Source organism: Miniopterus natalensis, chromosome 12 (genome assembly GCF_054644295.1).
Source record: "Miniopterus natalensis isolate mMinNat1 chromosome 12, mMinNat1.hap1, whole genome shotgun sequence".
Taxonomy (NCBI): Eukaryota; Metazoa; Chordata; class Mammalia; order Chiroptera; family Miniopteridae; genus Miniopterus; species Miniopterus natalensis.
Window position 1 is genome coordinate 58943362 of NC_142092.1, and position 60948 is coordinate 59004309.

The 60948-nt window shown below is 43.2% G+C and overlaps 2 protein-coding genes and 1 pseudogene across 2 annotated transcripts; 1 reads left to right on the plus strand and 2 right to left on the minus strand.

Moving 5' to 3' along the window:
* Nucleotides 1-14547: 14547 nt before the first annotated feature.
* Nucleotides 14548-17466, minus strand: LOC148091864 (allergen Fel d 4-like). Its single transcript, XM_087822557.1, has 5 exons — nt 17371-17466; nt 16877-17013; nt 16071-16141; nt 14831-14932; nt 14548-14654 (listed from the first exon to the last, which is right to left on the minus strand). Exons 1-5 carry the CDS (start codon nt 17464-17466, stop codon nt 14548-14550), a joined length of 513 nt encoding a protein of 170 aa, XP_087678683.1.
* Nucleotides 17467-35842: 18376 nt separating this feature from the next.
* LOC148091865 (large ribosomal subunit protein uL23 pseudogene) lies at nt 35843-39914 on the plus strand (annotated as a pseudogene).
* A 2837-nt stretch (nt 39915-42751) lies between these two features.
* LOC107537643 (allergen Fel d 4-like) lies at nt 42752-52347 on the minus strand. The gene is made up of 11 exons (XM_087822558.1): nt 52221-52347; nt 51732-51868; nt 50928-51001; nt 50096-50206; nt 49666-49767; nt 49442-49488; nt 45263-45399; nt 44461-44534; nt 43670-43780; nt 43235-43336; nt 42752-42864 (listed from the first exon to the last, which is right to left on the minus strand). The coding sequence occupies exons 1-11, from the start codon at nt 52314-52316 to the stop codon at nt 42752-42754; spliced, it is 1104 nt and encodes a 367-aa protein (XP_087678684.1). The 5' UTR covers nt 52317-52347.
* Between the last annotated feature and the right edge of the window lie 8601 nt (nt 52348-60948).

The following is a 60948-nucleotide window of genomic DNA, read 5'->3' on the forward strand; positions in this document are numbered from 1 at the left end:
ATACTTCTGAGAAGGTTGCAGAGTAAGATATGGGGGCATCAGACCCCAGGAGGCCTTCTGTTGTTAAGCTTATGTTCATAATGACAGAGACATTCTTTTTGCATGACAACCCCCACCCCATGTTGCTCTGTTCCAACAGCATGTGCAACTTTCACACGGGTTTTATCCCCCAATGTAAGAATAGGGTTATAAGTGGAGGAAGAACTTTACTCTGTTGCCAAAGCCCAGAAAGTCCAGAAAAAGAGGTTTAGCTCCCTTGATTCCTCCTGACTCTACCAAGTACAAATAGCTAAAGGTCACTATTGCTCACATTTCCTGGCCCCTCACTTTACATGGTCACAGTAGATAACAGCGCTGGGTGAAGGAGGTTTTCTGAGACCATGAAAGAACGCCGACTGTGTCATAGAGTGGATGCTGTAGGGAAGCAGGGATGTGGAGGCATGTCCTGAAGCATGGCGAGCTTGCATCAGCCTTAGCAGCATCTGTCTCTCAGTATCCCCTTGAGAAAGAGATTCAGGGGTGGGACAAATTGTGGGGCAGTCCCATAGTTTTCTTTATCAGATCACTAAGAAATAGGTTAATAAAAGGGCAAGCAGCATCACAGGGACAGGGAATGACTGCAGGGGAGGGAAAACCCTGAATCTCAGGGGAGTATGGGAGATGCTAGAGGACCATTATGGGCACAGGGCCAAGGAATGCGGTCATTCACTTGCTGTCATCCCCAGGTTCCTCACATACACAAGATGATCACATGATTGCAAGACTAATCATTTATTGACCAGGTTCAGGAGGTCTTATTCATGGTAGAGTTCTGGGTATGGTGAAGGGAATCGGGAATTTGGAAGAAACCTTTGATTCTTGGGGAGTAGATGAGTCTGTCTAGACAATTAGAGAAGATCCTGAAGATTCAGCGATAATGCCTTCATGGACGATAGTGATGGAAATCAGGTCACAGAACTGGTCACAGGATGTCACTGGGTCCATGGAATGAAGATCCTGAAGCCCAGGTGAGGAAGCATTCACTCAGCACTAAATAAGCAGATGAGAACGGAAACTCATTAACCATTTCCTAGACTGATTCGAAATTAAGAGAATTTTTATTACAGAGAAAAATGGTGAGAAAATGGATATCAACCTGCTCTGTAACCTTTGTTACTGGCCAGAATAGGGGGAAGGAGGGCACTGAGTCAATCGCTGGTGCTTTTTTTCTATTGCTTAACCGTTCCTCACTGAACCTATGAAAAAAAGAGAGGAATCAGTAAGGACCCTAGGCTGGTTTTGTGCCATTGTCAGTAATAAATGTTTTGAGGAATCTTTGATAAATTGAGGAAGAATGGCTAAAACCATCGGTACCATTTATTAAATGCTAAGTTTATATAATTCATTCTTGGTAAACTTTCCCATATATCTCCTGAATGTAGCCCACAATAAAGCTGAGGTAGGACACACATGAGGGAACTGAGAGCCTGTTTTCCAGACGGGAGACAACTGGAAGGTCAGACAGCTCTCTTTCCAGATCAGAAGTTAAGGATGGGCAGAGATCAAAGGAAGACATTATTACCAAATATTGGAGGGTGAGACCACACATTTTGGCCTTGGAAGACGGACAAAACACTGAAATGTATTTCAGTTTCAGACTCACACCCTAGTACTCTTTTTCTATTTCAAAATTCAAGTCTTAATGATTTTTCAGGACATTATCAGTTACTGAGGCCTTTTCACCAGTAAGGTATCCACACAGGAACTCTGAAATGTCCACATCATTGGCCTCCTTGTCATTGCTTAGGCCAATGGCTCTAAAGCTCATGGAATGAGTGGATCCTGAACCCAGAACCCCCAACTCCACATATCAAGTTCATCCCTCAAACTCCCTTACCAATTAATTTTTATTGTAATATTTGAACATAACTTCTAATGGTGTTGGAAGGCAGTGATCTCTGGGCCACCCCCTCTCCAGGAACCATCACCAACCTGGAGGTCTTGGCCACATGGCTCCATCGGGCATGGAGACAGCGATCTGCAGAGGCAGAACAGAGCACAGTCAAACACCAACCCACTTATTTCCCAGTGACCAACCAAAGGATATTCCCAGTTAGGGCAGAGGGACTGATTGGAGGTATTACCGTCTCTTAGATTTCTCCATTCAGTGACATGGAAATTGAAGAGAAAACCAGAGATAGCTAAACTTACCGAAGTCTGTCAAGTCCAGTATGTTTTCCTCACCGATTCCATTTTGTTGGCAAATATCCCCAAACCTTTCCTTGAGTTTTGGACGCACATTTGGTTTTCGGGCTGTGGGAAGAATGACCATAACTGCTGTAACACTGTGTCTTGGTCTTTGAGGCTCTTGGGGGCAGGGGCATGTGCACATACGATGGGAAATGGACGGCAGTGATTAGTGCTTGGGCAGGAGGTAAGGATGGGCTATAACCTGTCCTAAATTTGACAGCTTAGGATATCCTCTAGCATGATGAGAAATTTCATCATCTTCCCATCACCGAGCCTGAGGGAGTACCCAAGTGAGTGCCTCTCTTCAGAGGAGGAATGATAACCCAGGGTAAGACTGGGGGAATCATTTTGTCTCCAGCCCACTCCAAGGTGAGTGTCCATGTGAAAATACTCTACCATAGAGTGCCATCACTTGGGTTTCTTTGTCATTCTTGCGATTCAAGACATGAACAATAAGGTAGTGACTATAAACCACTTCAATTATGTGAAATTTATTGCATCCCTCATCTGTGGAAGAAACAAAACACAGCTCAGAATTTCTGTAGTCCATGGGAAGCAAGAGAAACTCTATCTATAATGTTTCATGGAGCAAATTCAAGTGCATGTCCTGGAGAGATGAAGAGTTGTACCTAATGTCTTCCATTTGTATCTCCTTAGGGTTCTTCAGGTGACTTCTAAGTGTAGAATTGACAAGCAGTGGTACATTGATTGCTAGTGGCAGAAAATTCAGGCACAGCTGTAACTAACCTGCTACTATCCTCCGTGAGGCTCACCTACCTCCTTCGGCCACCTCTGCCAATTCTGTGTCTCTGTCCTGTCTATAAGCCCCACTGGCAATATATACCCAACACTCTAGCTGAGCAATGTGCTGTGGTAGTGGCCACCAAGTATCATCAGAGTGAGCAAGGAATCAGAAGTTATCGAAAAAATTTACTGTTAGTATGTGCATTTTCCTTTGTTGCAGGTGGTACATATGACCAAGTCACCATCTTGTTCTGCTCATATTATGTGCCATGTGTTGGCTTTTACACACAAGGTTCTCCCAAATGGATGATATTGACTATTAGATGACCTCATTTATATCACCTAAATAAGCACTGCTATTGAACTGATCAAGATCCTAAGGATGTTGAAATTTAGTAAATTTATTGAAGTTGAGAGTAGAATTTACAAATATTTTTTATTTATACTTACAGTCAATACGACATACACCATCTTCTGTTGTTTTTTCACAAATGAAAGAAATTTTAGTGCACTCTCCATAGACCCTGTAAAACAGAATGAACTGATGCTCAAGAAATATTGAGGGGTTGACTCCCTCATACGCCTCCTGTAACATGAGTACTTGATTCGACTTAACTGTTGAACATTTTTGGTACACATTTGAAGCAGCTTTTATTGACCCGATTTCACTTCATTTGCTACTTATGAATGAGTCACCTACTGATGTCACTATTACTCTACCGCCACTTCCCACTATTCCTCTGACTGCAGCCACTTCCCTGTAGAATTAGCTGAGGGCTCAGCTGTGCCAGCTCTCAGATAAGGGCCCTATAAACATGGCCTCACTCGGTCCTCAGGAAAAAGCACCAGGAGAGAGAGAGTGAGTATCATCCGCTTTCCCCTCAGGGGAAGCTGGGGTGGAAGGAGAACATTTCTAGGCCGTGCAACTAGTGAGAGAGGGCTAGGCTGTTGACCTCCCATCCCTGCTCTTAACCTATGCTGTATTGCCCCACGGCTTGTGATTCTGATGCTCTCTGCCACTGACCTCAGCTCCCAGTTAAATTTATTCCTGTCACCAACTCTTATCTCTGAATCTAGAAATGATTCAGGTTCATCATGTCCTGGAACAGTTCTTGAGAAGTGAATTTGATTTTGGATACAGGCCCACATGCATGTGTGTGTGTTGTGTTTGTGTCTAGAGCTCCAAAACCATGCTCAGCCTTCTGAGGTTTTCTTCCCAAATAAAAAAACTCATACTTACTTTTTATTATATTTAAGCGACAAAGAACAGTTGTGCAAGACTTGGATGGAATTCACAAAAATTCTCATGCTACCATTTCCTTCTATCTTTTCCTTCGTGTCTGAGGCCAAGAGAATGGAATACCACTCCCCTGAAATCTGCAATAAGTCAGTAAAATTACTGGGTAAGAAAAGAAGAGAGGGGATACCATGCACACCCTTTCTCCTTGAACTCTTGTCCATGGGCCAGGACTCTTAGTGGTGATGTGAAGGTGGAATTAGATCTCAGGTTGATTGACTCCACATGTAAGGCTTTTTCCACGTCCCCCAATGAGAATGGAGGTCCCCAAGTGTTGTCATCTTTCCACATGCTACAACTACTCTTAGTCCAAGGTCAGAAAACACCTCCTTTGCTTAACATGTCAAAAACCTCTTGTCCTCCAGTAGGCCCATCCTCCTGGGGAATCCTCCAAACCACCCTCAAAGTCAGAAGTCCCTATGTTTTACCTTAGAATAAAGGCCCAACTCTACCTTTGACATATTGAAGTTCCTTGTCACAACATCGTTTCCTCCATGATCGGCACAGACCAGAGTCAGCCCCAGACACAGCAGCAGCAGCAACTTCATATTGGGAACGTCAGTACTGACTCACCTACAGGCACTTGGAGTGAGTCTTCCCCTGATGGTGGCCCCACCTCCACCTTCTCTGTCTTTAAGATTATTCTGTGTCCAGTTTTTTGTCCACCTTTTCACCTCTAGCTCACGAACAGTCTGTACTCACTGTTGTATGACCAAGATTGTTCCTGTCAATCTCATCCCTTTTAGAAATACTGAGTGATCTGAAATTACTCAAAACACACACTCAAAAAAGACTGGTGGATGTCATACAAGGCTGCCGTTGGGAACCAGAGTTAATTGTGAGATCAGAAAGGCAAGTATGTGTGACAGGATTGGGTAGAACTTGCAAACAGAATATGTGTGCCATCCACGTTCCACCAATCACACTGCCTGTGGAAACAGGACTCCTAGTGGTGATGTAACAGTTAGTCCATGTTAACTTGCCTAAGAAACAAAGAAACTGTCTCTACCAAAGATGACAGGACCTCTCACAGAGCATTCAGATAGAGGAGACTAGAATAGGGCTGGATTCAATGATGTCTTGAAAGAATGGTGTCTGGTATTGAGCACATTTTAATTCCTTTTCCTTTAGTCCAAATTCAAGTACAGTGAATGAACAGATGTTTAATCACTACATATACCTAGCTCTATACCACAGACCCCCTAAGAGAAACAGAGAAGCAGTAGATGTCAACCCTTTCTTCAAGCAGCTTTCAATGAAGCTGGGGAAATGCTTTATTTTCTCAACAAAAACTTCATTCTCCAAGTCTATGAAGTAACCCAACAGAGTGGGACCAAGTCCAGACCCTTGTGGGTCAGAAAAGGGGGTGATGCTGGGGAAGTGACATCCTGTAGAAGTTGCTTTAGAACACAGGCTTTGGAGTCATGTAGACCTAAGCTTCATCCCCATCTCTGTCATTTTGAAATTTAATGTCTTGGGACCTTAGTGTCCTCTTAATGGGGATAAACATATCTGAATAGATTGCTGCAGAGATTCAATGGGATGGTGTGTGGAGAACCCTCAGACTAATGTCTGCCACAATTAGGGTGGTGGGATTAGAGAATTAGTCCTGGGAAGTGGGTCTTGGGGGAAGTCTTAAACATTAGGCAGGTGTGGAGATGTGGAGAACATGTCGGAAGGGGATTCCTGGTGAGAGGAATGTGGTAATTTAAGCTCCTGTGACCCAGCTGGGGCATGTTAAAAGATATGCCTCACTTCTGCCTTGTGCTGATGGTCCCCTTCTGCACCCCGCAAAACAGAAAGAGGCCAGTGTCATGGGAAGAGCTGGGCACAAAGCAGTGAACTGAGGAATTGTGGCATTCTATCTGTGGCCTGCTTTCCAAAGTCATCCCAGTGGATCCTTGTGTGATCATTCCTATTTCAGGTTCAACAGATATTCAGTCACTGGTATTTTGAGGTCTACCTAACTTTAGGCACCAGAGGTGGGCCACAGACTGACCTGCCACTGAGATAATGGAACTGAGCTTGACAGATGGGGCAAAGGCTGTGCACTTCATTTTTTCTAGTGGAGTCTTGCAAAGAATAGGTGGCCACCTATGAGCAACCAGGTTTGCAAGATGAACTGGGCTAGGATGCTGAGAGGAGAGGCAGGTACCAGTTTCCCTGCCATCTCTATCCAATCCCTCTACCCCTTCTAACTCTGCACCCACATCTGAGCACCACCTTGAAAGTTTCTACTTCTGGGCACTCCCACTGTGTGCCCCAGGAGAAAACAGAAATGCAGGCATTTGGTACAGAATGTTTTCCCAGTCTTTTAGTTTTTAATACCCAAATATTGGTGGAATATTTGTATCTCTCAACATAAGGGTTTTGGCAGTTGTTTGCTTGTGTTTACATTTAAAATATGCAGTGCACACTTTTAACAATCTGTGTAGAAAACTTGAGCTCCATTCCAAATAGAAGTGGTAGAATTTCAGAACCATCCACGTAATTGATGCACGTCTCTGATGTTCTAAGGAAATCATCACAGGCTTATTGACCACAAACAACCATATCAGTTTTTGGTGATGAGGAGGCAATGTATGAAGCTTTTTATGTCCAAATATTACAGTTTACTGTTTCCCATTTGGACAGTTAATGTGTTGTACTTGGATTTTAGGAAACTGTTGGGAAGGTTTGGGCTTTGTATATAACAGATTGTAATTTTTCCTACTTAAACTCCCAAGCTTTGATGAGGAAATGGGGAAACTGGAACTCTCATACACTTTGATGGAAATATAAAATGGTACAGTCACTCTAGAAATGTTTGTCATCTTCCTAAAAAAATTAAACATAGCCCCACTATTTGACCCAGCCCTTCCACTCCAGGTACCACCCAAGAGAAATGTAAACATGTATCCATACAGGGACTTGCACATGAATGTTCATAGGAACTTTATTTATTTAATAGTCAAGAACTAGGACAAAGGAAAATGTCCATCAACAGAAATGGGTAATAATTGGTGGTATGTCCATAAAAGGGAACGTGATGCAACAATGAAAAGGAACAGACTGTTGATAAACACAACAGGAATGCATCTCAGAGCAATTATGCTGAGTGAAAATAGGCAGAACCACAACAGTAAACAAAGTGCATACTGATGGCTGCATTGATATAAACCTCCTGAAAATGCAAACTCTAGACACAGACAGTGGATCAGTGGTTGCCTGGGCCTTTGGGTGGCTCAGTGGGAGGGAGGGGTCACAAAGGCCCAAAGGAAACTGCAGAGGAGGGTGGGTAAACTCTCCCTCCTGACTTCGTGATGGTTTCATGGTGTCTCCATGTAAAATCTTATCAAATTCATACTTTAATATTTTTTAAACCTCAACAGAGGATATATTTTTATTGATTTTTTGTCTGAGAGGAAGGGAGAGGGGACACTGCTGTTGCTCCCAATCAGGGATCCAAGCAGCAACTTAGGTATGTGCCACAATTGGGAACAAACTCACTTACCTTTACGTGTCCCAGACTATGCTCCAACCAACTGAGCACCCAGCCAGGGCTCACATTTTATGCTTTAAATACGTGCAACTGATTGTCAATTATACCTCAAAAAAACTATTATTAACAATAGGAAATAACTTTGCAGTTAGCATTTGCACATGGAACCTCTGACTTTTATGAACATGATTCTTCATTTCTGATATTTATCATGGAAATGGCTGTCTCTGGAAGACAGAACTCATATGAGTTCCTGGCCCTGCGCTGACACACAGGCCTCAGAGAAGAGGTTGGGTGAGGCCCTGGGCTATTGTGGGAGGTGCTGCTTTCTAAGTTCCTAAAGGCACTGGAGCCCCCTGGGTGTGAGTAAAGACTCCAAAAGAACCCACTCACATTCTGCTGAATCCTGTTTGACCGCCAGCCCCTGGCTGTGAGGTCCAGATTCTTAACATACCTATATGGTCCCTGGGTTCTGATAAGCAAAGACTCATGGTTCCCAGACACGCTTGGGGTGCTACCTCTAACAAATCACCCACTGGCTTCAGGGTCTGTCGCACAGGGCCTCAGCGGATGTCAGGACAAACCCAGTTTCTGAAAGCATCCCCTTAGGGAGGCAGCTGTAGCCTCATGCTTCCCCTTTTCCTACAGCCTCCTTCAGCTTCCTTTTCTTTCATGATCTTTGCCGACCTGAGTTCTTGGCCTGCAGAGAATATAGAGAAGCCTGTGTGAACCGCAGACTTTCTGAAACATGACTCCCAAAGTGTCACATAGTCTCCTAGGGCCCAACTCAGTCTAGGCCTCAGGAAGCATGGCTCTTTCTTGCAGCGCCCAGGTGGTCGCGACACAGGAATTTGGCCACCAGAGGGTGCCGAAGCCCACACATGGAGTGCCTGTGTGTGGAGATAGACACCGGTTCAGGTGTTGGCTATTGCAGTGCCCAAAATCAGCTCTTTGACATTATTGCACTTACCTTCCAGCAAGTGGTTTGCAGGCTGTTTACAAATCAATATGAGAGGCCAGTCAAGGAAGGTGGGGAAAGAGCACTACTTAATCCTTGGGGCTCAGAGGAGACCTCTGTATCAGGGAGTAGGTCATGCAGATATCTGGGGTGGAGTATTTCACACAAATGGTCCAGAGAGAGCAGTGCTCCTGGGTGTGTGAGGAACATTGTGTGCAAAATGACTCAGGATTAACAGGAACCAAGGACGGCTGAAGGTGGCTGTGGGAAGCCCGGCAGCGGGGTCCTGGCGGTCAGTGCTGCTGCCCAGGGCTTCTCTCTGGGCCAGCCTCTCTTAAGCAGGTGGGCTCTCCAGTCCTCTGTCTTTCCTTACCGAAGGGTCAGTCACCAATTGTCTCATATTCTGGTAGCCAAACAGAGCCATCAAACATTTTATGTAGGCAGTAAAACAGTGCTTCAGAAAAGTTAAGTTTTCAGAACAACCCCTGGTATCTTGATGGGCCTGCCTCCAGGAGCAGACAGTGTCAATTAAAATCTGTCCTGGGACCAGAGACTCAGATGGCAAAGTCCCCGAAGCCAGGAAGAGAGATCTGGAGTCTTCAGGGTTGCAACTGGAACCCCAAATAACCTCAGGGTGTCCTGGTGTGACATTTACTATGGAAGTTTATTTGACATTTATATGTATTTCCTCCATTCAGCTTTGAGTCACTGAGGGGAGAAGTAAGAGGACAACTGAAAAATATCTCCCTGATCACATGATTAGATAATTTAATGCCAATTTTATTGAAGGGTCTCTGAGGAGTTCAGTTTCACAAAACTGTGTATTTGGGGACAATGCAACACAGATAACTACAGCAAATAGCAGTCAGGGGAGAGGCCATGGTACAGAGAAAGATCAGCACACTTTTCTCTAAAGGGCCAGATAGGAAACATTTTAGGTCCTGCAGGCCAAGAGGCAAAATCAAAAATATTACATAGGTGCTAATATATTAATGGGGTAAGACATTTCTACATGTTTTGATGAAACTCACAATTAAACATTGAGTGTAAGTTTTTTTGAAAATACAGAACTATTAGTGAAAGAATTGGATTCTGTTTAGAAATAAAATCTTTGGAAACCTGCTTCATTGGGCTTGTAAATAGTGTTCCTAATATCGCATTGATTGTAAATGTCTTGGCTGGTGGGCAATACAAAAACAGGCAGTGTGTGGGACTTGGCCTGTGAGCCACAGTTAAATACCAACTTCTGATATAGAAAACATGGCTTCAGAGTTTAAGTTCCCTAGGAAGTTCTGACTAAAGTTACAAGAACAGGAGAAAAAGAGAAAGAAAAGTATAAGCATTGGAAGAGACATGTTGACATTATTGCAATAATAGGACTATAGCTTATAAAACCAACAGAATCCACAAGTATTGGAAATAATTTCATTATAACTATAAAAAATTTCATCAGTGTTGCTACAAATCTCAACTTACAAAAATCAATAGCATTTCCCTATACCAGTAAAAACTCATGATAATAACTGATGGTTAAAAAAAATCAAACAAACAGCCTTTCACAAAGACCCAAAGAGAAGAAGGAAGCCCCTGCCCCTCCCACAGGCCAAGCCAAAGCCCAAGCCAAGGCTTTGAGGCAAAGAAAGCAGTGCTCACAGGCGGCCACAGCCACAAAACAGGGAAGATCTGCCTGTCATCTACCTTCGGTGGGCAAAGACACTGCGGCTCCACTATGAAGGCAGCATCAATATCCTCGGAAGAGCACCCCCAGGAGCAACACGCTTGACCACAAGCCCCGGATCAAACAGGCTGTGAAGAAGCTCTATGGCAGTGACGTGTCCAAGGTCAACACCCTCATCAGGCCTGATGGAGAGAAGAGGCATATGTTCACCTGTCTCCCGACTATGATGCTTTGGATGTTGGCAACTAAATTAAGATCATCTAGCCCGGCCGGGCGTGGCTCAGCGGTTGAGCGTCGACCTAGGATCCAGGCGATCGGGGTTCGATTCCTGGTCAGGGCACATGCCCGGTTGCCGGCTTGATCAATGACTCTCTCATCATTGTTGTTTCTATCTCTCTCTCTCCCTCTCCTTTCCTCTCTCTTAAATCAATAAAGATATATTTAAAAAAAAAAAAAAAAAAAAGATCATCTAAACTATCCACCTGGATAATTCTGAACTTAAAAATTTTACGCAATCAAACAAAGTGACGAAAGTGATACAGTTGTAATAGTCTGGTTGTTATTTAGCACGCAAGGAGTAAAGGGGAAGACTAGATAATGAAAGCATGCCATTTATACAGCTTTGCTAATTTAACACTCTCCAAATCTGTTCTCTTATTGCTGGGGGAAGGGACTGGACAACGGATGCATGCCTGCCTGGCCGGGCGTGGCTCAGTGGTTGGGCGTCGACCTAGGATCCAGGCGATAGGGGTTCGATTCCCAGTCAGGGCACATGCCCGGTTTGCGGACTGCGGCCGATCAATGACTCTCTCATCATTGATGTTTCTATCTCTCTCTCTCCCTCTCCTCTCCTCTCTCTGAAATCAATAAAGATATATTTAAAAATAAATAAATAAATAAATAAATAAATAAATAAATAAATAAATAAATAAAATAAAATAAACAACAAAAAACACACGGATGCATGCCCAATAAGATCTGAATGACCTGGAAACGTGCTTACTTGTCTGTCCATCACTCCTGGGAATAGTTAGTTGTCCAGAGTAGCCTTGGCCATGGCAAAGTTGTGAAACCTGAATGTTTAAACTTCTGAACAAAACAAATTCACTCTCTTGCGCCCCCTAGTTTCCCCCATAACAAAAGTATATAGGAATTAACAACCAACAATACACAGGACTATGGAGGAAAGAATTTTAAAACTCTAAAAAAGAACATAGAAGATGATCTGAATATAGTGACAGGAACAGGGCTCATAGGATGGGCCTGGGAGGCACGTATCAGACTTGTGTCCTCCAAAGCTGTAGTACAATAAACTTATACTGTTTTAACACAGTATATTTGTGGTGATTTGTTCCAGCACTAACTGGAAGCTAATACAGGACCCATTTCTCCTGTCCAGATGGCTGCCAAGAACACAGCCTCCTCACTGTATTTCTGAGACACAGGCAGAGTTAACTCTTGGAGGAAGTGTGGCCTCTATGACCTACTGAGTGATCCTAATTCGCACCTGCCTGCCTTGGGGATATGATTCTGTGGCCCTCTGTGCAACAGGCTAATTTCTCTTTAACAAGCTCAGTTTGCTCTCAGACCCTAAGAATGTGTGATGGACACTGGGGTGAGAGTGGGTGATACTGAACTAATGAAAAATCAACTTAGCATGAAATGCCATGGTGGGAATTGCAGTGGGACTGGGCTGCCAACTTGGCCCTCCAGCCCTTGAGCACAATGCACTGAGGAGCAGTGACATAGCTCCTGCTGCTGGCTGATTCCCCATAACTTTCATCTCTTTTCATTTTCATTTCTTTGGAAAATGACTGCTCTGCTCTGTTTCTGATCTCCAGACGTCTTCACTCCTTGCTTTTGAGGGAACTTAACATTTCATGCTTCATTTGCAAAAAAAGTTTGGAATTGCAGGGTAGGTTTCAGAGTGAGTTCAAGCTGCCATGTTGACCCGGGAGCAGCTGACTGTCTTTGTGTGCCTCCCTCTAGGCTGTAGTTTCCTGACATGTGACAACCAGCCCTCTCCCACCATCACAGTGATCTACTTGCATTGATCGTTCTGGTTGTTGATGTTCTAAACCTTCCCAAGAATCTGCTAGGCCGTCCTCTCTAGGCATTAGCTATTCTATCCTAAGTGACAACCATTAAAAATTACAGGTCCCAGGGTGACTGGCTCTCTTCATAGCCTTTTGCCATGTGTCAGCAAACCATGCCAAGTGCATAAGTCTGGTGAAATAAGCATGAACCTAACTTATACTTCTGACAAGAATGGAGAGTAAGATATGGGGGTGTCTGACCCCAGGAGGCCTTCTGTTGTTAAGCTTATGTTCATAATGACAGAGACATTCTTTGTAGATGAAGACCCCACCCCATGTTGCTCTGTTCCAGCATCACATGCAACTTTGACCCGGTCTTTATCATCTGATGTGAGGATAGGGTTATAAGCAGAGGAAAAATTTTAATTTCCTATCTCCAAAGCCCAGAAGGTCCAAAAAAAGAGGTTTAGCCCCCTTGATGCCTCCTGACTATACCAAATACAGATAGCTAAAGGTCACTATTGCTCACATTTCCTGGCCCCTCACTTTACATGGTCACAGTAGATAACAGTGCTGGTTGAAGGAGGTTTCCAGAGAGCATGAAAGGACTCTGACTATGTCACAAAGTGGATGATGTAGGGAAGCTGGGATGTGGAGGCATGTCCTGAAGCATGGGGAGGTTGTATCAGCCTCAACAGTATCTGTCTCTCAGTACCCCTTGAGAAACAGAATTCAGGGAGGGGGCAAATTGTGGGGCAAGTCTCATAGTATTCTTTATCAGATCGCTAAGAAATAGGCTAATAAAAGGGCAAGCAGCATCACAGGGCCAGAGAATGACTGCAGGGGAGGGAGAGTCCTGAATCTCAGGGGAGTGTTGGAGAAGCTAGAAGACCATTATGGGCACAGGGCCAAGGAATCCACTCATTCGCTTGCTGTCATCCACCTGTTTCTCACATACACAAGACGATCACATGGTTGCAAAACTAATCATTTATTGAGCAGGTTCAGGAGGTCTTATTCATGGTGGAGTTCTGGGTGTGGTGAAGAGAATCGGAAAGTTGGAGGAAAACTTTGATTCTCGGGTGTTGATGAATCTATCTAGACAATTAAAGAAGATCCTGAACATTCAAAGATAATGCCTTCATGGAGGACAGTGATGGAAATCAGGTCACAGAGCAGATCACAGGATGACATAGGGTCCATGGAATGAAGACCCTGGAGCCCAGGTGAGGAAGCATTCACTCAGCACTAAATAAGCAGATGAGAGAGAACAGAAACTCATTAAGCTTTTCCTGCAATGAATTGAAGATAAAGAGAATTTTATTATAGAGACAAATGGTAAAGAAATAGATATCAACCTGCACTGTAACCTGTTACTTGCCAGAAGAGGGAGAAGGGGGGCATTGAGTCAATGGCTGGTGTGTTTTTTCTATTGCTTAAGCTTCCCTACTGAGTCTATGATAGAGAGGAATCATTGAGGACCCTAGGCTGCTTTCTGCCATTTTCAGTATTAAATGTTTTGAGGAATCTCTGATAAATTGAGGAAGAATGGCTAAAACCATAGTTACCTTTTATTAAATGCTGACTTTATGTAAGCCAGAGCTGCTAAGTCTTTCCCGTACCTTTTCTGAATGAAGCCCCACCATAACGCTGAGGTAGGACACAGATGAGGGAATTCAGAGCCTGTTTTCCAGGTGGGAGACAACTGGAAGGTCAGACAGCTCTCTTTCCAGATCAGAAGTTAAGGATGTGCAGAGATCAAAGGAAGACATTATTACCAAACACTGGAGGGTGAGACCACACATTTTGGCCTTGAAAGATGGACAAAACACTGAAATGTATTTCAGTTTCATACTCACACCCTAGTACTCTTTCCTATTTCCAATTTTATGTCTTGGTGATTTTTAAGACATTATCAGTTACTGAGGCCTTTTCAGCAGTAGGGTATCCACACAGCAACTCTGTAATGTCCACATCATTGGCCTCCTTGTCATTGCTTAGGCCAATGGCTCTAAAGCTCATGGAAGGAGTGGGTCCTGAACCCAGGACCCCCAACTCCAAATATCAAGTTACTCCCTCAAGCTTCCTACCAAAATATTTTTAAATTATTTTTGGACATAACTTCTAATGGTGTTGGAAGGCAGCGATCCCTGGGCCACCCCCTCTCCAGCCAACATCACCAACCTGGGAGCCTTGGCCACATTGCCTCCCTCGGGCCTGGAGACAGCGATCTGCAGAGGAAGAACAGAGCACAGTCAAACACCAACCCATTTTTTTCCCCAGCCAGTAACCAAGGGATTATCCGAGTTAAGACAAAGGGGACTGATTGGAGGTGTTACCTTTTCTTAGATCTCCATTCAGTAACATGGGAATTTACGAAGAGAATACCAGAGATAGCTAAACTTACCAACTTTTGTCAAGTCCAGTATGTTTGCCTCAGGAATTCCATTTATTTGACAAAGTTCCTCAAACCTTTCCTTGAGGTTTTGACTCACATCTGGTTTTCGGGCTGTAGGAAAAATGACCATAACTGCTGTAATTCTGTGTCTTGGTCTTTGAGGCTCTTGGGGACACGGGCATGGGCGCAGATGGATGGGAAATGCATGGCAGTGACTGGTGCTTGGGCAGAAGGTAGGGATAGCCTATAATCTGTCCTAAATTTGACATCTTAGTTTATCTTCTGGCATGATGAGAAATATCATCATCTTCCCATCACTGAGCCTGAGGGATTACCCAAGTGAGTGCCTCTCTTCAGAGGAGGAATGACATCCCAGGGTAAGACTGGGGGAAACATTTTGTCTCCAGCCCACTCCAAGGTGAGTGTCCACATGAAATACTCTACCATAGAGTGTTATCACTTGGGTTTCTTTTTCAGTGTCCCGATTCAAGATATAAAAAATGAGATATTGATTGTAGACTGCTTCAATTATGTGAAATTTATTGTATCCATCATCTGTAAAAGAACCAAAATACAGCTCAGAACCTCTTAAGTCCATGAGAAATAAGTGAAACACTTTATGTATAATCTTTCACAGACCAAATTCAAGAGCATGTCCTGGATTGATGAAGGGTGATACCTGATGTCTTCCATTTGTATCTCCCTAGGCCTCATCAGGTGACCTTTAAGGGTAGATTTGACAAGCAGTGGTACATTGAATGCTACTCAATGTACAGAATATTTAGCCATGTTGCAACCTACCTTCTATTATCCTCCCTGAGACTCACCTACCTGCCTCAGCCATCTCTGCCAACTATGTGTCTCTGTCCTTTCAAGAACCTTACTGCCATTATATACCCAACAATCTATTCAAGCAGTGTGCTGTGGTAGTGGCCACCAAATATCATCAGAGTGAGCAAGGAATCAAAAGATATGACAAATTTTTATTTTTTGTGTGTGTCCATTTTCCTTTGTTGCAGGTGGGTCATATGACCAAGTCACCCTCTTATTCTGATCATATTATGTGCCATGTGTTGGCTTTTGCACACAGGGTTCTCCTAAATGGAGGATATTGGCTATTAGATGACCTCATTTACATCACCTAAATAAGCATCAATAGGGAACTGATCAGGACCCTAAGGGTACTGAAATTTGGTAAATTTCTTGAAGTTAGAAGTAGAATTTACAAATATTTTTTACTTATACTTACAGTCAAAACTATATACATCCTCTTCTTTTTTGTCACAGAGGAAAGAAATTTTAGTACAACCTCCATGGACCCTGTAAAACAGAATGAGCTGATGCTCAAGAGATATTGATGGGTTGACTCCCTCTCTCTCCTCCTAACATGCGTACCTGATTCTAGTTAAGTGTTGAACATTTTTGGTACACATTTGAAACAGCTTTTATTGACCTGATTTCACTTCTTTTGCTACTTATGAATGAGTCACCCACTGATGTCACTATTACTCTACTGCCACTTCCCACTATCCTCTGACTGCAGCCACTTCCCTGTAGAATTAGCTGAGGGCTCAGCTGTGCCAGCTCTCAGATAAGGGCCCTATAAACATGGCCTCACTCGGTCCTCAGGAAGAAGCACCAGGAGAGAGAGTGAGTATCATCTGCTTTCCCCCCAGGGGAAGCTGGGGTGGAAGGAGAACATTTCTAGGCCGTGCAACTAGTGAGAGAGGGCTAGGCTGTTGACCTCCCATCCCTGCTCTTAGCCTATGCTGTATTGCCCCACGGCTTGTGATTCTGAAACTCTCTGCCACTGACCTCAGCTCCCAGTTAAATTTATTCCTGTCACCAACTCTTATCTCTGTATCTAGAAATGCTTCTGGTTCATCATGTCGTGGATCAATGCCTGAGAAGTGACACTGATTTTAACTATAGTCCCACATACTGTGTGTGTGCTTGTGTGTTTATGTTGTGTGTGTGTATGTGTGTGTTTATAGAGCTCAAAATCACTCTCAGCCTTCTGGGGTTTTCTTCTCAAGTAAAAAAAGTAATACTTACCTTATATGAAATTTAAGTGACAAAGAACAGTTTTTCAAGACTTGGATGGAATTCACAAAAATTCTCATGCTACCATTTTCTTCTATCTTTTCTTTCATGTCTGAGGCCAAGAGAATGGAATACCACTCCCCTGAAATCTGCAATAAATTAGTAAAATGACTGTGTAAGAAAAGAGGAGAGGAGATACCACACACATGCTTGTCCCATGGGCCAGGACTGGTAATTGTGATCTGAAGATGGAATTAGATCTCAGGTCAATTGACTCCACAAGTAAGGCTCTTTCCACTATCCTCCAATGAGATTGAAGGTCCCCAATTGCTGTCATCTTTCCACATGCTACAACTACTCTTAGTCCAAGGTCAGAAACCACCTCCTTTACTTAACAAGTAAAAAACCTCTTGCCCTCCAGTAGGCTCACATGTTCAGAATCCTCCAAACCACCCTCAAAGTCAGAAGTCTCTATGTTCTATCTTTGAATGAAGTCCCAGTTCTACCTTTGACATATCAAAGTTGCTTGTCTCAACATCAGAGTATCCTCTAGAATGGGCACAGGCCAAAGTCAGCCCCAGGCACAGCAGCAGCATCTTCATATTGGGAAAGACGGTCCTCTCAGCTACAGGCACTTGGAGTGAGTCTTCCCTTGATGGTGGCTCCACTTCCAGCTTCTTTGTCCTTATATTTATTCTGTGTCCAGTTTTTTGTCCACCTTTTCACTACACACTCACAAACAGTCTGTGTTCACTGAAGTAGGACGAAGATTGTTCCTGTCAATCTCATCTCTTTTAGAAACACTGAGTGGCCTGGAATTACTCAAAACACACACTCAAAATGAAAAATAGCGGATGCCATTGGGAACCAGAGTTAATTGTGAGATCAGAAAACTAATTATGTGTGGCAAGAATGGAGTAGAACTTACATATAGAATGTGTGGACAATCCATGTTAAAACACTCACACTATGGGTGGAAAAGGTGAGTTACTCCAGGTTAACTTGCATAAGAAACAAAGAAACTGTCTCTACCAAAGATGACAGGACCTCTCACAGAGAGTTCAGATAGAGGAGACTAGAATAGGGTTGGATTCAATGATGTCTTGAAAGAATGGTGTCTGGTATTGGGCATATTTTAATTCCTTTTCCTTTAGTCCAAATTCAACCACAGTGAATGAACGGATGTTTAATCATTACATATAACTTGCTCTATACCACAGACCCCTAAGAGAAATAGAGAAGCAGTAGATGTCACCCCTGTCTTCAAGCAACTTTCAATGAAGCTGGGGAAATGCTTTATCTTCTCAATAAAAACTTCATTCTCCAAATCTGTGAAGTAACCCAACAGAGTGGGACCAAGTCCAGACCCTTGTGGGTCAGAAAAGGGGGTGATGCTGGGAGGGTGACGTGACATAGAAAGTGCTTAAGAATACAGGCTTTGGAGTCATGTAGACCTGGGCTTCATTCCTATCTCTGTCATTCTGAAGTCATGAGGACAAATTTAACCTCTTGGAGCTTAGTGTCCTCTTCATGGGAATAATCGTAGATTGCTATAGATTCAATGGGATGGTGTGTGTAGAACCCTCAGCCTAATGTCTGCCACAATTAAGCTGGTGGGATCAGAGAATTATTCCTGGTAAGGAGTCTTGGGGTAGGTCTTAAATATTAGGCAGGTGTGGAGGTGTGGAGAGCATGTGGAAAGGGGATATCTGGTGAGAGGAATGTTGTGATTTAGGCTCCTGAATCCCCAGCTGGCGCTTGTTCAAAGCTATGGCTCACTTCTGTCTTGTCCTAATGGTCCCCTTCTGCACACCCCCAAACAGAAAGAGGCCAGTGTCATGGGAGGAGGTAGAAGGCAGTGAACTGAGGAATTGTGGCATTCTATCTGTGGCCTGCTTTCCACTGTCATCCCAGTGGATCCTTGTGTGATCATTCCTTACTCAGGCTCAGCTGATATCCAATCACTGGTATCTTGAGGTCTACTTAACTTTAGGTACCATGGGCAGGCTGCAGGCGCTCCTGGCCCTGATATAGAGGAACTGAGCTTGACACATGGGGCAAAGGCTGTGCACTTCATTTTTTCTAGTGGATTCTCTCCTAGATGGCCGCCTGTGAGCAACCAGGTTTGCAAGATGAACTGGGCTAGGATGCTGAGGGGAGAGGCAGGCACTGCAGCTGCCCCCGCATCCCTATGCCATCCCTCTTCCCCTTTAACCCTGCACCCACATCTGAGCACCACATTGAAACTATCTGCTTCTGGGCACTCCCACTGTGTGCCCCAGGAGAAAACCAGAAATGTTGGCATATGGCACAAATATTGGTGAAATATTTGTATCTCTCAACATAAGGGTTTTGGCAGTTGTTTGGGAAAAACTTATGTTTACATTTTAAAAATGCAATGCACCATTTTTAACAACCTGTATAGAAAACTCGAGCTCTATCCCAAATACAAGTACTTCAGAACCATCTGCGAACGTAATGCATGTCTCTGATGTTCTAAGGAAATCATCACAGGCTTATTGACCACAAAGCAACCATGTCAGTTTTTGGTGACAAGCAGGCAAGGTTTGAAGCTTTTTATGTCCAAACATTACAGCTTACTGTTTTCCATTTGGGCAGTTAATGTGTTGTACTTGGATTTTAGGAAACTGTTGGGAAGGTTTGGGCTTTGTATATAACAGATTGTAATTTTTCCTACTTAAACTCCCAAGCTTTGATGAGGAAATGGGGAAACTGGAACTCTCATACATTTTGATGGAAATGTAAAATGGTACAGTCACTCTAGAAATGTTTATCTTTTTAAAAAAATTAAACATAGCCCCACTATTTGACCCAGCCCTTCCACTCCAGGTACCACCCAAGAGAAATGTAAACATGTATCCATACAGGGACTTGCACATGAATGTTCATAGGAACTTTATTTATTTAATAGTCAAGAACTAGGACAAAGGAAAATGTCCATCAACAGAAATGGGTAATAATTGGTGGTATGTCCATAAAAGGGAACGTGATGCAACAATGAAAAGGAACAGACTGTTGATAAACACAACAGGAATGCATCTCAGAGCAATTATGCTGAGTGAAAATAGGCAGAACCACAACAGTAAACAAAGTGCATACTGATGGCTGCATTGATATAAACCTCCTGAAAATGCAAACTCTAGACACAGACAGTGGATCAGTGGTTGCCTGGGGCTTTGGGTGGCTCAGTGGGAGGGAGGGGTCACAAAGGCCCAAAGGAAACTCCAGAGGAGGGTGGGTAAACTCTCCCTTCTGACTTTGTGATGGTTTCATGGTGTCTCCATGTAAGACAGAAGAAGGGAGATAGAGTGAGAGGAACATTGCTGTTCCTGTCCATATACTCCTCAACCTGGGATGGAACCCACAATCAAGGTATGGGCCCCATGCAGAAATCACACCAACCATGATTTGGTGTATGCAACGATGCTCCAACCAACTGAGCACCCAGCCAGGGCTCACATTTTATGCTTTAAATATGTGCAGCTGATTGTCAATTATACCTCAAAAAAACTATTATTAACAATAGGAAATAACTTTGCAGTTAGCATTTGCACATGGAACCTCTGACTTTTATGAACATGATTCTTCATTTCTGATATTTATCATGGAAATGGCTATCTCTGGAAGACAGAACTCATATGAGTTCCTGGCCCTGCGCTGACACACAGGCCTCAGAGAGGAGGTTGGGTGAGGCCCTGGGCTATTGTGGGAGGTGCTGCTTTCTAAGTTCCTAAAGGCACTGGAGCCCCCTGGGTGTGAGTAAAGACTCCAAAAGAACCCACTCACATTCTGCTGAATCCTGTTTGACCACCAGCCCCTGTCTGTGAGGTCCAGATTCTTAACATACCTATATGGTCCCTGGGTTCTGATAAGCAAAGACTCATGGTTCCCAGACACGCTTGGGGTGCTGCCTCTAACAAATCACCCACTGGCTTCAGGTTCTGTCGCACAGGGCCTCAGCGGATGTCAGGACAAACCCAGTTTCTAAAAGCATCCCCTTAGGGAGGCAGCTGTAGCCTCATGCTTCCCCTTTTCCTACAGCCTCCTTCAGCTTCCTTTTCCTTCATGCTCCGCGCCGACCTGACTTCTCGGGCTGCAGAGAATCTGGGAAAACCAGGGTGAGCCCCAGACTTTCTGAAAGAGGACTTCCAAAGTGTCCCTTAGCCTCCTACTGCCCAACTCAGTCTAGGCCTCGGAAAGCATGGCTCTTTCTCTTGAAGCCCAGGAGGAGCTGGTTGTGATTTGGGCATTCAGTCACCAGGAGGGGTCAGGCCTCCCGTGGATGTCCCCCCAGCAGGGTTTCAGGCTCCCTGAAATGCCCACCTCCAGGTGCCCACTCAACTGCAGGGCAACAACCCTTGGCCAGGGTCACTTGACAGGTCCGTGTGAGGTGGCCTAATCTATCTTCTAGAGCTCCTCTGAGTACCCAGGCCAATTTGTGATCATAACCACACTCACCCCGCCCCCCATTCACAGAGTATTGTTCGGGGTAGATCTCCCACACCCTCTCTGTGGCTCCAGCTTTTTTTTTTTTTTTTTTTTAAGTTTCTTTATCTTTATTATTGAAAATATTACAGATGTCCCCTTTTTATCCCCATTGATCCCCTCCACCCCACATCCATCCCACCCCTGGGCTTTCTCCATACCAATGTCTGTGTCCATGAGTTATGCTTATAAACATATAAGTTCTTTGATTAATCTCTCCTCACTCACTACCCCTCCCCATCTTCCCTCTGAGATCCCTCAGCCTGTTCCATGCTTCTATGTCTCTGGGTCCATTTTGTTCTTCAGTTTATTTTGTTTATTATAGCCCACATATAAGTGCGATCATGTGGTACTTGTCTTTCTCTGCCTGGCTTATTTCACTTAGCATAATACTTTCTAGTTCCCTCCATGCTGTCCCAAAGGATAAAAGATCTTTCTTTTTAACAGCTGCATAGTATTCCATGGTGTAAATGTCCCACAGCTTTTTTATGCACTCATCTACTGATGGGCACTTGAGCTGTTTCCAGATCTTATCTATTGTAAATTGCGCTGCTATGAACATAGGGATGCATAAGTTCTTTGTGATTGGTGTTTCAGGTTTCTTAGGATATATTCCTAGCAGTGGGATCACTTGGTCAAATGGCAGGTCAATTTTTAATCTTTTGAGGAAACTCCAGACTGCTTTCCGTAGTGGCTGCACCAGTCTGCATTCCCACCAGCAGTGTACTAGGATGCCCTTTTCTCCACACCCTCACAAGCACTTGTAGTTTGTTGATTTGTTGATGGTAGCCATTCTGACAGGTATGAAGTGATACCTCATTGTGGTTTTAATTTGCATCTCTCTGATGATTAGCAATGTTGAGCATTTTTTCATATGTCTCTTAGCCATCTGTATGTCCTCTTTGGAAAAGTGTTTATTTAGGTCTTTTGCCCATTTTTTAATTGGATTGTTTGTCTTCCTTTTGTTAAGTTGTATGAGTTCCTTATATTTTTTGGATATTAACCCTTTATCAGATGTGTCATTGGCAAATATGTTCTCCCATACAGTGGGCTCCCTTTTCGTTTTGTTGATGGTTTCTTTTGCTGTGCAGAAGCTTTTTATTTTGATGCGGTCCCATTTGTTTATTTTCTCCTTAGTTTCTCTAGCCCTAGGAGATGTATCAGCAAACATATTGCTATAAGAGATGTCTGAGATTTTGCTGCCTATGTTTTCCTCTAGGATTTTTATGGTTTCATGTTTTACATTTAAGTCTTTTATCCATTTTGAATTTACTTTTGTGTATGGTGTAAGTTGGTGGTCTAGTTTTGTGGGGTTTTTTTGCATGTACCTGTCCAATTTTCCCAACACCATTTATTGAAGAGACTGTCTTTACTCCATTGTATGTTCTTGCCTCCTTTGTCAAATATTAATCAACCATAATGGCAATTTCTGAGTTCTCTGTTCTATCCGACTGATTTATATGTCTGTCCTTGTGCCACTACCAGGCTGTTTTGATTATAGTGTCTTTGTAGTATAACTTAATATCTGGTATTGTGATCCCTCCAACTTTATTCTTCTTTCTCAAGATTGCCTTGGCTATTCAGGGTGTTTTTTTTTTTTTTTTTTTTGGTTCTATATAAATTTTTGAAGTATTTGTTCTAGATCTGTGAAATATGCTGTTGGTATTTTAATAGGGATTTCATTGAATTTATAGATTGCTTTGGGTAGTATGGACATTTTAATGATGTTAATTTTTCCAGTCCATGAACATGGTATATTTTTTCATTTGTTTATATCTTCCTCTATTTCTTTTTTCAGTGTCCTGTAGTTTTCCAAGTAAAGGTCTTTTACATCTTTTGTTAAGTTTATTCCTAGGTATCTTATTTTTTTAGTTGTAATGTTAAATGGGTTTGTTTTTTTAGTTTCTCTTTCTAAGAGTTCATTATTTGTGTATAAAAATGCCATCGATTTCTCGGTGTTAATTTTGTATCCTGCTACCTTGCTGAATTCATTTATCAAATCTAGTAGTTTTTTGGTGGAGTCTTTAGGATTTTCTATGTACATTATCATGTCATCTGCAAATAATGACAGTTTTGTTTCCTTTCCAATCTGGATGCCTTTTATGTTTTCTTCTTGTCTGATGGTTGTGGCTAGGACTTCCAGTAATATTTTGAAAAAGAGTGGTGAAAGTGGACACTCCTGTCTTGCTCCTGTTCTTAGGGGAAATGATTTTAGTTTTTGCCCATTGTGTATGATGTTAACTGTAGGTTTGTCATATATGGCCTTTATTATGTTCAGGTATGATCCCTCTATTCCCACTTTGCTGAGGTTTTTTTTATTAGAAGTGGATGTTGGATTTTATCAAATGCTTTTTCTGCATCTATTGATCTGATCATATGATTTTTGTCTTTCAATTTGTTTATGTGATGTATCACATTTATTGATTTAATAATATTATACCAGCTTTGCATCCCTGGAATAAATCCCACTTGGTCATGGTGTATGATCTTTTTAATATATTGCTGGATCTGATTTGCTAATATTTTGTTGAGGATTTTTAGCATCCATGTTCATCAGGGATATTGCCCTGTAATTCTTTCTTTATAGTGTCTTTTTCTGGTTTTGGAATTAGGATAATGCTGGCCTCGTAAAAAGAGTTTGGAAGTGTTTCTTTCTCTTGGATTTTTTGAAATTATTTGAAGAGGATAGGTGTTAATTCTTCTTTGAATGTTTGGTAAAACTCCCCAGTGAAGCCATCTGGGCCAGGGCTTTTGTGTGCTGGGAGCCCTTTGATTACTGCTTCAACTTCATCAGCAGTTATCAGCCTACTTAAGCTTTCTGACTCTTCCTGGTTGAGTTTTGGAAGGTTGTATTTTTCTTGAAATTTATGCATTTCATCCAGGTTGTCCAGTTTGGTGCATATAGTTGTTCATAGTATTTTCTTACAATTTAATTTTTTTCATTGTTTATTTGGGCCTTCTCTCTTTGTTTCTTGATGAGTCTGGCTAAAGGTTCATCAATCTTGTTTATCTTTTCAAAGAACCAGTTCTTGGTTTCATTGATCTTTTGTATTGTTTTTTTAGTCTCTATGTCATTTATTTCTGCTCTGATCTTTATTATTTCTTTCCTTCTACTTACTCTGGACTTTTCTTGTTGTTCTCATTCTTAGTTTTTAAGTTGTAGGGTTAGAAAGTCTATTAGAAGTTTTTCTTGTTTTTTTTTGAGGTAGGCTTGCAGTGCTATGAACTTCCCTCTCAGGACTGCTTTCATTGTGTCCCATAGATTTGGAGTTGTTGTGTGTTCATTTTTATTTTTTTCCAGGAAGTTTTTTATTTCTTTCTTGATCTCTTTGGTAACTCATTCATTGTTTAAAAACATGTTTTTTAGGCTCCATATGTTTGAATTTGTTTAGTGCTTTTATTGTAGTTGATTTCTAATTTCATGCCACTGTGGTCCAAGAAGATGCTTGATAGGATTTCAGTCTTCTTGAACTTGTAAAGACTTCTTTTGTGTCCTAACATGTTGTCTATCTTTGAGAATGTCCTGTGTGCACTTGAGAAGAATGTATATTCTGTAGCTTTGGGGTAGAATATTCTGTAAATGTCAATTAAATCCATCTGATCTAGTGTGTCATTTAGGGTCACTGTTTCCTTGTTGATTTTTTGTCTGGAAGATCTATTCAGTGGAGTCAGTAGGGTGTTAAAGTCCCCTAGTGTGAGTTTATTGCTGTCGATCTCTCCCTTAAAGTACACTAGAAGTTTTTTTTGTAAATTTAAGTGCTCCTATACTGGGTGCATATATGTTTATCAGAGTTATATCCTCTTGTTGGATTGATCCCTTTAGTATTATGTAATGACTTTTCTTGTTTCTCATTATGGTCTTCATTGTGAAGTCCATTTTGTCCAATGTGAATATTGCTACCCCAGCTTTTTTTTCATTTCCATTTGCATGGAAAATTTTTTTCCATCCCTTCACTTTCATCCTGCATGAGTCTTTTGTTCTGAGGTGGGTCTCTTGTAGACAATATATATTTGGGTCATGTTTTCTTATACATTCAGCCACCCTACACCTTTTTATTAGAGCATTTAATCCATTTACATTTAAGGTTATTATTGAAAGATACTTATCTACTGCCATTTTATTTCTTTATGCCTATGTTTCTCATTCTTTTATTTGTACTTCTAATTATAGCAGTCCCTTTAACATTTCCTGTAATGCTGCTTTTGTAGTGATAAACTCCATTGGCCTTTTTTTGTCTGGAAAGCTCTTTATTTCACCATCTATCTTGATTGGTAATCTTGCTGGATAGAGTAGTCTTGGTTTCAGATCCTTGTTTTGAATTACCTTGAATACTTCATGCTATTCCCTTCTGGCCTGTAGAGTTTCTGATGAGAAGTCAGCTAACAGCCTTATAGGGCCTCCTTTGTCGGTAACAGATTGCTTTGCTCTAGCTTCCTTTAAGATTCTCTCTTTGTCTTGAATTGTTGGCATTTTAATTATGATGTGTCTGGGCATGGGCCTCTTTGGATTCTTCTTGCTTGGGACTCTCTGTGCCTCCTAAACTTGTGTGACCTTTTCCTTGACCAGGTTGGGGAAGTTTTCTGCCATTATTTCTTCAAACAGATTCTTTAACCCCTGCTTACTTTCGACCTCCTCTGGCACTCCTATAATATGAATATTGTTATGTTTCATGCTATCCCACAGCTCCCTTAGACTGTCCTCCTGCTTTTTAATTGTTTTTTGGTTTTGGATCTCTGATTGAGTGATTTTTTCTACCCTGCCTTCTAATTCACTGATCCAATCCTCAGCTTCGTCTAAGCTGCTGTTTATTCCTTCCAATGTATCCTTTATTTCTGCTATATCATTCTTCATTTCTGACTGGTCATTTTTCAGTTTCCATATCTTTCTTCATGCTGTTGAGCATCCTTACAATCAGTATTCTGAACTCTACATCTGAGAGATTGCTTATCTCCATTTCATTTAGCTCTTCTTCTGGAGACTTCTCTTGTTCTTTCATTTGGGGTTTGTTTTTTTGTCTCCCCATTTTGGCTACTTTTTTGGGTTTGTCTCTAGGTATTAGGTAGATCTGCTAGGACTCTCAGTCTTTTTGGAGGGTCTATGGTACAGGCCAATGTCAGACACTGTTTGTGACTGGCCCTGAGTACCCTGTTTGGAGCTATCAACAACCCAAGGTTTGAGGTCCCCTTTGCTGGGGCTGGGTGCATTTGGACAGGACCAAGATGCACACCAAAGTCTGCTTTTCTAAGGCTTGGGTCTCGCAGCAGATCCGGTAAAGACTCAAAGCACCCTGAGTTCTGCCTCTGCCTGCGGACTGAGTACTCTGATTCTCTTAATGAGCCTCAGGCTGTAGAAGCTCCACAGGGTGGGGCAGCTGGTTGTTAGCAGTCTCTTAACAAGCCTCAGGCTGTAGAAACTCCTATAGGCAGGGTTAGAAGCTTTCCAGCAATAGTGGGGCAATTGCTTTCCCCCTCAGGCAAAAGCTGAAAATTGGCCCCTGGAGAAAGAAGTCCTCCACAGTCTAGGGAATGACTCAGCACAGGAATCCAGACGGGTGACCCCTGATCTCACTCTCCAGAGCCCACAACTCCAGACTCCACACAGCTCCAGTCCACTCCACTCCCCCTCCGCCAGAGCCCAAGGTAAGTGACTGCACAGGAAACTTTGTGCATTGGCTCTTTAAGAGGGTGCCTGTAGTTCCAACTACCTCTCCCTGGCAGACAGAAAGCCAGGTGTTTTTCACAGACAGATGTTATGTGGGCACCTTTCTCAGTTCTGATGCTCTGAACTGGGAAGCCCAGCCTGGGGTTTAGGCCCCAGGGTCCTCAGTGGGAACCCCCACAGCTGAGATATCCCTCTGGACCTTCAGCTGCTGCCTGTGGGAGCCCGGCCAGCCCTCTTGCATCCGCACTTCCTACCAATCTCTATGCGGTCTCCACTTTTCCTCCTTGGTTATGAGGGTGCTCTCTAGCTAGTCTTCAGTTGGTTTTCAGGATCATTTTTCTATGTTTTAGTTGTAAATCCAGATTGGTCCCGGGAGAGTGTCAGTGTAGCTTCCATTCAGTCCACCCCAATCTTGGATCTCCAACTCCAGCTCTTTGATTCTACTTTAGACAGAAGTGGTCACACCAACTCACTCCACCCTTACATTAATGTTTTTCAACTTTCACTGCACTTTTGAATCACCTGAGGAACTTTAAAAAATCCTGGTACTCATGACATGGAGATCTTCCACTCCATGTCACTGGTCAAAGCAGGTCACAAGACTATCCTGTGCAGGTTAGGGAAGCCCAATGATGAAGTCCACACACATGGAGTGCCTGTGTGTGGAGACAGACACTGTTTCAGGTGTTAGTTATTACAGTAGCCAAAATCAGCTCTTTGACATCATTGCACTTATCTTCCAGCAAGTGGGTTGCAGGCTGTTTACAAATCAGTATGAGAGGCCAGTGAAGGAAGGTGGGAAAAGGGCACTACTTAATGCTTGGGATTCAGAGGAGACCTCTGTCAGGTGACGCACAGGGACCACAAGGTTGTGAGGGGATTGGTACATGCAGATATCTGGGGGTCGAGTATTTTGTACAAAGGGTCCAGAGATGAGAATGCTCCTGGGTGTCTGAGGAAAATTGTTTGCAAAATAATTCAGGATTAACAGCAACCTGGGACACTGAAGGCAGCTTTGGGAACCCTGGCAGTGGGGTCATGGTGGTCAGTGCTGCTACCCAGGACTTTTCTCTGGGCCAGCATGCGGGCTTCCGGTCCTCTGTCTTTCCTTACAAGGGGTCAGCCAGCAATCATATAGTATTCTGGTGACCAAACAGAGCCATCATAACTGCCTGGTAAAAAACAGAACAGTATCTCAGAAAAGCTAACTTTTAAGAACAACCCCTGGTATCTTGATGGGCCTGCTTTCAGGAGTAGACAGTTTCAACTAAATTCTGTCCTCTGACTAGGGACACATGGCATGTCCCCTAAGCTTGGAAGGGACATCTGGAGTCCTCGTGGTTGCACTGGGAACCCCAAATAACCCCAGGGTGTCCTGGTTTAACATTTACTCTAGAAGTTTATTTGACATCTTCATTTCCTCGATTCAGCTTTTAAGTCCTTCAAGAAGAGCAGAAAGAGGACAACTGAAAAATATCTCCTTGATACCACAATTATATAATTTAATGCCTATTTTATTGAAGGGTCTCTGAGGAGTTTAATTTGACAAAACTGTGTATTTGGGGACAATGCAGCACAAATAACTATAGCAAATAGCAGTCAGGGGAGAGGCCATGGTGCAGACAAGGGCCCAACAAACTTCTCTAAGGGGCCACATAGGAAACATTTTAGGTCTTGCAGGCCAAGAGGCAAAATCAAAGACATTATGTAGGTGCTAATATAATATTAGGAAAACACATTTCCACAGTTTTTTATGAAATTCACAATTAAATATAGAGTATAATCTTTTTGAAAATACAGAACTATTAGTGAGAGGATTGGATTCTGTGACCAGTCCAAGGTCAACACCCTCATCAGGCCTGATGGAGAGATGAGGCATATGTTTGCCTGTCTCCTGACTATGATGCTTTGGATGTCAGCAACAAAACTGGGATCATCTAAACTGAGTCAAGCTGGCTAATTCTAAATATAAAAATTTTACAAAGTAAAACAAAGTGGTAAAAGTGATACCATTATAATAACCTGGTTATTAATTAACAGGAAAAAAGAAAAGGGAAGACTAGATAATATAGGCATGCGATTTATACAGCTTTGCTAATTTAACTCTCTCCATGGCTGTTCCTCTCTGATTGCTGGGGGAAGGGACTGGTAAATAGATGCATGCCCAGTAATATCTAAGAGACCTGGAAAGGTGCTTACCTGTTTGTCAATCACACCTGAATAGGTAGTTGGCCAAAATAAGCATGGCCACTACAAGGGTGCAAAACTTGAATATTTAATTTTCTGAAAAAAGGAAGTTTGCACTCTTGGCTCTTGGCCCTTGGCACTCTTGGGACTCCTGTTGCAGGGGACTCCCTCCCCTACATTTGCACACATGGGCCATGGCCATAAGGACAACACACAATGGACTAATGGCCTTTCATTAACCTGATGCAGGACTGAGTGTGGCTGCAACATGGAAGGGAAGGTCTGGATACTGACCTTGCTTTTGGCTTTGTCGAACTCCCAGCTACTCCTTTTGCAGGACTGTCTTCAGGGGCGTGGGACTTTACAACTCAAGCCATTTAACTCCACTCCAATAAAGAACATTCATTCTCCCATGGGAATCTTAGAAAATTCATTTTCTGAAAATATCACAAGAGCCATCCCACACTGACTAGTGTCCTGGAAATTGGATCCCCTAATTTCTCCAGAAAGAAAACTATACAGGAATTAACAACCAAAAATACACAAGACTACCAATGAGAGCATTTTAAAATTCTAAGAAAGGACATGGAAGATGATCTGAATACATTGACAGACACAGGGCTCATTTGGGTTTGTTGCCAGAAGCCGGGTGTCAGACTTCTGACCTCTGAAGCTGTAGTAGAATAAACTTGCACTGTTTTAAAACACTATGTTTGTGGTGATTTGTTCCAGCACTAACTGGAAGCTAATACAGGACCCATTTCTCCTGTCCAGATGGATGCCAAGAACACAGCCTCCTCACTGTATTTCTGAGACACAGGCAGAGTTAACTCTTGGAGGAAGTGTGGCCTGTATGACCTACTGAGTGATCCTAATTCGCACCTGCCTGCCTTGGGGATAAAATTCTGTGGCCCTCTGTGCAACAGGCTAATTTTTTCTTTAACAAACTCAGTTTGCTCTCAGACCCTAAGAATGTGGTGATGGACACTGGGGTGAGAGTGGGTGATACTGAACTAATGAAAAATCAACTTAGCATGAAATGCCATGGTGGGAATTGCAGTGGGACTGGGCTGCCAGCTTGGCCCTCCAGTCCGTGAGCACAATGCACCGAGGAGCGGTGACATAGCTCCTGCTGCTGGCTGGTTCCCCATAACTTTCATCTCTTTTCATTTTCATTTCTTTGGAAAATGACTGCTCTGCTCTGTTTCTGATCTCCAGATGTCTTCACTCCTTGCTTTTGAGGGAACTTAACATTTCATGCTTCATTTGCAGAAAAAGTTTGGAATTGCAGGGTAGGTTTCAGAGTGAGTTCAAGCTGCCACTTAAATTCAGAGCAGCTGAGGGTCTTTGTGTGCCTCCCTCTAGGCTGTAGTTTCCTGACATGTGACACAGTCAGCCCTCCCCCACCATCACAATGGTCCTCCTTGCATTGATTGTTCTGTTAATGTTCTAAACCTTCCCATGGATCCGCTAGGCCATGTTCTCTGGGAATTAGCTATTCTGTCCCCTTAATAACAACCTTTAAAAATAACAGGTCCCAGCATGACTAGTTGGCTTTCTAAATAGCCTTTTGTCATATGTTAGCAAACCAGGCCAAGTTGGTAAGTCTGGAAAAATGAGCCTGAACCTAACTTATACTTCTGACAAAAAGGCAGAGTAAGATGTGGGGGTGTCAGACCCCAGAAGGCCTTCTGTTGTTAAGCTTATGTTCATAATGACAGAGACATTCTTTCTGCATGACAACCCCCATCCCATGTTGCTCTGTTCCAGCATCACCTGTAACTTTGACATGGTTTTTATCCTCTGATGTAAGAAAAGGATTTTAAGTGGAGGAAGAACTTTAACTTCTCTCTTGCCAGAGCCCAGAAGCTCCAAAAAAAGAAGTTAAGATGCTTTAACCTCCTTGATGCCTCCTGATTATACCAGTTATAGAGAGTGAAAGGTCATAATTGCTCACATTTTGTGGCTTCTCACTTTACATGGTCACAGTAGATAACAGCGCTGGTTGAAGTAGGTTTTCCAAGAACATGAAAGGACTCTGACTGTGTCATAGAGTGGATGATGTAGGGAAGCAGGGATGTGGAGGCATGTCCTGAAGCATGGCGAGCTTGTATCAGCCTCAGCAGCATCTGTCTCTCAGTACCCCTTGAGAAAGAGAATTCGGGGATGGGGAAATTATGGGGCAAGTCCCATAGTTTGCTTTATCAAATCACTAAGAAATAGGATAATTAAAGGGCACGTAGCATCACAGGGCCAGAGAATGACTGCAGGGGAGGGAGAATTCTGAATCTCGGGAGTATTGGAGAAGCTAGAGGACCATTATGGGCACAGGGCCAGGGAATCCACTCATTCGCTTGCTGTCATCCACCTGTCTCTCACATACACAAGGATAATCACATGATTGCAAGACTAATCATTTATTGAGCAGGTTCAGGAGGTCTTATTCATGGTAGAGTTCTGGGTATGCTGAAGAGAATCAGGAATTTGGAGGAAACCTTTGGTTTTTGGTGAATTGATGAGTCTGTCTAGACAATTAGAAAAGACCCTGAAGATTCAGCGATAATGCCTTCATGGACGATAGTGATGGAAATCACGTTACAGAACTGGTCACAGGATGACCGGGGTCCATGGAATGAAGACCCTGGAGCCCAGGTGAGGAAGCATTCACTCAGCACTAAAGGAGCAGTTGAGAGGGAAAACAGAAACTCATTAATCATTTCCTAGATTGAATTGAAAAGAGAATTTTTATTGCAGAGAAAATTTTTATTGCAGAGAAGAAATAGATATCAATTGCACTGTAACCTGTTACTGGCCAGAATAGGGAGAAGGAGGGCATGGAGTCACTTCCTGGTGTGTTTTTCTATTGCTTAACCTTCCTCAACTGAGTCTATAAAAAAAGAGAGAGGAATCAGTGAGGACCCTAGGCTGGTTTCTGCCACTGTCAGTATTAAATGTTTTCAGGAATCTTTGATAAATTGAGGAAGAATGGCTAAAACCATAGCTACCTTTTATTAAATGCTGACTTTAAGCCATTCTTGGTAAACTTTCCCATATGTCTCTTGAATAAAGCCCTACAATAAAGCTGAATTAGGACACAATGACGGAATTCAGAGCCTGTTTTCCAGATGGGAGACAACTGGAAGGTCAGACAGCTCTCTTTCCAGATCAGAAGTTAAGGATGTGCAGACATCAAAGGAAGACATTATTACCAAACTTTGGAGGGTGAGACCACACATTTTGGCCTTGGAAGATGGACAAAACACTGAAATGTATTTTGGTTTTGTACTTACTCCCTAGCACTCTTTTCCTATTTCCAATTTTAAGTCTTGGTGATGTGTAAGACATTATCAGTTAGAGGCCTTTTCACCAGCAGGGTATCCACATAGCAACTCTGTAAGGTCCACATCATGGATCTCTTTGTCATTGCTTAGGCCAATGGCTTTTTGTTTTTTTTAAACATATCTTTATTGATTTCAGAGATAGGAAAGGAGGGGGAGAGAGAGAGGTAGAAACATCAATAATGAGAGAGTCCGCAAACAGGGCATGTGCCCTGACCAGGAATCGAACCCCGATCTCCTGGATCCTAGGTCGATGCTCACCTGCTGAGCCACACCTGGCTGGGCAGGCCAAGGGTTTTAAGCTTATAGAAGGAGTGGGTCCTGAATCCAGGACACACAACTCCAAATATCAAGCTCATACCTCAAGCTCCCTTACCAAATAATGTTTATTGTAATATTTGGACATAATTCCTAATGGTACAGCAGGCAGTTATCTCTGGCCACCCCCTCTCCAGCCATCACCACCAACCTGAGGGCCTTGGCCACGTTGATTCCCTCGGGCCTGGAGACAGCGATCTGCAGAGGAAGAACAGAGCATAGTCAAACACCAACCCCTTTATTTCCCAGAGAGCAACCAAAAGATTTTCCAGGTTATGACAGAGGGGACTGGTTGGAGGTGTTACGTATTCTTAGATATCTCACTCAGTAACATGGAAATTTAGGAAGAGAAAACCAGAGATAGCTAAACTTACTGACTTCCCTCAGGTCCAGTGTATTTGCCACAGGAATTCCATTTTTTTGACAAAGTTCTCGAAACCTTCTCTTCAGTTTTAGACCCACATTTGGTTTTCGGGCTGTGGGAAGAATGACAATAACGGCTATAACTCTATGTTTTGGTCTTTGAAGCTCTTAGGGGGTGGGGGGGAGGGAGCAGATGGATGGGAAATAGATGTCAGGAATTGGTGCTTGGGCAGAAGGTAGGGATGGGCTATAACCTGTCCTAAATTTGACATCTTAGTTTATCCTCTGGCATGATGAGAAATTTCATCACCTTCCCATCACCGAGCCTGAGGGAGTACCCAAGTGAGCGCCTCTCTTCAGAGGAGGGATGACAACCCAGGGTAAGACTGGGGGAATCATTTTGTCTCCAGCCCACTCCAAGGTGAGTGTCCACATGAAAATACTCTACCATAGAGCTCCATCACTTGAGTTTCTTTTTCATTTTTGGAATTCAAGACATGAACAATAAGATACTGACAATAGACTGCTTCAATTATTTGAAATTTATTGCATCCGTCATCTGTGGAAGAAACAAAACACAGCTCAGAACTTCTGTAGTCCATTGGAAGCAAGTGAAACTCTTTACCTATAATCTTTCATGGAGCAAATTCAAGTGCATGTCTTGGAGAGATGAAGAGTTGTACCTAATGTCTTCCATTCTATCTCCCTAGGCTTCATCTGGTGACTTCTGAGGGTAGATTTGACAAGCTGAGGCCCATTGATTGCTTGTGGCAGAGAGTTCAGCCACAGCTGCAACTAACCTTCTATTATCCTTCCTGAGGCTCACCTACCTCCCTCGGCCACCTCTGCCAACTCTGTGTGTCTGTCCTGTCTATAAGCCCCACTGGCAATATATACCCAGCACTCTAACCAAGCAATGTACTGTGGTAGTGGCCACCAAATATCATCAGAGTGAGCAGGGAATCAGAAGTTATTGAAAAAATTTCCTTTTATCTGAGTCCATTTTCTTTTGTTGCAATTGGTACATACGACCAAGTAGTCATCTTATTCTGATGGTGTTATGTGCCATGTATTGGTTTTTATACATAGGGTTCTCCCAAATGGAAGATATTGGCTATTAGATGACCTCATTTATATCACCTAAATAAACATTGCTATGGAACTGATCAAGATCCTAAGGATATTAAAATTTAGTAAATTTATTGAAGTTGGGAATAGAATTTACAAATAGTTTTTTATTTATACTTACAGTCCATACTACATACATCCTCTTCTTCGGTTTTGTCACAAATTAAAGAAATTTCAGTACACTCTCCATTGACCCTGCAAAACAGAATGAGCTGATGCTCAAGAGATATTGATGGGTTGACTCCCTCACACTCCTCCTGTACCATGTGTACCTGATTCTACTTAACTGTTGAACATCTTTTGTACACATTTGAAACAGCTTTTATTGACCTGATTTCACTTCATTTGCTACTTATGAATGAGTCACCCACTGATGTCACTATTACTCTACCGCCACTTCCCACTATCCTCTGACTGCAGCCACTTCCCTGTAGAATTAGCTGAGGGCTCAGCTGTGCCAGCTCTCAGATAAGGGCCCTATAAACATGGCCTCACTCGGTCCTCAGGAAAAAGCACCAGGAGAGAGAGTGAGTATCATCCACTTTCCCTTCAGGGGAAGCTGGGGTGGAAGGAGAACATTTCTAGGCCGTGCAACTAGTGAGAGAGGGCTAGGCTGTTGATCTTCCATCCCTGCTCTTAACCTATGCTGTATTGCCCCACGGCTTGTGATTCTGAAAATCTCTGCCACTTTCCTCTGCTCCCAGTTAAATTTATTCCTGTCACCAATTCTCTCTGTATCTAGAAAAGTTTCCAGTTCATCATGGTGTGGGTTCGTGCCTGATGAGTGACTCTGATTTTGGGTACAGGCCCACATGCATGTGTGTGTTCATGTGTTTGTGTTGTGTTTGTGTATAGAGCTCCAAAACCATGCTCAGGCTTCTGGGGTTTTCTTCCCAAGTAAAAAAAGTCATACTTACTTTTTATGAAATTTAAGTGACAAAGAACAGTTGTGCAAGACTTGGATGGAATTCACAAAAATTCTCATGCTACCATTTCCTTCTATCTTTTCCTTCATGTCTGAGGCCAAGAGAACAGAATACCACTCCCCTGAAATCTGCAATAAATCAGTAAAATGACTGGGTAAGAAAAGAGGAGAAAGGAGATATCACACACACCCTCGTCTCCTTCAACTCTGGCCCATGGGCCGTGGCTCCTAGTGGTAATGTGAAGATTGAATTAGACTCAGGTTAATTGATTCCACATGTAAGGTTCTTTCACATTCCTCCAGTGAGAATGGAGGTCCCCAAGTGTTGTCTTATTTCCACATGCTACATGTACTCTGTGTCCAAGATCAGAAACCACCTCCTTTGCCCAACATGTCAAATACCTCTTTCCCTCCAGTAGGGCCATCTTGTTTCAGAATCCTCCAAACCACCCTCAAAGTCCAAAGTCCCTATGTTCTATCTTTGAATACAGGCCCAACTCTACCTTTGACATATTGAAGTTCTTTGTCACAACATTTTTGTTTCCTTCATGATGGGCACAGAGCAGAATCAGTCCCAGACACAGCAACAGCTGCTTCATATTGGGAAGGATGGTACTGACTCATCTACAGGAACTTGGAGTGAATTTTCCCTGATGGTGGCTCCACTCCTAGCTTCTCTGTCTTTATATTTATTCTGGGTCCAGTTTTTTGTCCACCTTTTTGCCTCCCGCTCACGAATGGTTTGTATTCACTGATGTAGAACCAAGATTGTTCCTCTCAATCTCATCTCTTTTAGAAATACTGAGTGACCTGAAAGTACTCAAAACACACTCTCAAAAAGAAAAACAGTGGATGCCATACAAGGCTGTCTTTGGAACCAAAGTTAATTGTGATATCAGAAAGCCAATTATTTGTGGCAGGAATGAAGTAGATCTCACTAATAGAATGTTTGGAAAATCCATGTTCCGCCACTCACATGGTGCGTGGAAAAAGGTGAGTTACTCCCTGTTAACTTGCCTAAGAAACAAAGAAACTGTCTCCACCAAAGATGACAGGACCTCTCACAAAGCATTCAGATAGAGGAGAATAGAATAGGGTTGGATTAAATAATGTCTTGAAAGAATGGTGTCTGGTGTTGAGCACATTTTAATTCCTTTACCTTATTGTCTGAATTCAACCACAGTGAATGAACAGATGTTTAATCACTACATATACCTCCCTATATACCACAGACCCCCCTAAGAGAAATAGAGAAGCAGTAGATGGCACCCCTTTCTTCAAGCAACTTTTAATGAAGGTGGGAAAATGCTTTCTTTTCTCAAGAAAAACTTTATTCTCCAAGTCTATGAAGGAACCCAACAGAGTGGGACCAGGTCAAGACCCCTGTGGGTCAGAAAAGGGGGTGATGCTGGAAAGGTGGCATCATGTAGAAAGTGCTCGAGAACACAGGCTTTGGAGTCATGTAGACCTGGGCCTCATTCCTATCTCTGTCATTCTGAAGTCATGAGGACAAATTTAACCTCTTGGAGCCTTAGTGTCCTCTTCATGGGGATAATCGTATCTGAATACATTGCCATAGGGTTTTAATGGGATGGTGTATGTAGAACCCTCAGACTAATGTGTGGCACAATTAGGCTGGTGGATCAGAGAATTATTCCTGGTAAGGTGAGTCTTGGGGTAGGTCTTGAACGTTAGGCAGTTGTGGAGATGTGGAGAGCATGTGGGCTGGGGATTCCTGATGAGAGGAATGTTGTGATTTAGGTTCCTTGCCACCAGCTGGGGCTTTTAAAAGCTGTGGCTCATTTCTGTTTCGTGCTAACAGTCGTCTTAGGTACTCCTCCAGAACAGAAAGAGGCCAGTATCTTGGGAGGAAGTAAACAGGCAGTGAACTGAGGAATTGTGGCATTCTATCTGTGGCCTGATTTCCAAAGTCATCTGAGAGGGATACTTGTGTGATCATTCCTACCTCATGCTCAACTGATATCCAGTCATTGGTATTTTTAGGTCTACCTAACTTTAGGCACCATGGGCAGGCTGCAGGCTCTCCTGGCCCTGATTTAGAAGAACTGAGCTTGACAAATGGGGGCAAAGGCTGTGACTTCATTTTTTCTAGTGGATTCTTTCCAAGAATAGAGGGCCGCCTATGAGAAACCAGGTTTGCAAGATCAACTGGGCTAGGATGCTGAGGGGAGAGGCAGCTACTGTTGCTGCCTCGCCATCCTTATGCCATCCCTCCACCCCTGCTAACTCTGCACCCACATCTGAGCGCCACTTTGAAAGTGTCTGCTTCTGGGCACTCCCACTGTGTGCCCCAGGAGGCTACCAGAAATGTAGGCGTGTGCCACAGACTGTTTTCCCAGTCTTTTAGTTTTTTTATACCCAAATATTGGTGGAATATTTGTATCTTTCAACATAAGGTTTTTGGCAGTTGTTTGGAATCAACTTATTTTTACATTTTAAAAGTGCAATACACCATTTTTCACAATCTGTGTAGTCACGGAGTACCTGTGTCCTGGAGCTAAACACTGTTTCAGCTGTTGGCTATTGCAGTGCCCAAAATCAGCTTTGACTTCTTTGCACTTACCGTCCAGCAGGTGGGTGCAGGCTGTTTACAAATCAGTATGAGAGGCCAGACCAGGAAGGTGGGGAAAGAGCACTACTTAATCCTTGGGGTTCAGGGGAGACCTCAGTGTCAGGTGACACACAAAGACCACAATGTTGTGAGGGGTTAGCTCACGCAGATATCTGGGGATGGAGCATTTCACACAAAGGCTCCAGAGACGGGAGTGCTCCTGGGTGTGTGAGGAACATTGTGTGCGAAATGATTCAGGATTAACAGAAACCTGGGAAGCTGAAGGTGGCTGTGGGAATCCTGGCAGCAGGGTCGTGGCGGTCAGTGCTGCTGCCAGGGCTTCTCTCTGAGCCAGGCTCTCCTTAGCAAGCCAACTTCCAGTCCCTTGTGGGTTTTTTACAAAGTGGCCAACCAGCAATCCTCTATTATTCTGGTAATGAAACAAAGCCATCATAACTGTTTTGTAGGCAGCAAAACTTTGTTTCAAAATAGCTAACTTTTAAAGACAACCCCTGGTATCTTGATGGACCTGCCTCCAGTTGCAGACAGTGTCAACTAAAAGCTGTCCTGGGACCAGATACTCAGATGTCAGGGTCCCCTAAACCAGGAAGAAAGATCTAGAGCCTTCATGGTTACACTTGGAACCACAAATAACCTCAGGATGTCCTAGTTTGACATTTACTCTGTAAGCTTATTTGACATGTATCTGCATTTCCTACATTCAGCTTTAAGTCATTAAGTCAGTAAGAGGATAACTGAAAAATAGCTCCTTGAACTGATGATTAGATACATTAATGGCCATTTTATTGAAGGGTCTCTGAGGGGTTCAATTTGACAAAAATGTGTATTTGGGGACAATGCAGCACAAATAACTACAACAAATATCAGTCAGGGGAGAGGCCATAGTACAGAGAAGGGTCAGCACACTTTTCTCTAATGGGGCCACATAGAAAACATTTTAGGTCCTGCAGGCCAAGAGGCAAAATCAAAGATATTACATAGGTACTAATATAATAATAAGGAAAATACATTTCCACAGTTTTTGATGAAATTCACAATTAAGCATTGAGTATAATTTTTTTTTTAATACAGACCTATTAGTGATAGAATTGGATTCTATTTTAGCATAAAATTTTTGGAAACCTGCTTCATTGGAGTTGAAAATAGTGTTCCTGATATTGCATTGATTGTAAATGTCTTGACTGGCAGGCAATACAAAAACAGTCAGTGTGTGGGATTTGGCCTGTGAGCCATAGTTAAATATCAACTTCTGGTATAGAAAACATGGTTTCAAAGTTTAAGTTCCCTAGGAAGTTCTGGCTAAAGTTATAAGAACAGAAAAAAAGAGAAAGAAAAATGTAAATATTAGAAGGTCTAGACACATTAAGGTTATTGATGATAATAGGACTATAACTTATAAAACCAACAGAATCCACAAGTTTTGGAAATAATTTCATTATAACTATAAAAAATTTCATCACTGTTGCTAGAGACATCAACTTACAAAAATCAGAAGCATTTCCCGATACCAGCAAATACTCATGATAATAACTAATGGTTAAGAAAAACAAACAGCCTTTCACAAAGATGAGCCCATAGCAAAGAAGAAAGCCCCTTCCCCTACCACAGCCCAAGCCAAAGCCAAAACAAAGGTTTTGAAGGCAAAGAAAGCAGTGCTGACAGGCAGCCACAGTCACAAAACAGCGAAGATCTGCCTGTCATCTACCTTCTATGGCCAAAGACACTGCAGCTCCAATATGAAGGCAGCATCAATATCCTTGGAAGAGCAGCCCCATGAGAAACAAACTCCACCACTACACCATCATCTAGTTCCCCCTGACTACCAAGACAACCATGAAGAAGACAGAGGACAATGGTACACTTGTGTTCACTGTGCATGTCAAGGCCAATAAGCACCAGATCAAAAAGGCTGTGAAGAAGCTCTATGATAGTGACGTGTCCAAGGTCAACACCCTCATCAGGCCTGATGGAGAAAAGGGGCATATGTTCGCCTGTCTCCCAACTATGATGCTTTGGACATTGGCAACTAAATTAAGAGCATCTAAACTGTCCAGCTGGATAATTCTGAACTTAAAAATTTTACACAGTAAAACAAACAAAGTGGTTGTAGTGATAGCACTGCAATAATCTGGTTATTATTTAGCAGGCAAGGAGTAAAGGAAAGACTAGATAATATAGGCATGCCATTTATACAGCTTTGTAGTTTTACATTCTTCAAGTCTGTACCCCTCTGATTGCTGGGGGAATAGATGTGTGCCAAGGAAGTTCTGGGTGACCTGGAAAGGTGGTTACCTGTCTGTCTATCACACCTGGGAACAGTTAGCTGTCAGCCTTATGGGAGCTTCTTTGTACATAAGTAACAGATTGCTTTTCCTTAGCTGCCTTTAAGATTCTCTCTTTGCCTTGAATTTTTGGCATTTTAATTATGATGTGTCTGGGTGTGCGCCTCTTTGGGTTCTTCTTGCTTGGGACTCTCTCTTTCCTTCTCCTTTCCTCTCTGAAATCAATAAAAACATTTATAAATAAATAAATAAATAAATAAATAAATAAATAAATAAATAAATAAATAAAATCATGGTGGAAAATCTCCAGTAGGACTAGGCTATAAGCTTGGCTCTCCAGTCATTGATTACAGTAGCACCAACAAACAGTAACATGGCTCCTGCTGATGGCCAATTCCACCATAACTTTCATCTCATTTCTTTTTCATTTTCTTTCGAAAATGACCTCTCTGTTATGTTTCTGATCTACAGATATCTTCACTCCTTGCTTTTGAGTGTTTTCAACATTTCATGCTTCATTTGCAGAAAAGGTTTGGAATTAAGCAGTAGGTTTCAGAGTGAATTCAAGCTGCCAGCTTGACCCAGGGGCAACTGAGGTTCTTTGTTTGCCTCTCTAGGCTGTAGTTTCCTGACATGTGACACAGCCAGCCATCTCCCACCATCAAAGTGGTCCTCCTTGCATTGATCATTCTGGTTGTTAATATTCCTAACATTCCTAAGGATCTTCCAGGCCATGCTCTCTAGGCATTAGCTATTCTGTCCTTTAAATGACAACTTTCAAAAATGACAGGACCCAGCATGACTGGTTGGCTTTCTTCATACCCTTTTGTCATGTGTCAGCAAATAAGGCCAAGTGCCTAAGTCCAGAGATGTAAGCCTGAACCTAACTTATACTTCTGACAAGGATGCAAAGTAAGATTTGGGAAACCTCAGATCCCAGGAAGCCTTCTGTTGTTAAACTTATGTTCATAATGAAACATTATTTCTGCATGACAACCCAAAACCCATGTTGCTCTGTTCCAGCACCACGTGGAAATCTGACATGGTTTTTATCATCTGATGTAAGGAAAGGGTTATATGTGGAGGAAGAACTTTAATTTCCCTTTTTCCAAAGCCCATAGCTCCCCCCAAAAAGAACTTTAGCCTCCGTGATGCCTCCTTACTATACCAAGTACAGATAGCTAAAGGTAGCTATTGCTCACATTTCCTGGCACCTCACTTTACATGGTCATAGCAGATAACAGCACTGGTTTTTCCCAGAGCATGAAAGGACGCTGACTGTGTCATAGAGTGAATAATGAAGGGAAGCTGGGATGTGGATACTTGTCCTGAAGCATGGTAAGGTTGTATCAGCCTCAACAGCATCTGTCTCTCAGTACCCCTTGAGAAACAGAATTCAGGGATAAGGAAATTGTGGGGCGAGTCTCATAGTTCGCTTTATCAGATCACTAAGAAATAGGCTAACAAAAGGGCAAGCAGCATCACAGGGACAGAGAATTACTGCAGGGGAGAGAGAATCCTGAATCTCAGGGGAGTATTAGAGAAGCTAGAGGACCATTATGGGTACAGGGCCAAAGAATCCACTCATTCCCTTACTGTCATCCACCTGTCTCTCACATACACAAGACGATCACAAGATTGCAAGACTAATAATTTATTGACCAGGTTCAGGAGGTCTTATTCATAGTAGAGTTCTGGGTATGGTGAAGAGAATCAGGAATTTGGAGGAAACCTTTGGTTTTTGGTGAATTGATGAGTCTGTCTAGACAATTAGAGAAGATCCTGAAGATTCAGAGTAATGCCTTCATGGACAATAGTAATGGAAATCAGGTCACAGAATTGGTCACAGGATGACACGGGGTCCATGGAATGAAGATCCTGGAGCCCAGGTGAGGAAGCATTTATTCAGCACTAAATAAGCAGATGAGAGAGAACAGAAACTCATTAATCATTTCCTAGATTGAATTGAAAAGAATTTTTATTGCAGAGAAAAATGGTGAAGAAATAGATATCAACCTGCTCTATAACCTATGTTACTGGCCAGAATAGGGGGAAGGAGGGCATTGAGTCAATGGCTAGTGTGTTTTTCCTATTGCCTAAGCTTCCCTCACTGAGTCTATGATAAAGAGAGAGGAATCAATAAGGACCCTAGGCTGCTTTCTGCCATTTTCAGTATTGAATGCTTTGAGGAATCTCTAATAAATTGAGAAAGAATGGATAAAACCATAGCTACCGTTTATTAAATGCTGATCTTATGCAAGTCATAGTTGCCAACACTGTCCCGTATACTTCCTGAATGAAGTCCCACAATAAAGCTGAGGTAGGACACAGATGAGGGAACTGAGAGCCTCCTTTCCAGGTGGGAGACAACTAGAAGGCCAGACAGCCCTCTTTCCAGATCAGAAGTTAAGGGCGTGCAGAGATCAAAGGGAGACATTATTACCAAACATTGAAGGGTAAGGCCACATATTTTGACCTTGGAAGATGGAAAAAACACTGAAATGTATTTCAGTTCATACTCACACCCTAGTACTCTTTTTCTATTTCAAAATTCAAGTCTTAATGATTTTTCAGGGCATTATCAATTACAAGACCTTTCCACCAGCAGGGTATCTGCACAGCAACTCTGTGAGGTCTACATCATTGGCCTCCTTGTCACTGCTTAGGCCAATGGCTCTAAAGCTCATAGGAGTGAGTCCTGAACACAGGACACACAACTCCAAATTTCAAGCTCATCCCTCAAGCTCCCTTACCAAACAATGTTTATTGCAATCTTTGGACATAACCCATAATGGCGTTAAAATGTAGTTATCCCTGAACCAACCCTTCTCCAGCCAACATCACCAACCTGGAGGCCTTGGCCACATTGGCTCCCTCGGGCCTGGAGACAGCGATCTGCAGAGGAAGAACAGAGTACAAACACCAACCCATTTGTTTCCCAGAGAGCAACCAAAGGATTTCCCAGGTTAGGACAGAGGGGACTGATTGGAGGTATTACCTTCTCTTCGATTTCTCCATTCAGTGGCATGGAAATTGAGGAAGAGAGAATCTGAGGTAGCTAAACTTACCGAATTTTGTCAGGTCCAATATGTTTTCCTTAGCAATTCCATTTATTTGGCAAAGTTCCCGAAACCTTTCCTTCAGTTTTAGATTCACATCTGAGTTTCGAGCTGTGGGAAGAATGACAATAACTGCTCTGACTCCGTGTCTTGGTCTTTGAGGCTCTTGGGGGCCAGAGTGGGGTGTGCAGATGGATGGGAAATGGATAGCAGGGATTGGTGCTTGGGCAGAAGGTAGGGATGGGCTATAACCTGTCCTGAATTTGACATCTTAGGTTATCCTCTGGCATGATGAGAAATTTCATCATCTTCCCATCACCGAGCCTGAGGGATTACCCAAGTAGCGCCTCTCTTCAGAGGAGGAATGACATCCCAGGGTAGGACTGGGGGAATCATTTTGTCTCCAGCCCCCTCCAAGGTGAGTGTCCACATGAAATACTCTACCATAGAGCTCCATCACTTGAGTTTCTTTGTCATTCTTGCGATTCAAGATATGAGCAATAAGGTAGTGATTATAGACCACTTCAATTATGTGAAATTTATTGCATCCATTATCTGTGGTAAAAACAGAATACAGCTCAGAACTTCTGTAGTCCATGAGAAGCAAGAGAAACTCTTTACCTATAATCTTTCATGGAGCAAATTCATGTGTATGTCCCAGAGAGATGAGGAGTGGTACCTAAATTCTTTCATTCTATCTCCCTAGGCTTCATCTGGTGACTTCTAAGGGTAGAATTGACAAGCAGTGGTACATTGATTGCTAGTGGCAGAAAATTCAGACACTGCTGCAACTTACCTTCTATTATCCTCCGTGAGGCTCACCTCCCTCCCTCGGCCACCTCTGCCAATTCTGTGTCTCTGTCCTGTCTATAAGCCCCACTGGTGTTATATACCCAACACTCTAGCCGAGCAATGTGCTGTGGTAGTGGCCACCATATATCATCAGAGTGAGCAGGGAATCAGAAGTTATCGAAAAAATTTCCTTTTATGTGTGTCCATTTTCCTTTGTTGCAGGTGGGTCATATGACCAAGTCACCATCTTAATCTGATCATATTATGTGCCATGTGTTGGTTTTTAGACACAGGGATCACCCAAATGGAGGATATTGACCTCATTTATATCCCCTAAATAAGCATTGTTATGAAACTAATCAAGATCCTAAGGATATTGAAAATTTAATAAACTTATTGAAGTTGGGAATAGAATTTATAAATACTTTTTTATTTATACTTACACTCAGCACGACATACACCCACTTCTTCTGTTTTGTTACAAATGAAAGAAATTTCAGTACACTCTCCATTGGCCCTGCAAAACAGAATAGGCTTATGCCCAAGAGATTTTGATGGGTTGACTCCCTCACACTCCTTTAACATGTGTACCTGATTCTACTTAAGTGCTGAACATTTTTGGTACACATTTGAAACAGCTTTTATTGACCCGATTTCACTTCTTTTGCTACTTATGAATGAGTCACCCACTGATGTCACTATTACTCTACCGCCACTTCCCACTACCCTCTGACTGCAGCCACTTCCCTGTAGAATTAGCTGAGGGCTCAGCTGTGCCAGCTCTCAGATAAGGGCCCTATAAACATGGCCTCACTCGGTCCTCAGGAAGAAGCACCAGGAGAGAGGGTGAGTGTCATCCGCTTTCCCCCCAGGGGAAGCTGGGGTGGAAGGAGAACATTTCTAGGCCGTGCAGCTAGTGAGAGAGGGCTAGGCTGTTGACCTCCCATCCCTGCTCTTAACCTATGCTGTATTGCCCACGGCTTGTGATTCTCTGCCACTTACCTCTCTGCTCCTATTTAAATTTATTCCTGTCACCAATTCTTATCTCTGAATCTAGAAATGCTTCAGGTTAATCATGTCATGAATCAGTGCCTGAGAAGTGACACTGGTTTTGGACACAGGCCCACATGCGTGTGTGTGTGTGTGTGTGTGTGTGTGTGTGTGTGTGTGTGTGTGTGTGTAGAGCTCCAAAACCATGCATAGCCTTCTGGGGTTTTCTTCCCAAATAAAAAAAGTCATACTTACTTTCTATGATATTTAAGCAACAAAGAACAGTTTTTCAAGACTTGGATGGAATTCACAAACACTTTCATGCTATCATTTCCTTCCATCTTTTCCTTCATGTCTGTGGCAAAGAGAACGGAATACCACTCCCCTGATATCTACAATAAGACAGTAAAATGACTGTGTAAGAAAAGAGGAGAGGAGATACCACACACACCCTTGTCTCCTTGAAATTTGGCCCATGAGCCAGGACCTCTAGTAATGATATGAAGATGGAATTAGATCTCAGGTCATTTGACTGCACATGTAAGACTCTTTCCACTGCCCCCCAGTGAGAATGGAGGTCCCCAAGAGTTGTCACCTTTCTACATGGTATGACTGCTCTTAGTACAAGGTCAGACACCACCTCCTTTGCTTAACATGTCAAATATGTTTTGCCCTCCAATAGGGCCACCTTGCTGGGGAATCCTCCAAGCTACCCTCGAGGTCAGAAGTCCCTATATTCTACCTTAGAATAAAGGCCCGACTCTACCTTTGACATATCGAAGTTGGTTGTCACAACAGCATTGTTTCCTTCATGATGAGCACAGACCAGAGTCAGCCTCAGACACAGGAGCAGCAGCAGCTTCATACTGGGAAGGATGCTACTGACTCAGCTACAGGCACTTGGAGTGAGTTTTCCCTGATGGTGGCTCCCACTCCCAGCTTCTCTGTCCTTATATTTATTCTGGGTCCAGTTTTTTGTCCACCTTTTCACCTCCTGCTCACGAACAGTCTGTACTCACTGTTGTATGACCAAGATTGTTCCTGTCAATCTCATCCCTTTTAGAAATACTGAGTGACCTGAAATTACTCAAAACACTCAGTCAAGAAAAAAATAGCAGATGCCATACAAGGCTACTGATGGGAACCAGAGTTAATTGTGAGATCAGAAAGCGAATTATGTGGCAAGAATGGAGTAGAACTTACAAATAGAATGTGTGGACCATCCATGTTCCACCAATCACTCTGTGTGTGGAAAGAGGACTCCTGGTGGTGATGTAACAGTTACTCCAGGTTAACTTGCCTAAGAAACAAAGAAACTGTCTCTACCAAAGATGACAGGACCTCTCACAGAGAGTTCACATAGAGGAGACTAGAATAGGGCTGGATTAAATAATGTCTTGAAAGAATGGTGTCTGGTATTGAGCACATTTTAATTCCTTTTCCTTTAGTCCGAATTCAACAACAGTGAATGAACAGATGTTTAATCACTACATATACCTCCCTATATACCACAGACCCCCTAAGAGAAATAGAGAAGTGGTAGATGTCACCCTTTTCTTCAAGCAACTTTCAATGAAGCTATGGAAATGCTTTCCTTTCTCAAGAAAAACTTTATTCTCCAAGTCTATGAAGTAACCCAACAGAGTGGGACCATGTCCAGACCCTTGTGGGTCAGAAAAGGGGGTGATGCTGGGGAGGTGACATCACATAGAAAGTGCTAAAAAACAGAGGCTTTGGAATCATGTAGACCTGGGCTTCATTCCTATCTGTCATTGTGAAGCCATGAGGACAAATTTAACATTTTGGAGCTTAGTATCTTATTCATGGGGCTAATCGTACCTATCTATAGATTGCTGCAGAGATTCGGGACATGGGGCAATTCTTGAACTTGAAGCAGCTGTGGAGATGTGGAGAGCATGTGGGATGGGAATTCCTGGTGAGAGAAATGTGAAAAATGGTGCATTGCAATTTTAAAATGTAAACATAAGTTTTTCCCAAACAACTGCCAAAAACCTCATGTTCAGAGATACAAACATTCCACCAGTACTTGAGTACAAAACACTAAAATACTAAGAAAACATTCTGTGGCATATGCCTACATTTCTGGTTTTCTCCTGGGGCACACAGTGGGAGAGCCCAGAAGCAGGCAGTTTCAAGGCGGCGCTCAGATGTGGGTGCAGAGCTAGCAGGGGTGGAGTGATGGGGTAGAGATGGCAGGCCAGCAGCAGTGCCTGCCTCTCCCCTCAGCATCCTAGCCCAGTTCATCTTGCAAACCTGGCTGCTCACAGGCGGCCAGCTATTCTTGGAGAGAATCCACTAGAAAAAATGAAGTGCACAGCCTTTGCCCCCATTTGTCAAGCTCAGTTCCTCTGTCTCAGGAGCAGGTCAGTCTACAGCTCACCCGTGGTGCCTAAAGTTAGATCGACCTCAAAATACCAATGACTAGATATCAGTTGAGCATGAAGTAGGAAGGATTACACAAGGATCACACTGGATGACTTTGGAAAGCAGGCCACAGATAGAATGCCACAATTCCTCAGTTCACTGCCTTGTGCCCAGCTCCTCCCATGACACTGGCCTTTTCCTGTTTTGCGGGGTGCAGAAGGGGACCATTACGACAAGGCAGAAATGGGCGATAGTTTTTAAGAAGCCTCAGCTGGGGGCACAGGAGCCTAAATCAAAACAATCCTCTCACCAGGAGTCCCCTTCCCACATGCTCTCCACCTCTCCACACCTGCCTAATGTTCAAAACTTCACCCGAGCCCGGCCTGGCGTGGCTCGGCGGTTGAGCATCTACCTAGGATCCAAGCAATCAGGGTTCAATTCCCGATCAGGGCACATGCCCGTGTTGCGGGCTCAATCCCCAGTCGGGGGCGTGTAGAAGGCGGCCGATCAATTACTCTCTCATCATTGATGTTTCTATCTCCTCTCTTCCTCTCTTTTCCTTTCTCTGATATCAAAAAAGATATATTTTTAAAAAAACAAAAAACTTCTCCCAAGACTCACCTTACCCGGAACAATTCTCTGATCCCACCACCCTAATTGTGGCAGACATTAGTCTGAGGGTTCTACACACACCATTTTACTGAATCCCTACAGCAATCTATTCAGGTACTATTATCCCCATGAAGGACCATTATGGGCACAGGGCCAAGGAATGGGGTCACTCACTTGCTATCAGCCCCAGGTTTCTCACATACACAAGACAATCACATGATTGTAAACTAATCATTTATTGATCAGATACAGGAGGTTGTATTCATGGTAGATTTCTGAGTATGGTGAAGAGAATCGGGAATTTGGAGGAAACCTTTGATTTTGGGGGAATTGAAAAGTCTATCTAGACAATTAGAGAAGATCCTGAAGATTCAGAGATAATGCCTTCATGGACGATAGTGATGGAAATCAGGTCACAGAACTGGTCACAGGATGATACAGGGTCCATGGAATGAAGATCCTGGAGCCCAGGTGAGGAAGCATTCACTCAGCACTAAATAAGCTGATGAGAGAGAACAGAAACTCATTAATCATTTCCTAGATTGAATTGAAAAGAGAATTTTTATTACAGAGAAAAATGGTGAAGAAATAGATATCAACCTGCTCTATAACCTATGTTACTGGACAGAATACGGGGAAGGAGGAATTGAGTCAATGGCTGGTGTGTTTTTTCTATTGCTTAACCTTCCTCACTGAGTCTATGATAAAGAGAAGGAATCAGTGAGGACCCTAGGCTGCTTTCTGCCATTCTCAGTATTAAATGTTTTGAAGGATCTCTGATAAATTGAGGAAGAAGGGCTAAAACCATAGCTACCTTTTATTAAATGCTGACCTTATGCAAGCCATAGTTGCTAAGTCTTTCCCATACCTTTTCTGAATGAAGCCCCACCATAACGCTGAGGTAGGACACAGATGAGGGAATTCAGAGCCTGTTTTCCAGATGGGAGACAACTGGAAGATCAGACAGCTCTCTTTCCAGATCAGAAGTTAAGGGCGTGCAGAGATCAAAGGAAGACATTATTACCAAACACTGGAGGGTGAGACCACACATTTTGGCCTTGGAAGATGGACAAGACACTGAAATATATTTCAGTTTCATACTCACACCCTAGTACTCTTTTCCTATTTCCAATTTTATGTCTTGGTGATGCTTAAGACATTATCAGTTACTGAGGCCTTTTCAGCAGCAGGGTATCCACACAGCAACTCTGTAATGTCCACATCATTGGCCTCCTTGTCATTGCTTAGGCCAATGGCTCTAAAGCTCATGGAAGGAGTGGGTCCTGAACACAGGACACACAACTCCAAATATCAAGTTACTCCCTCAAGCTTCCTACCAAAATATTTTTATTGTAATCTTTGGCCATAAACCCCTAATTGTGTTGGAAGGCAGTGATCCCTCGCGCGCCCCCCCCCCCCCCAGGAGCCATCACCAACCTGGGGGCCTTGGCCACATTGCCCCCCTCGGGCCTGGAGACAGCGATCTGCAGAGGAAGAACAGAGCACAGTCAAACACCAACCCACATATTTCCCAGCGAGCATCCAGAGGATTTTCCTGCTTAGGACAGAGGAGACTGATTGGAGGTGTTTCCCTCTCTTAGATTTCTTCCTCTAGTAACATGGGGATTTAGGAAGAGAATACCAGAGATAGCTAAACTTACCTAATTTTGTCAGGTCCACCATGTTTTCCTCATCAATTCCATTTTGTTTACAAAGTTTTGCAAACCTTTCCTTGAGGTTTTGACTCACATCTGGTTTTCGGGCTGTGGGGAAAGTGACAGTGACTGCTGTGTGTGGTTCTTAGTCACTGAGGCTCTCTGGGGATCGGGGGCGGGGGGTTGGGAGGCGGATGGACGGGAAAAGATGGCAGGGATTGGTGCTTGGGCAGAGGGTGGGGATGGCCTATAACCTGTCCAGAATTTGATATCTTAGGCTGTCCTCTGGCATGATGAGAAATTTCACCATCTTCTCATCACTGAGCCTGAGGGATTACCCAAGTGAGCGCCTCTCTTCAGAGAGGAATGATATCCCTGGACAAGATTGGGGGAACTACATTGTTCTCAGATGAGCGTGAGAATAAATATACTCTACCTATGAGTTCCATCATCTGGAATGCTTGCTCATTTTTGAAATTATAGAGCTGAAAAATAAGGTATTTATTGTAGACCACTTCAATAAAGCGAACTCTATTGAATCCATTATCTGTGGAGGAAACAGAACACAGCTCAGAACTTCTTTAGTCCATGGGAAGCAAGTAAAACTCTACCGATTTTCTGTCACAGAGCAAACTCAGGGGCATATCCTGGAAGATACAGAGTGATAGCTAAGGCCTTTCATTTGTCTGTTGCGGGCTTCATATGGCAACTTCTAAGGGAAGAGTTGACTTCTGAAAGAAATTCCACTGCTCATCATCGGCCACTAGTGTTAGAAAAATTCAGCCACAGCAGCAACTTCCCCTCTGTCATCCTCCCTGAAGCTCACCTACCTCCCTCGGCCACCTCTGCCAACTCTGTGTCTCTGTCCCGTCCATAAGGCCCCTGGCATTATACACCCAGCACTCCATCCGAGCAATGTGCTGTGGCAATGGGCACCGGAAATCATCAGAAAGTGGGCAGAGGCGGAGGATGAGCGGGTGTCCTGACAATTTATGTTTTTTGTTTGTTTGTTTGTTTTTGCCCATTTTCCTTTGTTGCAGGTGGTACATATGACCAAGTCACCATCTTATTCTGATGGTGTTTGTGCCATGTAATGGCTTTTACACATAGGGGTCTCCCAAATGGAGGATATTGGCTGTTAGATGGCCCCATTGTTATTACCTAAATAAACATTGATCAGGAATTGATCAAGATCCTAAGAATATGGTGTGTTAGTCAATTTCTTGCAGTTGGAAGTAACATTTACAAAGATATTTTTATTTACTTACAGTTAGCATTAAATACGCCTATATTTGCTGCTTGGTCACAAAGCACAGACATTTCACGACACTCTCCATTGACCCTGCAAAACAGAATGAGCTGATGCTCAGGAGATACTGATGGGTTGACTGCCTCACACTCCTCCTGTAACATGTGTACCTGATTCTACTTAAGTGTTGAACATTTTTGGTACACATTTGAAACAGCTTTTATTGACCCGATTTCACTTCTTTTGCTACTTATGAATGAGTCACCCACTGATGTCACTATTACTCTACCGCCACTTCCCACTATCCTCTGACTGCAGCCACTTCCCTGTAGAATTAGCTGAGGGCTCAGCTGTGCCAGCTCTCAGATAAGGGCCCTATAAACATGGCCTCACTCGGTCCTCAGGAAGAAGCACCAGGAGAGAGAGTGAGTGTCATCCGCTTTCCCCTCAGGGGAAGCTGGGGTGGAAGGAGAACATTTCTAGGCCGTGCAACTAGTGAGAGAGGGCTAGGCTGTTGACCTCCCATCCCTGCTCTTAACCTATGCTGTATTGCCCCACGGCTTGTGATTCTGAAACTCTCTGCCACTGACCTCTGCTCCCAGTTAAATTTATTCCTGTCACCAATTCCTATCTCTGAATCTAGAAAATCAGCAACTTCCTCAGTCCCACATCAGTGCCAGATGAGTGATTCTGATTTGGGATACAGGCCCACAATGTGTGTGTATAGGTGCATGTGCACGCTCATGTGTGTGTGTGTTAAGTGTTCCAAGACCACACTCAGCCTTTTGTTTTCCCTTTCCCAAGTAAAAAAAGCCACACTTACTTTATATGAAATTTAAATGTCACAGAAGAGTTGCCCCAGTCTTGGATGGATTCCACAAAACCCCTCATGGCACTATTTTCTTCTATCATTTCCTTCATGTCTGAGGCCACGTAAATGGAATACCACTCCCCTGAAATCTGCAATAAGTCAGTAAAATGACTGGGTAAGAAAAGAAAAGAGGTGACACCACACTTGTCTCCTTCAACTCTGGCCCATGAGCCAGGACTCCTAACGGTGATGTGAAGATGGAATTAGAACTCAGGTCAGTTGACTGCACATGTAAGGCTCTTTCCACATTCCTCCCATGAGAACGGAGGTCCCCAAGTGCTGCCATCTTTCTATATGGTATGACCGCTCTTATCCAAGGTCAGAAACCACCTCTTTTGCTTAACATGTCAGAAACCCCTTCCCCACCAGTAGGGCCACCTTGCTTCAGAATCCCCCAAGCTACCCCCAAAGCCAGGAGTCACTATGCTCCCCCAACTCTACCTTTGACATATCGAAGTTCCTTGTCACAACAGCATTGTTCCCTCCAGGATGGGCACAGACCAGAGTCAGCCCCAGACACAGCAGCAACAGCTTCATATTGGGAACGTCGGTACTGACTCAGCTACAGGCACTTGGAGTGAGTCTTCTCCTGATGGTGGCTCCACTCCCAGCTTCTCTGTCTTTATATTCATTCTGGGTCCAGTTTTTGTCCACCTTTTCCCCTCCCGCTCACGAATGATCTGTATTCATTGATGTGAGGCCAAGAGTGCACCTGTCAGTCTCATCGTTTAGATCTACTTAGTGACCTGACATTTCAGTGACCTGAAATTTCTCAAAACACAAACTCAAAAAAAGAAGAAAAAAAAACTAGATGCCATTCAAGGCTTCCTTTGGGAACCAGAATTAACTGTGAGAGCCAAAAGCCAATTGGGGTGGCAGGAATGGAAAAAACTGGAAAACAGAATATGTGGACCATTCATGTTCCACCACTCACACTGTGTGTGGAAACAGGTGAGTCCTCCATGCTAACTTGCCTAAGAAAAAAGAAACTGTCTCTACCAAAGATGACAGGACCTCTCACAGAGCATTCGGATAGAGGAGACTAGTATAGGGCTGGATTGAATAATGTCTTGAAAGAATGGTGTCTGATGTTGAGCACATTTTAATTCCTTTTCCTTTAGTCCGAATTCAAGCACAGCGAATGAACAGATGTTTAATCACTGCATACACCTCACTCTATATCACAGACCCCCTAAGAGTAATAGAGAAGCAGAAGATGTCACTCCTTTCTTCAAGCAACTTTCAATGAAGGTGGGGAAATGATTTATTTTCTCAATAAAAACTTCATTCTCCAAGTCTGTGAAGGAACCCAAGAGAGTGGGACCAAGTCCAGACCCTTGTGGCTCAGAAAAGGGGGTGATGCTTGGGAGGTGCACACAGAAAGTGCTGACGAACACAGGCTTTGGAGTCACGTAGACCTCGGCTTCATTGCTATCTCTGTCATTTTGATGCCATGAAGACAAATTTAACCTCTTGGAGCTTAGCATCCTCTTCATGGGGATAATCATACCTGTCTATAGATTGCTGTAGGGATTTAATGGGATGGTGTGTGTAGAACCCTCAGACTAATGTCTGCCACTATTAGGGTGGTGGAATCAGAGAATTGTTCCTGGTATGGTGAGTCTTGGGGGAAGTTTTGAACATTAGGCAGGTGTGGAGATGTGGAGAGCTTGTGGGAGGGGGACTCCTGGTGAGAGGGGTGTTGTGATTTAGGCTCCTGTGCCCCCAGCTGAGGCTTCTTAAAAACTATCGCCCATTTCTGCCTTGTGCTGATGGTCCCCTTCTGCACCCCGCAAAACAGAAAGAGGCCAGTGTCATGGGAGGAGCTGGGCACAAGGCAGTGAACTGAGGAATTGTGGCATTCTATCTGTGGCGTGCTTTCCAAAGTCATCCAGTGTGATCCTTGTGTAATCATTCCTACTTCATGCTCAACTGATATCTAGTCATTGGTATTTTGAGGTCGGTCTAACTTTAGGCACCACAGGTGAGCTGTAGACTGACCTGCTCCTGAGACAGAGGAACTGAGCTTGACAAATGGGGGCAAAGGCTGTGCACTTCATTTTTTCTAGTGGATTCTCTCCAAGAATAGCTGGCCGCCTGTGAGCAGCCAGGTTTGCAAGATGAACTGGGCTAGGATGCTGAGGGGAGAGGCAGGCACTGCTGCTGGCCTGCCATCTCTACCCCATCACTCCACCCCTGCTAGCTCTGCACTCACACCAAAGTGCCATATTGCATCTTTTTGCTTGTGGTGGTGACATCTTTCTTTTCATTTTTGCATTTATGGTGGCACGTGAAACATAGTATCAACTTTGGAATGATTGTACGCTCAATCTTATATCAGAAGCACTAAGTATCCTTGCTATGAGAAGGAACCCTATAGAAAGTCCAATTGTAAATAGGAATAATACTTTTGGTAAGTGATATCCTGATTTATATTCTGAAGTCTCTGATCAGAAGCCCATGTTGTGAATGCCACTCCCCATCCTGATTATTCACTGCCATGTAGCAGACCTAAGTTTTCGGTGGTCAGTATAAGCATTGTCAGTGCAGCCTGCAAACACTGAGACAGGAAGGTCGAGCCTGCACAAGTACCTAAGAGCTGTGAGCAATCTAGGTAGGGGCTTGGCAAAAGGAAACTCAGACAAAATCAAAGGTGAAAGAATATTAAATCAATCAGAAGTGATGCTTCACTTTACCATAGGATTCCTACAATAGGAATTAAATAATACTCCTGAGGTGCATTTAAATATTTGTGGTAGGAGCTGTGGATTAATAGTCGAAAAATACTCTAACAACTTATAGATGACCAATAAATACCACAATTAAATAAATTATCGACTTTTCTATTGGGGAAGATGGGAAAAGGTAGAGATGGGGAAAGGTGAAAAAAATATTTAAAAAGGGTAACCCTTGATGTTAGCATCTCCCAGATGACAATGTAAGTACATGAGATAAGGATTCCATTTACAGAAGTTCAATTGGCCTCCTATCAATAGGAAATACGTTTATTGTGTAATGCAAGGCACCCAGATACAACCTTTGATTGTAGAGTGATTTTGTGTGTGATGCAGCAATTTGCTTTAAGAGATGATATTACTACAGGGCTTTTGAAAAATAGTGATGCAACTTAATTCTACAACCATTACCAAATGCCTGCTCTATACTAGCCCTGTCTGTACCAGGTACCTTGAGGGCTAAAGAGGTAAATAAGACAGAGGCTATGCCTTCCAGAAACCCCTGGTCAGTGTGAGGATGATTTGAAAACAATCTAATTTTAAGGTAGAAAGTTTTAAAAATTATATAGGAAAACAGAGAAGCCAATAGTAATGAAGAAAAGGAGGGGGAAAAGCACAATTTGATTCAAGTAAAGACTGACCACCTAATTCCAGGTATGAAGCCAGAAGAATTTTTTTCACCCCATAGTGGCATCTTACTTAAGGGACACAAGCATTAGTGTACTCTGGTCCAGTGGAGAGGGAAAAGGGGAAGGGAGTCTTGAAAGAAAAGGTTTTGTGGAGAAATGAGTGAGAGTTGGGTTGTTCTGCCAGCCTTTGGGCGCCAAGGAAATGAACTCCTTCTTTTCTGCCAAGGGACAGAGAGTACTCTGATGAGCCAAACTCAATCAGCACCACAGTAACAGACCAAGTATACATCCTGTCTTCTGTTGCCATCCTGGAGACCTAGCCTTCGGACCTGCTCTTTTATGGAACCAAATGAGTATGGTTGTGACTGCTGTTAAGAGTAGAGAATCTGCCCGGCCGGGCATGGCTCAGCGGTTGAGCGTCGACCCGAGATCCAGGCGATCGGGGTTCGATTCCCAGTCAGGGCACATGCCCGGGTTGCGGGCTCGATCCCCAGTCGGGGGCGTGCAGGAGGCAGCCGATCAATGACTCTCATCATTGATGTTTCTCTCTCTCTCTCTCTCCCTTTCCTTTCCTCTCTCTGAAATCAATAAAGATATATTTAAAAAAAAGAAAAAGAGTAGAGAATCACCCCAGGCATGAGCTTCCTGGACCCAAAGTATCTACCAATCTTTTAAGAACAGAGAGCAAATATTAAATCATACTCTCACATTTCAATCGTGGTAGTTGAATTCCAACTGCTATATTACAATCAATTTGCATCAGCTACTTTTATAATTAAGCCCCTTGGCCTTCAACGAACTTAGAAACAATCTGATAATCAAAGAAAACAAGTCTTATTCAAAGTAATTTTTGTTCAAGCATGAAATTGTGCCATAATCCACTTACCAAGGCAAATAATAACAATGGAGATGTATTTTGCAGCTCAGGGACCAGATATTTTAAAATAATATTATGATTTCAGAAACAGAGTAAGAACTCAATGACTTTTAGCTCAGTGCTTTAGAAATATTATTTTATATAACCCTCATAATAGCTTTCTGTGATAGGTACTATTATCCTATTTCACAGAGATTTGAACTAAGACTCAGAGAGGTTAAGTAAACATACCAAGATCACACAGTTAGTAAGTGGGAAAATCCATATTTGAACCCAAGACTATCTAACCCAAGAACCCCTACTCTTATTGATTCCCCTACAGGTTGAGGCCTGATGTTTCTGACATGGAGGGCAGGTGGGATAGCAATAAGTATTGCTTTACAGCCTCAGAGGTGTCTACCTGGTAGTTACTACTAAAGAAGCTGCATGTAGATTTTTCAAGAGTGTGGGAGCATGGGGACAGCTGCAAGAGTCTGGTCAAGAGAAGGGCGAGTGACAACCCTCTCCTGGTAAATAAACACTGGGTGGTTGAAGGGATGGATGGTGATTAGGCTAGTATTGCTCTTCTAATAATGAATTAGGAAATGCTTCCAAAAACAAACAGCAAAAATTCTTCCATTCATGGATTTAAGTTAAGCACTTGGTTACCAACTACATTAGGACTTCCTCACCCAACACCAAGTTTAAGGCATTTTATAAGTGGCCTGCAGAAAGGTCACAGTCTGCCAGGTGGTTGAGACCGGACTGTCCTAAGTCATGACTCAGTGTGTGGGTAAGGGCCTTATGGAGTCCATATATGACCAGATAACAGTCCATTTCTAACCAACTTGATTGAAACTAATTGGCTGATTAAAAATGGACTGTGTGACCTTGTCTTCGATCACAGTCCTGATTCATCGAATGTACCACTAATTGAGAAAGCCAGTGGCAACACTAAGCCATTTTATATAATACCAAGTGGTAGTCAGTGCCGAGGAGACTAGTGTAAAAAGAAGCAAAAGCTTGTTTGGTTCGTGTGCCAGAGTGGAAGTATGACTGGGTCCCCAGCACCCAGAATGCTTCTACATCCTGCTGGTACTGGCTCAAATCCAGGTCTAAAATATCCACTCCCTTCACCGTTGTTGAAGCTAACATTTCATCTGTGTGAGCTGGGTCTTTGGGAAAGCAAATGCTGAGACAGATTTAGGAGTGTAAAGGGTTTATCGAGGTGTTACCCTTATGATAGGAAAAAGGAGGAAGCAGGATTAGGGAAGGGGAGTGGCCAGATCAAGATGTAGATCTGACAAAGTTTGTCAGCCCAGCCCGGAGCTCTGGAGCATGTTATAAGAGTCCTGGATTGGGATAGGACCTTGGAGCACAGTCCTGCTCAGTCATGGACTAGGCCCACCCCAAGAAGATCAGTACCTCAGCTCAATGTTCTGGGGTGACCCGCAACAGACGACCACCAGAGTTTGTGTTTGAATTTTGGAGCCTTTATTAGCTGGTCAGCGGCTACAGTTGCAACGTCTCGCCCATGTAAGAGCCGAACGGCAGCCCTGACCCTCAGTTCTTCTCTCACCTTATGCTCAGTAACCACAAAGGCACTGCAGTAAAGGGGTTTCCAATAATGTCAGGCTGTCAGCTTTTGGTAGAGGAAACAAGGGGGGACCTTTAGCAACACAAAAGGAATGATTTAAACACAATGTCTTACAATGAGTAATGGGGTTATGCTTGGCTGAGTGTGACTGGTTTGTTCTTTCTATAGGAACTTAGGGGGAGCGGCGATTATTGGGCTAGCTTATCAGGCCTTGTCCTGTACAGTAGGGATCTTGCTCTACCTTTACTGTTAGTTCTTTAGGTATATTCTTCTGGCCATTGTGGCCAGAACACTCAAGAGTTGAGGCAAATCTCATAGAGTTAACAGTGGAGGCTGTCGGCTAACCGCACTCCTCACAGCTGGCCCATGCGCCCTGTCTTAGAGGGGGGATATGAGCAACACATCTCTACATCTGGCACACCATCCTAATATCCAGAAATAAGGAGCCTCCTCAGAAGAGGTCCAGAGTTCTCTCTCTACATGGAGTAGAGAGAGGCAGGGGTGGAAACAGAACCCTTTTCTTCTTTTCTAGTGTGAAATTTCTGCCATAACACAAGGGTTCCCTGTAGGTAAGAAAACCAAGAATTCCAGTGATTGTTGCTTCTAGATCCACTCATTAAAGTTCAGTAAGCATTTACATGCATGGAAGGGTCAAGGAGCCCCAAAGGTAAAAATCATCCACGCTATAATTTTGCCATAAGCTAGACCTAATTTGAAAACCAAGAAAGCCTGTTTCGGACCATCAGTATGAGGATTTGATGGAATTACTTATGTAAAGAGCTTGGCACAGTGCCTGGCACATAGTAAGTAGTCAATTAATGGAATCCAATCATATTCTCTCCTTTTGATCAAGTTAGTCAGTCAACAAGTAAGTCATCATTGGCTTACTATGTCCAAGCACTGAGTATATTATTGATCAAAATAGCTCTAATTCTTGCCCTTATTGAGCTTCTACAATGGTCTGTTTTTTTTAACCTTCACATTCCACATCCTATAAGTTCAGGAGCAGGACATGAAGAAAAAGACCAAACTAGGTGCCTCTCTTGTCATTGTAGCCTCTATAGAAACCTAGTTTCTTCCTCCTTTTGCTCACGCTGCAATCCCTCCTGGAAAGCCCTTCCTTCTCTGCTTATTGAAATTAACCTTCCTCCAAGGCTCAGCTCAAGAATTCCCTTTCTTTGCCCAGCTGGTGTGGCTCAGCAGCTGAGCACCAACCTATGATCCAGGAGATTGTGGTTCAATTCCTGGTCAGGGCTCTATCCCCAGTCAGGGGCATGCAGGAGGCAGCCGATCAATGACTTTCTCATCATTAATGTTTCTCTCTCTCTCTCTCTCCCTTCCTCTCGCTGAAATCAATAAAGATATATTAAAAAGGAAAAAAAAGAATTCCCTTTCTTTGATTCTCCAAGCCCTCACCCTTCTCATCCTTTGCATGTCCCTAAAGCACTTAGAGCTTTGCTCTCCCAGCAGTCAACCACATTGATTCATGCTAATATCAAAATGTAGTTCTCAAAGAGTTAAAAAATATACCTCGCATGCAAATCTATAGGGAGCATGTGTCAAACATTTAATTAACTCATCACTTAAGGACCCAGAACAATGACAGCTGGTCTAAAGGAGGATATAAGAAGCTGAAAGAAAAGTGAAAGAAAAAAGGCTGGAATAAAATTGCTAAGTTAGACCCAAAGTGGTTAATGTTTTACAAGGCAATAAATCCACAACCTTTGTGGTTATCTTCTCAGTGGGATGGAAATCACTTATATATTTACCAGACCAAAATAATTTGCATCTTTTCAATTTTTTATTAACTCGTCTCAAACTTCATAAAGTCAGGCCTCTAAACAATGGTAAATAGTAAGTTAAACAGTCACATTTGCCCTGGACCCAGAAGCAAATCAGGCAAAGACTCAAAGCACCCAGAGGCTGATTGTTAGTCAGTCTCTTAATGAGCCTCAGGCTATAGAAACAGGGTGAGGCAAGAGAGGTTTTCCAATACCTTATGGCAATTGCTTTCTCCTCAGGCAAAAACTGCTTGGAAGGTAAATGTCTGCCTGAGAAAGATATCCTCTGCCATATGGGGCAATGACTCGGCACAGGAATCCAGGTGGCTGCCCTCTGAGCTCTCCAGAGCCCACAACCCTGAATTCTTCTCACACTGCTCCAGTCCACTCTGCCCCCTCCTCCACCGAGCTCAAGGTGAGTGGGTGCACAGGAAAGTTTGTGCGTTGGGTCTTTAAGAGGGTGTCTGCATTTCCAGCCGTCTCTCCCTGACAGACAGAAACCTGGCTGCTTTTGACAGCCAGATGTTATGTGGGCCCCTTTCTCAGTTCTGGTGCTCTGGACTGGGGAGCCCAGATTCAGGTTTAGGCTCCAGAGCCCTCAGTGGGAGCCCCCACAGCTGAGGCATCCCTCCCGACTTTCAGCTGCCGCCTGTGGGAGCCTGGCCAGCCCTCTCTTGTCCGCACTTCCTACCAGTCTCTATGTGGTCTCCCCTTTTTGTCCTTGGTTATGAGGGTGCTCTCCAGCTCATCTTCAGTTGCAGTTGATTACTTAGGATGGTTTTTCTATATTTTAGTTATAATTCCAGTTAGGTCCTAGGAGAGTGTCAGTGTAGTTTCAACTCAACCCACTGCCATGTTGGAATCTCCTGTTTTATGTATGTCTTGCCTGTGATTTAGGGAGGTTCCTTCCCTTCTCTGGACCTCAGTTGAGAAGATTCAGTGGTTCTTGACTATAGGCAGCACTAGTTCTCAGGTAGGTTTTGGAAATGGGGGAGAGGGTAAGGCATTTTTGCTTTTGCAGTAACTAGAGAATACTACTGACAAGTAGTGGCCAGGATCCAGGGATGACAGCCCTTCTACAGTGCCTAGATCCATCCCCCACAAGGTGGAACTGTTTCATTCAGCACATCATTAACTCACCCCTTTGGGAAGTATTGAATGATCTCTGCAGGGCTTCTCAAATTTCACCTTCTAAAAACAAATTGATGCTTTTCTGGTGTTGCGCCCCCCTTCCCCCAAGTATAAAGGATACACAGCTACACTATAAAGTCCTGTTTTGCTCAACTGAAAGTTTATTTTGTTTCCCAACATTTTAGCAGTTCCCCAGATTACTCCTTGTCGGAAATGCAGCCTCATTTTGTTGACCACTCTCCCTGAAAAATCATTCTTCCTTTATGCTGCTGTTAGCCACACTAAGCAGATGTATTTTCTGGGGAAAGAGATTGCTCCAGGGCACCATTATGGGAACCAGCCAATCTTCGCTGAGTGCCCAGGCCCAGTGTAAAGAATAGCAGGGAAGTTGAAGACAAGTCCCTGCCATCGAGAAGAAAAAAGCCAGGCCTAAACACAGG

Coding starts and splice junctions, on each gene's coding strand:
- LOC148091864 (XM_087822557.1), bottom strand. CDS start 17,466: ATGAAGATGCTGCTGCTGTGCCTGGGGCTGACTTTGGCCTGTGCCCAT. Junction 16,142..16,876: donor TCACTTAAATTTCATATAAG/GTAAGTATTACT, acceptor TCTGTTTTACAG/GGTCCATGGAGGTTGTACTA. Junction 14,933..16,070: donor GGATGTATATAGTTTTGACT/GTAAGTATAAGT, acceptor TTTTTCCTACAG/CCCGAAAACCAGATGTGAGT.
- LOC107537643 (XM_087822558.1), bottom strand. CDS start 52,316: ATGAAGCTGTTGCTGCTGTGTCTGGGGCTGACTCTGGTCTGTGCCCAT. Junction 49,489..49,665: donor GGTGGACCTGACAAAATTAG/GTAAGTTTAGCT, acceptor CTTCCTCTGCAG/ATCGCTGTCTCCAGGCCCGA. Junction 42,865..43,234: donor ATTGGACCTGACAAAATTCG/GTAAGTTTAGCT, acceptor TCCTGTGTTCAG/GACTCACTCCTATGAGCTTT.